At 39.5% G+C, this 56,423-nt stretch overlaps 4 protein-coding genes across 8 annotated transcripts; 3 read left to right on the top strand and 1 right to left on the bottom strand.

Annotated features, from left to right (window-relative positions):
- Positions 1-965: 965 nt before the first annotated feature.
- LOC100694814 (rhombotin-1) lies at positions 966-13,645 on the top strand. Of its 2 annotated transcripts, XR_003221165.1 has the most exons (6): positions 966-1,394; positions 1,869-2,082; positions 5,871-5,996; positions 6,335-6,443; positions 12,942-13,027; positions 13,115-13,645. XR_003221165.1 is itself a non-coding variant. In XM_003455384.5 (5 exons), exons 1-4 carry the CDS (start codon positions 1,373-1,375, stop codon positions 6,438-6,440), a joined length of 468 nt encoding a protein of 155 aa, XP_003455432.1. In that variant the 5' UTR covers positions 966-1,372; the 3' UTR covers positions 6,441-6,443; positions 12,942-13,645. The 2 variants fall into 2 exon arrangements, 1 of the variants encoding a protein (XP_003455432.1); XM_003455384.5 differs by having other exon boundaries at positions 12,942-13,645.
- Positions 13,646-15,095: 1,450 nt separating this feature from the next.
- Positions 15,096-21,722, top strand: ric3b (RIC3 acetylcholine receptor chaperone b). Its single transcript, XM_005459952.4, has 6 exons — positions 15,096-15,351; positions 15,781-16,007; positions 16,325-16,403; positions 16,902-16,995; positions 17,704-17,834; positions 19,645-21,722. Exons 1-6 carry the CDS (start codon positions 15,231-15,233, stop codon positions 20,127-20,129), a joined length of 1,137 nt encoding a protein of 378 aa, XP_005460009.1. The 5' UTR covers positions 15,096-15,230; the 3' UTR covers positions 20,130-21,722.
- psma1 (proteasome 20S subunit alpha 1) lies at positions 21,465-25,140 on the bottom strand. Its single transcript, XM_003455414.5, has 10 exons — positions 25,015-25,140; positions 23,772-23,816; positions 23,586-23,687; positions 23,070-23,173; positions 22,886-22,974; positions 22,663-22,733; positions 22,398-22,527; positions 22,096-22,175; positions 21,855-21,959; positions 21,465-21,751 (listed from the first exon to the last, which is right to left on the bottom strand). Exons 1-10 carry the CDS (start codon positions 25,015-25,017, stop codon positions 21,689-21,691), a joined length of 792 nt encoding a protein of 263 aa, XP_003455462.1. The 5' UTR covers positions 25,018-25,140; the 3' UTR covers positions 21,465-21,688.
- A 24,277-nt stretch (positions 25,141-49,417) lies between these two features.
- On the top strand, positions 49,418-54,485 carry LOC100703568 (calcitonin gene-related peptide). 4 transcript variants are annotated; one of them, XM_005459954.4, is made up of 5 exons: positions 49,419-49,574; positions 50,540-50,631; positions 51,529-51,663; positions 53,422-53,604; positions 53,753-54,485. In XM_005459954.4, the coding sequence occupies exons 2-4, from the start codon at positions 50,546-50,548 to the stop codon at positions 53,582-53,584; spliced, it is 384 nt and encodes a 127-aa protein (XP_005460011.1). In that variant the 5' UTR covers positions 49,419-49,574; positions 50,540-50,545; the 3' UTR covers positions 53,585-53,604; positions 53,753-54,485. The 4 variants fall into 4 exon arrangements, with proteins under 4 accessions (XP_005460010.1, XP_005460011.1, XP_005460012.1 ...); XM_005459955.4 differs by having other exon boundaries at positions 53,425-53,604; XM_005459953.4 differs by lacking the exons at positions 53,422-53,604; positions 53,753-54,485 and adding an exon at positions 52,466-53,415 and having other exon boundaries at positions 49,418-49,574.
- Positions 54,486-56,423: the final 1,938 nt, after the last annotated feature.

The raw sequence follows: 56,423 nt of genomic DNA on the forward strand, positions 1-56,423 counted from the left end.
CTTAAAAAATCAGCATGTAGCTTTAGGTGAGCCTACTCAAGTCCTAAACTCTTTAGTAGACATACCTTTGTTTTAATGTTTTTATGTCACACATGCTGATCATAGTCTCACGGGGACCCAAAGTATGATCATTACTTTTCTGGCATGGTCTATGCTTTTTGTGGTGTTCTATTAACTTCTTAATTTTCCCACAAGGTCTTGCTGTATGTAATTGCTCTATTATAAAGCTTTCAGCTACTTTATTGCTCTTTTATAGGTTTCAATTTCCTGTCATATTCATGGAAGACTGAAGGTATAGACAAGCTTTTTTTATGTGATCTATATTGGCATCGCCCCCACTAACCTACAATCTCTAAAGCATTACTAAAAATCTCCAGAAGAAATGATGTTGGGCTTTTAGCAGTTTAATCATGTTTTTATTCCATATTTCCCTGTTCAAGGCCATCTAAAATGATCTATTCGTTTGGAAACCCGGAGTCAACGCGTGAGGGTATCTTTTTAAGTATTTCCTGATTATGGCATCTGGAGATTTAATCACCTGTATGGTTATTTCGCTTTGAAAGTATCTGTAATACAGTGTAGTCTTAGCCCGAGCTAATCTATTATCTTAAAAAAAATATCCTAAGTACATTAATAAAGGATGAACACGTTGAAGAGGCGCGCGCCTGTGCACGTTCGCGCACAAAAAAAAGGCTCTGCATCTGTCGTGCTGAAAAGCCACAGCTTTGACTACAGGGCGCCCTGGAGATAATTGGTGTCCTTGGAGTTGAATAAGCTCATTTTAAAACACCTCAGGCCCGGGCTGTCCTGGTGTGTGACTGTGTATTGAATAATTGATTTGGAGAGGGAGGGGGCGGTTACTATCAGATCTGAACATAATGACTTTATATAATTAGCACGCAGCGTTAAAAAAAACATTTGACTCTGGGAGTTTTTTGCAGTGAGAGAGAGAGAGAGAGAGGGAGAGAGAGAGAGAGAGAGGAGGGGGAGGCTCGTTGTGTGCAGAAGGGCTCATTTGAGGGGAACAGCCGCAGCCTGTGCAGATAGAGAAATACTTACGCACTGACATCAGCCAAGATAATGCTCAGCCACTGTTGATTTGAGGACATCTCTACTGCCGGGCAAGGTGATACTCCGGGAAGCTGTTTTCATCCATCCACGGGCTATTTTTACGCGCGAGGGAAAAGAGAGCGACTCCGCGGCTGTTTCTCTCGGCTCTCTCTTCGGGGACTATGAAGAGCGGAGCTGAAGTTTGAGCGACTCTAGGTTCAAACAGCGCGTCCAGGCCTCTGTGTTTGTTACCGCTCTTCCACGCAGGAGAATAAAGGCTGGTATTTCTCCCACTGTTGGATTATTGCCGTTTACCGAAAGGATGGTGCTGGACAAGGAGGAGAGTGAGTACACGTTTCCTCGCTTAAACTGGTACTCAGTACTTCCACTTTAATGGACACACCTGTGCAACACAATGCAACCCCAAGCAACTGTTTTACCACATCAGGTCGATTTTGATGATGTTGACAGGATCATAGAGTCTTTAAACCAAGAACATGCTTCAGGTTACTTATGTCTATAAACGGAAACAACACATCTCCTACAATGTCATAAAACTAGATATAGAGATAAATGTCCCACAGACTTCCCTAATGAAGTATATATATATATGTGTGTGTGTGTGTGTGTGTGTGTGTGTATGCTTGCTCTATTATATTGTTAATGTGCAACAATTAAAAAAATAGATTGCAGAAAAAGCCCTTATTGACATTCACTCTTTGTGTCTCATTCCTGACAGAAAACTAACACTGAACCTCCTCTGTCTGTCTCTCTGTCTGTCTCTGTGTCTGTCTGTTTCTTGGCCTTTTCCCTGCCAGGTGTGTCTCTTGTGTCCCTCCAGTCCAGAGAAAAGCCGAGGGGCTGCGCCGGCTGTAATGGGAAGATACGGGACCGCTTCATGCTCCAGGCGTTAGACAGATACTGGCATGAGGACTGTCTGAAGTGTGCCTGCTGTGACTGCCGCTTGGGCCGGGTGGGCTCCACACTCTACACCCGGGCCAACCTCATCCTTTGCCGCAGAGACTACCTGAGGTACGGCTCCCACATGTGAAATGTGAGCGTTTTTCTTAGAGAATGATACTACGATATCAAAGTGAAGCAAGTGGCCCGTACAGGCAATCAAGTGTCCACAGTTGTCAACACGTCAGTAAATAAATTAAATCTGTCCAAGCATCATTTGACAGTGTTTGGATGTGCTGTGCTTGAGAGGGAATGTTTTGAGTCACCATATTTTGACTCTGCATTACAGTCTTGTGGAAAAATACTCGTTTGTTTTTCCCTGTGAAAGGGTTTATCTTGCAGGGTGACTGGTTAACGGTTACATTATCCAAACATGAACTAGTTTTGAGGTTTACGGGTTCAAGAGCACAAATAAGAACATCAGCTGTCTGCAGTAAACTTACACAGACATAAGCAGCATAAGAAAGAAAAGGCAGAACAGTGAAGCTTGCACTTTGTGAATGTTTCGGTTGTCTCTTAAAGTTTTTAAAATGGGCTTTGCTAATGGTTAATTTCTTCCTAAGAAGACATGTAGCTGGAGACATCAGTCTTTAAAGGGTGATATTAGCTGTGATTATGCCGTGGATATGAAGTTTTGTCAAGTTTGTGTTGGTACTTCAGTAGAAGGAACAGTTGATGTTTCAATTTCAATACACTTTTTTTTAGATAGTGCCAAATCACAAACAAATCAATTTTTATTATTAGTTAAAGACCCTTCAATGATAGAGAGAAAACCTCAACAATCAGACAACTCCCTATGAGTAAGCACTTGGCGACAGTGGGAAAGGAAAACTCCCTTTTAACAGGAAGAAACCTCTGGCAGAACCAGCTCAGGGAGAGTCGGCCATCTGCTGTGACTGGCCAGGGGTGAGGGGAGGGAGAGAGGGAAAATATGCACTGTGGAAGAGAATCAAAGAATAATAATAATGACTAATAACTAATGATTTTATGCAAAGTGGCTTATAAACTCATACAAAGTGGATAGTTTCATCTAGGAGCAGCACCACAGACTGCAGGTCTGAAAAATGAAGCCAAAGCAGGGGGCCTCAAACCTGCATTATTTCTAAGCACCAGCAGGGGGCGACTCATGTGGTTACAAATAGAAATCTAGTGGTCAAAACCCCACGAAAAAATGACACTGCTGGTCGCAAAAGTTGATTCTGTTCATCTGGACTGAAAACACTACGTCCAGATGAACAGAATCAACTTTTTGGGATTTACTTACATGGATGATTAAGCATGCATCAAGACATGACACTGATTAATTTTTTCGCTCAATAAAAATTTTCCTAGTGAGTTCATGGTTTGATACGCTTGCCTTAAGTTCCCTTTATGTTCCCATGTTATTAATTTACCAAGTTCTTGCCCCAGTTAGAGTAAAACTGACTATAAAGCAGGATATCCTGTAGGGTTTGGCCACCTCATGATTACGGTGCACGGCCATCTGTACAATATCTGAAGTTATTCTGCACCTTTCCTGACTATGATTTGGTACAGGATGACTATATAGGTAAGTATGTTTCAATGTACTTGGGGTTTAAATAGATTTCTACCTTAGCCTTTATAAACAAACCTTGTCTGCGTCAACGGGCTCCACCGAGAGTTATATACCTCTGATTTTTCTTGCCTAGAAATAATGATATCTGGTGTCAGGTCAGCAAAAGAACTCCTGATATCGCAGCCACATTGCTGAACTCATGTGTTAGTCTCATGTACAATCCAGCTGGATTTGGTTGGAGCTAAGTCGCTCATTAGCTGCACTGCACTTAAGAGACCAAAACCCCTTTTGACAGTTAAATTGGCTAGATTGCCTCCTGTTTTCCTCATCATTGCAAGGGTGCAGACCAAAAGCCTTTGAAGAGTGGGATTAAAACCATGTGATTTCTTTTAATTGGACCATTTGTAGAGAATTAGCATTGAGCTTCGTAGCCTCGTTAAGGAGCAGGAAAAAAACCCACCAGGTGCCTGACTCGAGCTCGTTAGATCAGAACATTCCGTTAATTAGGCCTCACTTTTGTTCTCGCGTTGGTCACTCATTTGATGACGTTTTCCATTTGTAATCCAGGGCTGCTCAGTGCTTTTCTCCCTTATTACATGGATGACCTTTTTCCATAAGGGTTCCTCCAAAGCCCCCTTTTTCTATTTGGCCTCTAATGGAATATGTAAATCAGCGGCAGCCACTTGTCTTCGTGTGTGCCGGGCTCTTGGGGAGCTATTTGGTCATTCTGTTAGAGGTGAATAAGCGGTGAGGACATCTGCAGCTGGCCAGCACAAAGCATTTATAGCAACACGGTTTGTTCTCAGGTGGTCTGAGGACAAGGTTCAAAAGTTGCCAGATAAATTTGGGGTTTCGGAAGAGAGTAATAAATTGACTTCCTTCTTAAAGCAACTGACATTTCATATAAATCGTGACATTTTAATATCAGTTAATCTCTATTTTGCTGCTCTCTATCAGCAGTAATGCATTAGTGATAGAGCTCATATCCAGTTTATGAAAACTCTTACATTTGATATTCTGAACGCTCACATATGTGAAGAAAAAAGATTAGTGCAGAAATAACAGATGTTTGAAGAGAATAGATGGAAAGTTGTAACCCTACCTTCACGCAGTGTTGGCAGAGCAGCACTGTTAAAACAATGGAGTGTACTGACATTTTTCCAGGCTTGCTAACTGGAGTGCTATACCTCTAACCTCTTAACATGCCTCGGATTGTTGGCGACCTATGTAGGGTTAGGGATATAGTTTAGGTTCTGAATTTATGGGATATTTGCCAAATGAAAAGCATTTAACAGAAAAACTGTAATGTCAGAACGTATCAGACGTTGTTGGAGACATTTTATAGTATAATCAGCTGTTGATGAGCTAAACCAGATTTTAAAAATTAACTGCTAATCCTAAACTATAGTAAATAATTGGAGGAAATGGAGAAAGAACATATCACAGGGTTAGAGGTATTCAGTGTATTGCCATCCCCTGACCCTCAACTGATCACCGCAGATATCTGTTCAACCCAGATCCCGGTTCTGCTGGAGGTGTCTTCCTGATAAAAGAGTTTTTGCTTCCCACTATCACCAAGTGCTTGCTAATAGGGGGTTGGGTGACTGTTGGGGTTTTCATGCAGTTTTTACAATGCAATAAAGAGCTTTGAGGTGACTATTTGTTGTGATATAAATAAAACTGATTTTAACTGACTTACTGGAGTTTATGTGATGCATTACAAACCCCGTGGTTTTCTCATTATCTGTCCACATGGGGTGTCTGGACTAATTTTGGCAACAAAGCTGAAACAATTAATCATACATGCCATTTGACAAGTAAAAACATGAAACGTTTTCTGCAGAAATTCAAGCTTTTCTTGCCTTTCGCTCACATTTCAGCTTTTCGACTGTCGAGTCTGCAGATTGGTTGATAATAAACTTAATGGTTAGTTGCAGCCATAGCTTAATGACACAGCTCCAGATCTTATTATGAGAAGCTCATACTATCATCTCCTCATAATTACTACTAGAGGCGCGATTTGAATGGTTTTTCACACTTGGCTGCACTTATATGTATATAATGTGGGCTCTGCATTAGGGGGAGTGGAAACAGCCATCAATAATCACGCAGGAAACGCAGTGCGGTTCACCGCTATAAATCAGTAATTGAAGTGATTATTTGCGAACGGTGCTCGAGCATCATCTGTGATGCTCTCTGGGACACACAGGCTACCTTTTGTCCTCTAGATCAGTGGGGTTTTTTTTCCTTCTGCAGCTCCTGGCTGAAATGTATCTGTTTGTCCAGATTACAGGCCTGCTTGTTGCCCTCTCTCCCTCTGCAGGCTCTTTGGGGTGACGGGGAACTGTGCAGCCTGCAGTAAGCTGATCCCTGCCTTTGAGATGGTGATGAGAGCCAGAGACAACGTCTACCATTTAGACTGCTTTGCCTGTCAGCTCTGCCGCCAGAGGTAAGATTAGGGTAGCAATTAGCCAGGGAGATCAAATTCAGTTGACTTATCTCGGAGATGTACTGGTGAGCTCACTGGTCATTAAGAGCATATTAGCAGTGCACCGTAATCAGAATGCGATGAAATCCCCTTCACTTGAAAAACTTCAAGGGGTTAAAGACTTTGTATATCACTCAGATAGTTAATCAGGCAGCAGTCATGCAAGATTAAATTTCTAAGTATCATAGCTACAGATGTATGCTGAAAATATGCCTGAAATGCTCCTCTGGGACCTCATCATTCACTTCAGCTGTAGCAAGAACCAAGACCCAGTTCCATATTTTGATTTCTCTCTGCAGATTTTGCGTGGGAGACAAGTTTTTCCTCAAGAACAACATGATCCTGTGCCAGCTGGACTATGAAGGGGGCCATCTTAATGGCAGCACTGAGAGGCAGCCTCAGTAAGAGGTAATATTCTGATGACGGTGAATTACAGTTCCAGACACACGGTCTGACAGTTTGAACTAAATCATGCACTTAAATAATAGGAAGGTATACAAGTGAGTGCCCCGGATCATCCCAAATATGACCACATGCAGACACGAGAGTCCCTAACAAGACGTTGCGAATTTAGAATTCCTGCAGAGAAATGTTTAGCTTGTTTTCCACATTATGTGACATTCAGGCATAAACGTGGGAATCTCTTACCCACATATTAATCAGACTGAGTATTTTACAGACTCTGCACAAGGTTTTACCACTTGACAGGCATCTTAAGCCATCTGCATTTCAAACCTGAACTTTTCCAGTACTTAACAGACATCTGAAAATTTGAACTAGACTTTAACCTCACTTAAACATGCAAGCCTCCCCATATTAAGTCTTTGTGTGGTTAGATTGTGCTGATTTAAATAGTAAATGGATTTTTCTTATACACTGATCGGCCATAACACTATGACCACCTGCCTGATATTGTGCTGGACCCGTTAAGGCCGTGAAGGTGTGCTGTGGTATCTGGCACCATGACGTTAGCACAGAGCCTTTAGGTCCTATAAGTTGCGATCAGACTTATTTGTTCGGCACGTCTCACAGATTCACGTGGACACCAGCATCCACGTGATGTTGCTTTGTGATCGAGTTTTTTATACTCAGGTGCCCATTATTAGTGCTTTCAGTGGAGGACAGGGGTCTGCTTGGGTATGACTGTGGCTATCCCATACATAACAACTCTGATGCACTGTTTATTCTGACATCTTTCTACCAGCAGCATTAACCTTTTCAGCAGTTTGAGCCACAGTTGCTCGTCTGTTTGATCGGCCCACACGTGCCGGTCTTCAATCCCCATATGTCTCAGTGTGCTTTGGCCTCCCATGTCCCTGTTGCTGGTTTACCACTGTTTCTTCCTTGGACCACTTTTGATAGATACTGAGCACTACGGGCTGAGAACACCCCACAAGAGCTGCAGTTTTGGAGATGCTGTGAACCAGTAACACAGCCATCACAATCTGAACCTTGTCTAACTTGCTCAAATTGTTACACTTGCCCATTTTTCCTGCTTCTAACACATCAGCTTTGAGGAGAAAATGTTCTCTTGCTCTCTAATATATATCCCGCCCACTAACTGGTGGCATGATGGAGAGATACTCAGTGCTATTCACTTCACCTGTCAGTGGTCAAAATGTTATGCCTGATTGGTGTATAGGGCTTTTCTACTCTACTTGAACACTCAAAGTGCTTTATACTGCATGTCTCATTCAACCTGGGGTTCAGTCTCTTGCAAGGATAATTTGGCATGCAGGCTGAAGCAGGTCTGAAAAAAATGGTCTGAAATTCATGTGTGAAACCAGCTTTGGTAGCACCTCTCCTATCTAAATGAATTGTGGGAGAGCAGTGACTACCGTCTTGATTGAAGCAGCAGTCAAATATGATTTGAAACAAACCTAAATTTCAACCCTTTGGTGTGTTTGCCTCAAACAATGGGTTAAAAATGATTTTCTACCCCAATTTTAATTTTGCTCTGCATGCATGTTACTTGGCTTTACAGATGGCTCAATCAAGAATCCTTATGATCAACATCTCTGGCTGCAGTAATACCTAATATTTATCTACTGTGTGAATATGTCAGTGTAACAGCTGACATAGGGAGGCCGGGATCTTTGCAGTAATACATTTCTTCCGTATATTTCTGTTCAGGATTCTTTGAGTGTCATGTGTCTCTGCCAGCACTAATATTAAGAAGAAAAATTGTAATTGTGTGAAATTTCAGAATTTCCTTTCAAGACTATTTGCAACATTCTGGCCCACATAGTGCTTCAGCTAACTTTGGCCAAAAGGTTAGAGATTTAATTTTAAGGATAAAGCAAAACTTTTTATATAAACTATTGGATTTACCTTTGGGTCTAATGACTACTTGCCAATAGATTCCTTTAACGGCTGAAGCTAAATCACTGACTATCCACTATATCAAAGTATAAATCAGTATAGGCTTGTAAAGCTTTAGTGTGGTTCTGAGTACGGCCTTTTCTTTGAAGTAAGTGATTAATAATTCTCTGCTTGATATTGGTCCCTAAAGGATATCTTCCTGGCTACTTTAGGAAGATTAATATGTTTGCTTTTATGAAATTTATCAGTAGTAAAACTAAGGGAGTGCGCTGTGCTTAAAGAAATATGTGCTTCCAGATCACTTTTTGTGATTCACACAGAATTAATTAGTACAGTGTGTACTTTGCAATGTGCTAAGCAAGGCTCAAGGGTCTTAAGCAAAGCAAAAATGTTTATTCCAGCCATTAAAACTCTGGATAAAGCTTCCAACATTGCAAGTATTTCTTCCCCACTGTCACATATACTGTCCAGTGCTATAATAATGGGAGCGTTACAACATATTCATTGTGGTTGCAGATGTTCTCTGCACTGCAACCTTGTAACTCCACTTAAACTCGTGTATTCTTGCTTGTTATTAGAGGGAATTTAAGCTTCAGAAACATGACAAAATGATCCATTGCTGCTGCTCTGGTTCTAGTCATGAGGGGACTGAAGCCTATCCCAGCTACAATAGGACAAGAGGCGGGGTACACCCTGTACAGGTTGTCAGTCTTCGCACCCACATCTACACCTATGGGCAATTTAGAATCACCAATTAACCTAACATGTCTTTGGATTGTGGAAGGAAGCCAGAGTACCCGGAAAGAACCCACACAAACACGGGGAACGCATGCAAACTCCACACAAAAAGACTCCGGCCAGATGGTGGAGTCAAGCTCAGGACCTTCTTGCTGTGAGGCAACAGTTCTAAACACCGTGCTGCCAGAGAATAATCATAATAATTCTGTCCTTATCTGTAGAACTCTTTATAAAGTTGTTAACTGCAGTCACATAAATCCTGTGGAACTACATCCTGGGTTCTGCCTTTTTTCAGCCCCTAGATGGGCGTGTGAGCGGTGTTCGGCTATGAGTGCAAACGGTTTGAGGAAAGCTGAAAGAACGCAATCCACAAATATGAAGTTTTCAGGGTCAGAAACATTCCCTAAAGCCACCAGCGGCCCAACATATCATTATGATACTAATTGTACTACTACAGTAGTAAAATACACACCATCGCCCTGCACGATTGGACACTGGAAGTGTGTTTACTTTTGAATAATTTCAGATCTTCCAGTTACTGTTGAAAAATCTTGTAGACGTCATTTGTTTTCAAAAAAGAAACATCTTTATGTATTCAGGACATAAACGCCAGAGTATTCAAGGTTTTAGGCAAGTACATCGTTAACTCAGGTTAAAAATGAGGTAACTTTATTACAAATGCAGACAGATGTTTGTCATATGCTGCATGTTTTGCTTGGAGCTCTCTAAAATGGGAGTCTACTTTAGATATGTGGCCCCAACCCTGTAATTTTGATAAAATGGATACAGTGAAAGCTTTTTGGCTTCACAAGGTAGTAACTCTTTATAAATGTTCTCTCGAGATCCAAGTAGCTTTGTTGATGTAGGATGTTTTTTTTCCCTTTCCCTTTTGACTTTTCATGAATGTGACCACTGGACGACTGCACATGTTGTGTGTTTTTCTTCCTTCATGCAGCTGGTTAAAACGCAGATTAAAAAAAGCATAAAAATAATAACAAACACTACAAAGAATCTTTTATTGTGAAAAATAATAAAGATAAAAACATGTTTGTGTTCCACTGAACACAAACTTGAAAAGAATAGTGCTTTATAGTGAGAAAACAACCTTTGGTGAAAGTAAAGCAGAAGTAAATAAAATATAGAGAGCAGGTAAATTCATCTACACTCCAAATGGGAGAATTAAATATTAATTATGCTCCTGCGTTTTTAAAAACAAGTGTTAAAGAAAAACTACCAGTGTTGGATTCTAGGTGATGCTTTCTATTTGACTCTTTAGGTTACATTTCTGTGAGTTGCTTCCAATGCAGTGCAGTTGTTGTTATAGTTATTGAACAGCACACGGTGATCAGAACATTATTTTAAATACAAATTTTATGTAAAAACACAAACTTAAGGCTTCTGTGAGCAAATAAAGGATTGCATTCATCGTAGAAACTGCAGCATGTTTTTGTTTATGGCTATGGAAAAAACAGTGCACGGATCTCTGACCATCAGAGGCCTTTAATACAAAGCAGGATTTCATCTTATCTGGGTAACCCTTGGTTATCTGCACTAAAAAGTTCACTTCTTAATAGGGTACTGGGTACTGGGACTGAGGTAATGTTCTAGATTACAGATCAGCAGCTGTGAAATCACTGCCTACTAAACAATCGTAGCATCGCTATTCCTGGAGGATCCCTCTGACCTCTGAGCACAGATAGAAGGAGGTTTTCATTAGTCTCTAATGTCTTCGTGTTTCCCTGTTGATCAGTAAGAAATATAAATTCTTCTCTTTTCTAGTTGGCAGCAAACAAATTTACGTTTTTTTATTGTTCTGTAGGCATGGATAGATGATCCTAAAACACCTAAAATACTCATTTATAATCCATTAGATTCTCCTGTGTTTTAATGTTTTAATGATAGAGTTGTGATGTTAATAACTCTGTTAACTTCACCGTCTTTCCACTTTTCTTTCTTGGTTTCAAATAGACTGATCATTAATAATAGAGTTTTTCTTTTCTAGTCTCGGTGACCAAAATGCTTAAAGTGCAAACACACATTCAAACAGAACTTTTAAAGCTAGACTGCTGTGCACTGCTTTTCCTCTCGTACCACTTATGTTGTCGACAGTAGTATGAGACAGTCAGCATTATCAATACAACCTCTTCATATTTTTCCCACAAGATATTTATACTTGTCTTTGTAACATTAGCTACTTTGTTGCCAGTGCACTTATCCATGATTATAACATAAACTCTTTCATGTGAGCGTCCAAGTGAAACTTGAATAGCCTACTTCGTGTGACTGCTTATCCAATTTTCTAAGAGGTGTCGTCCTGTTAAAAGGGAGTTTTTCCTTCCCACTGTCACCAAGTGCTTATTCATAGGGGGGACATCTGATTGTTGAGGTTTTCTCTGTATTATTGTGGGGGCTTTACTTTACAGTTTTAATATAAAACTGACTATTGTGATTTAGCGCTATATGAATTGAATTGAACTGAATTGAACTGAATTGAAGATAAAAGTATAAAAACCTGTGTAGGTTTAAAAAGCCTTAAGGGAGTGAAATTGGCAAAATAAAAGGAGTCTATTTTTGAATGAATGCATAGAGGCAATTAATCTCAGGTCAGCAGGCAGCTTGTTCCAAAGAACAGAACAATAACTGGAAGCATCTTCAGCATACTTTGCTGTGATTCTAGGAACATTTAAAAGATCTCCACCTGATGACCTGAGAGGTCTGACTGGGTTGTAAACAGTGAACAAGTGAGAGCTGTACCAGGGAGGCAGACTATTGAGACCTGTGTGAACTAACAGTAGGATTTAAAAGGTCATTCTATGTTGGAACTGAAACTCTGTGAATCACTGTTGAGCTCCAGCTCACTGATGACTTTAGCGTGACCATTTCTGTGGATCTAAATCCTGATTGGTACTTATCACAAAGACTTAAAGTTGAATTGTCCATTTAGTTGTTTGCAAAGTGTGTTTTCAAATATTCTGCTGAGGAAAGAAAGATTAGAAATAGGTCTGGAATTATGAATTACCAATTACTAAGTCATTTTTCTTGAGCAGCAGTGTGATTACAGCACATTTGTGAGAAATATGGAAAGTGCAGGTCTGCAGAGAACCGCTGATAATATTTACTAAAGGATTTGTAAAACAATGACATACAGATTTGAATAGTTTGGTGTGAATGGGTTCAAGTAAAGAGGTGCAAGATTTTAAGTGATGAATCATTTCTTCAAGATCTTTAGAAGTGTGAAAAGCAGCAGGAAAACAAAACAGGAACTCGTTAAAAGGAGCAGAAGAAATGGGAGGTGGACAAATGGAGTCAAACAGAGAGTCTGAACAAAAGGGCAGGCTGAACAGTCAAAGACAGGTGAAAGATAACAAGGGCGGAGAAAACAGACATAAAGGATGGAAAAGAAAGATGAAGTGAAGCCACACCACAGAAGACAAGAAAAGCAATTACCAAAATAAAACAGGAAGTGGAAACACAGAAGACAAGAAAACTAATACAGGCAAATTAAACAGGTAGGACGACACTGTAATAACTAAAAGAGAAAATGAAAAGCTTATGAGGCCAAAACTATCATCGGCAGCAACAGCTTTGTTAAACTTTCATATTCGTGTTCATTATAAGAGCTGAGCATGAAATAAATGATGTATTTAGCACGTTTTTCCTAAAACTGAAAAATATTACTTTTTGTTGAAAGTACCCATGTAGCACACAGTGTATTGTTCATAATACAAAACCATTGTTCTGCTATTACACTGCAGTTATTGGATACATAAAGCTGATGATATTGTTTCTTCTGAAGCCCCCAGACCTCACTCTGACATATTTGATGTTTTCCATCTCTCTCTGCAGATCAGAGAAAGGACCACTGTGAGCCAGCTGGACTATGAAACTCACAGCAGCGCACACCTCATCAGCTTCTTGTTTCAGACTGAACTGTATGGAAAAAAAGAAAAAAAGAAAAAAAAAAAAAAACATTGATTGAACACATTTCCAGCAGCCTAACTTTGAACTCTTTATTCCAGAGCTGCGTGACTATTTCCCTTAAAGCTGACAGTTCTGATCAGATGGACTTGAGATCGACTGGGGAGTGAAAATGGGGTAGTGAAACTATCAGAAGATATTTTCCAGAGGACCTAATGTGGACGGTGAACAGAAAAAGAGTGAACTAGTGTTTGCAAATAATTCATAGTCTACTTCACCAAATGTGAAACACTAGATGGATGGAAAGAAGTCAGCCAGGCCACACATAGCACCAACCAAGTCATCCATCAAAGAAAAATACAAAGTTCCCTCTGATTGTCAGATCGCTCTGGCAGTCACTGAAGTGTCTTTTGTGGTGAACCCCACCCAGCTGGCTCGAAGGAAGCCCCGAAACAAACGGAAACTTTAGCAAAGATTGTTTGGCTCTGTTCAGCAACTGAGGAGTACCAGCTCCATCTCCCCGCCTCTCCGCTCTGAAGCCTCGAATGGGACTTCGAGCCCACTCTAGTTTTGTTCTCATTCTGCTCGCAAGCTGTTGTTTTCTTGACTAATTAAACTGGATTTGAATTTCACTTTGTGTGCTCATGGTTTTTTTGGTTTTTTGTATGTACTGAGATTGCCAGTAATGGGTGGGAAAAGACATGTCGCCAGAGGGAATTAACAGTCTAAATATTCCTTTCAAATGTACAAAAGTAATAACTTGTCTTGTAAAAAAAAATCCAATACAAAATCAAATGTGCTTCCTTCAGACGATGAATATGCAAATGGTTCATTTTCCAAGAGAGCATAAAACGTGTGCACAGCATTTTTCTGCTTCAGTAAAATCTGAGCATCCCACTCATGTTAGACAGAAATTGGGAAAAAAATCACACTCTTATGTCCAAGGGTTGAACTCAGATTTAGAAAAAACATTTACTATTCAGTGGCCTGCCCCACAACTTCACTCTTACGGCAACATTTAAGGCCAGAAACAGTCCCTGTTTTCAAAGATAAAAACATTTAAAGCCTTCTGTACACCTGCTCTCTACAAAGTCCATGTTAAGGGTTAGCCCGTATGCATGGTGCAGTTGATTTAGCAGGGAACTTTAGGATTCACTTAGTTAGATTTGTACCATGGGATACCTCTAACAAATACACCTTCTAAATTTCTGCCTACTGCATCTTCAAGGAGCAGAAAAGCAGGGAGAGACGAAGGAGACAACAACAGGTATGTGTGAGTGGGACGATGCAGTACATGAAATAGTGTCAACCTTTTGGAAAACATCATATTAACAACTGCGGCTGCTTCTTTTTAGGTATAATATCAGTTACATGAAAGCTGAAGTTTTACTGTGGGAGTCATATTTAGTTTTTCAGGATAATAATTTAGAATTGTATGTAAGTATTTTATTACTGAAGGAAGAAAAATGCAAGTGCTAGGCCCTATGAAACACTTTCACTGGCTTCCCATTTGATCCAAAATCCAATCCATTAAAAAAAAAAAAAAAACGATATACTTTGTAATCTCTGTATGGTATAGGCACACTTTCCATCTCACTACTTTTAACCCCTTAGTGTGAACAAATCCTCCTGAAATCAAAGTACTGGCACATTTTTCTTAAAACTAATGAGGACCATCGTATCACTGTTTTCTTCAATGCTGTGGGACAAGCTTCCACTTTCTATTAGATTTTTCTATTAGATTAGCCCAGTCAGTTTCCAATTAAAAAAGGAAAATAAAACAATAATAATAGTTATTATTTTTAGACCCAGGAATCTATGACTTAATGTGATGATGAACAGATATTAATTCGATATAATGGCGCTTTTATTAGAAACTCTATGTTTTCATGAATGTCAGTGTAAGGAGTGCCCCCTGTGTCTGAAATGAACTCTTATGGCCAGCTCATACAGCTCATGATAAAGCTCATTATAAAGTGATACACACACAGAGACACACAAAATCTTTCCATGACCAGCCAGGGACATTAAAAACACTCTTTCGATCATTTGGCGCCACCCAACGGCGAAACTCTGTAACTACAGCTCCCGAGCACTTCCGTTCCTCCAGCCAACAAGGAAGTTCACCACACTCCAGTCTTCGTCGGCGTCCTCTCCGCAAATCTGACACAATATCGTCGTTATTTCTGTTAGGAAGGTGACTGCTCACCTGTCGGTATGGCGATGTCAACCTTTCAGAAGGTGACCCTCGCGACGTGCCTCGTGCTGTGCGTCGCGTTGCTGCTTCCTAAAATGCTGTTATCCCGGGGGAGGAAGGATGCTGCCGAGCGGCCGGAGGGTACGTCGCATTTCACGGCTTTTCTTTACTGGTCAGGTTGCCCCTGCGGTCCATATGGTTGATTTTTTTTTATATAAGGATGAATATCTTAATTTATTAGATTTTTAAATTGTGTTATGCTATTTCTTTTGTTAGTATTTCAATCCTAAATATGTGTTCTTCATCATTTATGCATCACTTTAGTTGTAGTAGCATTTTCCTCCCTGGCGAGGGCGCCAAACACACACAAGACACTATCTACCGTTATACGTGTATAATAAATGAACTGCTTTGTATTTAAAGGGGTTATATTTGAAAAAAAAAAAAGAGAATCTGTTAGCACACCTGCGAAATAAAAAATGCATTACTTAAAAAAATCAGACAATAAAATGCCTTTCAACAGTAAGATTATTTCAGTGGCAGTGATTCCCATTTGGCTCCTCACTGCAGGTTCAGGACGGTTCCCTCCAATGTTGCACCGTCAGATGGCTCCAGAGAGCAGAGGTCAGAGAGCCGCGGGGTCCGGAGCCTCCAGGGCCCACAACACAGAGGCCATAGGCAGAGGCAAGGGAGCAGGAACAGGGGCGGGAGCTGGAGGCAAATCCAACCTGGCAGGACAGATCATCCCTGTGTATGGCTTCGGGATCTTGCTCTACATCCTCTACATACTCTTTAAGGTGAAGTACTAGCAGCTGGCGAGAAGAAACGGCATGAGATGTACCTAAAAGCTCTTTACTGAAGTAAAGACTAGCTTTCATGTAGCAGCTGTAATTAAACATCTCTCATCGTTTACACTAAATTGCACAAGTCAAAGTATTTTAATGTCAAGTAAAAATGAAACCATAAAGAAGTGAAAAGTGTTCACAGTCTTTTCTGCAAAGGACTGGTGTTGTTTGTTATAAAGCATGAAGTCAAACACACACTTCCCTGTTGGGTTGTGGGATTTGCTGTGTTGTTTCTTTAAGAGTTTTAATCCTGATTCTCTCTCTGCTAGATCACGTCTAAAGGGAGCAGCAAGCCAGCAGAGGGGAGGTTCCCTGCATCACGCTCAGAGAACCTCAAGAGAAAGATCAGTAAGTTTTACGCACTCTCATTTAGCAGCTTTTAATCACTCACTTTCCCATCGTTTTTGCTTTTGTAACTAAGCTGCTAAATGAATCTAATGTTATTTTCTGATGGAAGCGCTGCAGGAGCCACATATTATCACTGTTGTGCTCATTATTGTCTGAAGAGCGTGTATAATGATCGTTGTCATTTTATGTAGTGGTAATAAAGTTGCAGAAACAGAATTTCCCCTTTTTTGGTTTCCAGCGTCAGCATCAAGCTTTAATCATTATTAAAGCTGTTTACTTGCATTAAGTCACTCGCTCTCAGAAAGCATTTGTGTTTATCTTTGGTGCATTAACCTAATAAGAAAAATCCCAAGGTTGTAAAAAAGAAAATACAATACAACTGTACATTGTTCAAATGATTCTGACTGCCTGTGCATCAGTGCATTGATCTATATTATCTGCATAATTTAAACGTACTGTGACCCTTTCTCCTGACTTTGTCCTTTCTTGGCCCTCCAGCTGATTTCCAGCTTGCCCAGCTGCAGGAGAAGCTGAGGGAGACAGAGCTGGTGATGGAGAAGATTGTTTCCAAAGCCCATCACAGTCCTAACAGGTGACTGCACGCCTTTTACTGAAGACAAAAAATTGCAAAAGCCCTCGAGCTTGTTTGTTATTTTAATTCCATGCATCCACAATCTCTTCCACAGAAGAGATACAGTGTGGGGTATAATTATTTGCCCCCCTGGTGAATCTGTAGGTTTGCTCACTTACAAAGAAATGAACAGTCTCTAATTTTTATGGTACTTTTATTTTAATGAGAGAGACAATATCAACAAAAAAACATCACATAAAAGTTAGAAATTGATTTGCGTGTCACTGAGTGACATAAGAATTTGATCACCAAGCAAGACACAACCCAGTACCTGGTGGAGAATCCCATGTTGGCAAGCACAGGAGGTTTCTTGTTTACTTATTGGCCCCTCGGTGCAGTGAAGTCATTCTGGACCTTTAGGAGGAAAACAGCCCCAAAACATAATATTTCCACCTCCATGCTTGACAGTGGGGATGCGGTTCTTTGGGTCATACTCAGCATTTTTCTTCCTCCAAACCAAGCGTGTCGAGTTGATGCCAAAGAGCTCGATTTTGGGCTCATCTGACCACAGCACTCTCTCCCAAGCCTTCTCTGAAACCTTTAGATGTTCAGTGGTAAACTTAAGACAGGACTGTACAGGTGACTTTCTCCTGTGTTTAGTTCTCTCATTGCTGTATGGACAGAATATATTCATTCAAAGCTTAAACTTTTCTGTTTTCCTGTGTGCAGGGTGAAGGGTGTGATGGCAGACCAGGAGGAGAGCCTCCTTCAGCAGTTGACGGAGATAACACAGATGATGCAGGAGGGTCAGCTGGTGGAGGGAATGGCTCCAGAGAAGAAGCCCCAGGATGACTGGAAAGGTAAAAGATTTTACCCACAGGAAAATGTTTATATCAGATTTTAATGTTTTATTAACTAAATTCTTTCTGTTCCAGCTGTAAAAGAAAGTGATCCTCTTTGATTTCACACTTGTAACTGTTCATCACTTGGGTACAGGTTCATTTGCTGTCAGTTACTTCCTCCACATCCTTTTTGGCTTGTCTTTGTGTTTTTGCCGAATTCACAGGACGGCCTCTGTAGTTCTGCTTTTCAAGTATAAACTGTGATACTTACACAGCTGCGCTCTCTTAGCTGGTGCTGTTTTAAGATTCTTTCAGCTTAAAGGATTTTTCTGTCGTCAGCCAGGCTGTTGATTGTATTTCATACAGTGATGTTTTCATTATTCAAGTCAGTATTAGAAGTGCTATTCTTACCACATGTAAGAATAGCCACTTTTGGCTCGCTACAACTTCTGGAAGTTGTGTTAAGTGGAGTGCAGCACTGTCCCAAGGAGACTGCCTACAAAGGGGAAATCGTCCACTTATAAAAATGAATATTTTTTTAGGCAGAGTCACAGAACGCTGTGATTGCACCTCCTATCATGATGATTATTTTTGGTCAGCAAGCAAAAGGCAGTTTTTACCAAAGTAAAGAATAAAATGATCCAGCCAGAACACGAGCGATCTGTGTTTGGTTTTAAGTCCTTGATAGTTTATTTCTTCTTCAGAACTTTCTACACTTTGATATATCCATTTCCTGTGCTGTGGTTCTGAATTACTTTTTTGTTTTCATACTCAGTTCTCTGGTCTCTGGTCAGTGTTTAACTCCAGCTGCAGTCCCATTAAATCCAAAAAAAAAATGACTGAAGTGAAGTCAGGAGACCCACTGCTGTGTGTGTGTGTGTGTGTGTGGACTAAAGCCAGACTGATACTGGAGCTTTAGGGCTGATGATTTTTAGAGTGAGAAACTCCAGACTCTATATATCAGCAGTTTGTCTTTATAAATTCATGCAAACATACAAAATGATGCAGTGGTTGTTTTTCACTTTCCAGCCACATGTGCTGCAGACAGCAGAGAGTATTTAAAACAATGGCGTAAAGTAATTAAAACATTTTGATCTTTCTTTGCTTTGATTAGCATTCAAATCATATTGATGTATATCTGACCACAACAATATGTGAGTCAGGGTGGAGTGACACAAAAGGAAGGACTGGAGCGACGACTTCCACCTAATAGTCAGTCCTTAGTTTACTAAGGACTGACTAAATCATTTTGATACATTTGCATCTGAAGAAGTTGATAATTGCTCCTTTATTTCTTTGATTTTAGATTCTTTATTGACCAAAGCATCAAATTAACTGTACATTTAACACACCCTTGGAGAGCTCTGCAACAATGAAAACAGTTACTTAAGGTTGTGGTTTATGCACAAAAAAGAACAAATTCAGACCAGACTTTTGTGTGATTTCCAAGTTTTTTTTTCAAAGTTCTCCCAAGCAACAAGGCACTGCTTATAATTATTTGCCTTTCTGTCAGTAAAGTCTCTCTTTCACCAACTAACTTTACACTGCACCAGGATGAAGTGAAGTCAGCGATTCCCTGTATGTCGGAAAATGTTTCATAGGATTTCAGATGATTTTACTAAATAGTTTTTTTCTTTGCTTAAAATTAAGCTTTTATGTAAATTTCAGTTACAAAGTAAAGCTGCAATACTGAAGGCAAGATAGACAGATATAGATTATCCTGTGCTAACTGCTGTATTTTTGATCCACATTAACAGTCAAACAGACACACATTTCAAAAAAATAGCGACCAATAATGAGGGGATGCATTTCTGAAAACTTTCCACAGATTATCCAGAGGAGCCTCATCCATACTGGGAACATTCCCACTGCTGTTGTAAGGAGCACCACCACAGTCCACAGACAGAGGCAGAGAGAACAGAAGGCGACGGGGCCGACCTGCTCGAAAACCTCCCTGCAGACGTCACAGGTGGAGACGTGGTCGAGGAAGCAGAAGATCTGAGCAAAAGAGCTGCGAGAGAATCTGATCTGACAGCAGCAAGTAGAGAGGATGTAGGGTTAGAGAGTGATTTAGGGAAAACTGAGGAGGAGGACATGCATGAACACAGAAAGGAACTGGGTCAGATTGATCTGGGCGTCCCAGAGGAGGAAATGGTTGGAGTCCTGAAAGAGCTGGAGCTCACGCTGAGGATGACATCCGTATTGGAGCAGGAGAAGATTGAGGACCTGGCGCAACCAGCGGACTCAGAAACGGCCTGCAGCTTGGTCAGGCGCAGAAACAAGAGGAGGAGAGCAAAGAAAGACACAAACTGACCAACGCGATTCAGACACAGTCAACTTGAGCCGGGGTCTGGTTTGTGGGGGCAGATGGGGTTTTTAGTCTGTACTCATCAGATTGGGAATAACATGAAAGCTGGTGATAGCATGACAGTTTCTCCAGCCTTGCTTAAATTTACTTGAAGGGAATACATGAGAAAAGACGTGAACAGGGCATATTTTATATCAGTAATATCAGCTTGATCCAGTGGCTGAAAAGTTTATAAAACCCTTATTATCTAATACAGTATTACCCGTCTGCATGCACAAATTCATCAGATTTTTTAACATTTGAACATAACACGCTTCCAGGATTTCTGGTGATGTGCTGAAAAGGTGGAGAGTATGCACACAAAACCGTTTGTTAGATCTGTCACGAAGGTCAGAAGGCATCAGTTTCTGTTCCTCTAAGGCATAGGTGTCAAACTCTGGCCCGCGGGCCAAATTTGGCCCGCAGCCTAATTACATTTGGCCCGCGAAGCCATACCAAATTACTATTAATGCTGGCCTACTGGTATTATACAGCTAATATATATATTGTTTAGTATTAAGCTTTGCTTGTTCCATATTCAGTTTTTCAGCAAAACTTGTTTGAGTCCATAAGAAAAGATTCATTCTTATATCTGGAGGAAGATTTTTTTTCAATAAATATTAATGTTGGCCCGCGACTTTGTTCCAGTTTTGAATTTTGGCCCACTGTGTATTTGAGTTTGACACCCCTGCTCTAAGGGGACCTAATGTTATTACATCTGGTACTGGAAGATGAAGTGTATCTAAAATAAAAAAAATAAAAAGAGCAAGTAAGACTGAATCAGACCCCAAATGGGAATGCAAATTGTCTTAATACCTAGTGGACAATATTGGGATGTTTGTGCCTCTTCTCACCTTTGTCAGCAATGAAACACTACCATTAAACTGCCGTCATTTTAAATTTTGTTTGACAGTTTTCCTACTGTGCTCTTGGATTCCTTTGTGTGAGCAAATGCAATAAATGACACTATTCTTAATTTAAGAATGAACAAAACTCGGGTTTTTAATTAGACAGGAGTTAGCCGAGTCCTCTTCTCCTCAGTGTTTAATATGAAGAAGTGTCTTCTAAACAAACCTACTGTGAGTAAAAGCACCTGAGAATTCACATCAGTGATTAACATGCTGTGAAGATGTTTCACACACACTTTCCTGTATAATCTGGTCGTCAAACTATGCCGTTTAGTTTTATAGTATCTACTTTATGGCACTGAGTCAGACTCTTCTGTGATGCCTGCAATGTTAATCGAAGTATCGACACTTGCCATGAGTCAGCTAATAATATGGAGAGCAGCAGAAGCAGCATTCAAAAACAAAAAGGAGTTTATTACTTGTATCATGGTACAATTTAACCATACAAAAGCAACATCACATTGTTTGATGTTAGCAGAGAATATTTTGGATTAACAGTTTAGCAAGTGGCACATCACAACATCTTCCCCCTCTAAATATTTCTCTGTTGACTTGAATTAAGTATCATGTGGTTGTCTGGGATCTACAGGAAGCAGACCACTGTTTGGCATGCTGCCTCAGTGCTCCATTGGCTCATCAGAGGCCTCTGCAGGAGCAGGTTCATCTGCAGGCTGGGCAACCTGAAACACAATTATTTTTTCAGTTTCATCTTAGATAGTATACTATCATGAAGTGACAAGGAAATGTTTCTCCAGAGCTGGACTGGATAAACCTTTGCAGTACCTTTCTTTGTGGCCTCTCCTCTAGCCCTTCCAGGAATGGGGCAACATCGTCATCGTCATAAATGATGAACTCCATGTCTTTCCCGACAATGCCGATGGAAACATTCTGAAAGAAAAAGGGCACAGTGCTGAGAAACTGCCTCTGTGCTGCACAAGCTCATGTCTCATTAAAGGCAAGATTTGTGCTAGCTGAGTGTGTAAGAAGGTGCCGTATCAGGTGGGTGTGGCGGGAGCTGGGGTACCTTGGTAGTGAGGTCCTGCTCAGTAGGGAGGGTTTCTCTGAGAGCACGGAGGCCATGCTGGACCAGTTCATTCAGGTTACCTGACAACAAAACCCACATGTCAGTGTGACCATTCACGTTTATATTGTAAAACTGCATTGATGACTAAAATATTTCAACATGTCCCAAAGTGCCTCAAGATGCTCATGGCCAAATTACATTAGTTATTTAACAATACAACAGGATAAGTGTTCATTTGCAGTTTAAACTGCTTTAAATGTAAATGCTTCTGAGAAGGTTAAAAATTAAAAAATGGATCTTACAGTCAGAGAATTTATCCATGCATCTCTCCAGGTAGGTGCGTGCAGACTGGGAACGCGCTCCGATGGACATGGCTTTACAGTCAAAGTAGTTTGCTGACGGGCAGGTCTGGAAGATGTGAGGTCCCATGTCCTGTTTGACACAAAACAAATAAATATCAACTGCACTGACTACTGAAACCTTTATAGTCTTTCAGCTGCAGATAATGCTATACATGCATGAATCCAGGCAGATATTTAACAAAGAGCGGGCGTGAAACAAACTCACATCATAACCAGCAATAAGGAGTCCAACACCGTAGGGCCTTCTTCCATATCTCTGTGTTGGGATTTGGGTTTCTGCAGTTTAAGTCAAGAATCATGTGACTCACTTTTTTTTTTTTTTAATCCTCTCATGAAGACAACCAGAAAACAGTCTAGTTTCTCTCACTCACACAGGAAACACATGCTATAACATATATTAGTATAACTGATAACAGTAGAGAGGATACTGCTGCCAACAAGAGTGACAAGACGTGACGTTGGGAGGGGCCTGTCGAAGACAAATCTGGAGTCCAAGCACTCCTGACGCATGAAGTTACTGTGGGAGAGAAGGTGTAGGAATTGTATTTAAGAATATTATGTACTATAATCATGAGCGACTTAGTCTGCACCATCAGCGTCACTGTTACCTACCAGAGCAGCCTGGCATCAGCAGTCAGTCCAGCAATGGAGATACCAATGTGGTTGTCAACATGGAGGATCTTCTTCTGGTGGGCCGCCAGTTCAGACTGGGCTCTCTGCAAGAGAAACATGACACATCAGTTGTGGATATTCAGTCATTGTGCTTTGACACCAATACCCTGTTGCAGGTTTTCTTGGCTGCTGTACTTTAATATACTTCCTATTATAAGAAACAGGCTTTTTCCCCCCCCTTTTCTATAAATAAGACAAGTAGGCAAGATGACACAAAGGAAATCCTTTTTATATGTTTAGAGACACTCAGAAACATACTACTGACCCACAAAATATTCAGGAAAGAAGTATAATTGTGTAGATACTTGGTGACAGTGTGTTAAAAAATAAAAACCTACAGACTTGTTTTTCTGCATCAGGAACAATGCCTGTATAGTGACCAATTTTCTGGCATTTATCCAAGGCATAAAAAACTGCAATGTCATAAGATCACCATCAAACACTGCATGACTGTACCTTTAGTGCCACCAGGACTGCATGTGTTCTGGATTTCAGCCCTACAGTTGCAGACCCTTGTTTCACAGCCTCCATGGCATACTCGATTTGATGAATACGCCCCTGTTCACAGATGGACACACTTATTTCACTCATCATGCTATCAAGTGTTAATGATGCACTTAGTCAGTGAAAGACATGACTTACCTGTGGGCTCCATACGGTCACATCGTTGTCGTACTGGTTGCGGAACTAAAGACAAACAAAAAACAAGCCGTCACTTAAAAGACTGTTATTAAAATATCACACACAGGAGCTGAACTTACATAGTTGTCTTGCATTATAAGCAGTTTTCTTGGTTAGCTACTGTTTCTCAAGGACTGAAGACTGCAACTACAAAAGAGACTGTCTGCAGGTTGGACTTTTCCAGAGCCAGGTTTTAAATTACCACCGTGATTAAATTATTTATAAACACGCATCTCTTTACTGGCTCGAAACACAAAACACCAAACTGACTTTAATACTGGATTAGGACCAGACAGCAGCATAAATACTGGGAGCATGGTAAATGGCAATCATAAAATACTAAATGGATTTCAATTGTCCGTCAAGCCAAATAACAACAGACACGAAGAGCTGGTTAAAAAAAAGTTATGGGGATTTCTGCTTTTATCGCCTCATCAGCGTCACAATTAAAACGTTGGATTTTGTGTATTTCACCCTGTTTCTGTCATGTATTTTTTTTTTATTAACTTGTGGGGACAAGAATGATTTGCAATTGCTATGCACTCATGTTCATACACCATGTCGCTCTGAAACGCTCCCATCATACAAAAGTTTGACATGTTAGAATTTAATGACGGCTAACTGTCATTAGCTAAGTAACCTTTACAGAACATCACTAACATTTACTATAGGAGACTTGCGGAATCATCACAGCCTTCGCAGTGATACATTTCTGCACAAAATAATTATTTCTCTTTTTCTAGCTTTTAAAGCCGAAAGGCCGGTGAAGTGGATTAAGGGAAAACGAAAGTAAGACATTCTACTTCCATCGCTAGTTTCAATGATGCTAACTCAGCCTAGCTGCTGAACGTTAGCCTTCCAATTCTCGATTCATCTAACAAATATTTAACTCATCATGTTTTAACAACATTTAATAGGAGCTAACTGAATATTTACTTAGGCAGACTGCGCTGAGTATAGGCTACGTGAAGGCTGTTTCTTTGAACACTGTGCGGCTAACGCTAGCAGTGCAGTGTTTTGCTTACTCACAGTGCAGTCAAAAGTTAGCCAGCTAATGTTAGCATTGTGGGAGTAAGTGGACCTGCTTTCAGGATTTCTTGAGAAAATATTATACGTAAAAATATACCGTGTCATTTATTTAGGCTTCGGGTCTGATGTATAATATGAAACTGACCAAAAAGTTATACATTTAATTCATACGCACCATCTCTGCTTAAGAAAGTGCCTCGTCCCCGCCGCCTGCGCAGTGATCCTCACTTGATTTATTTTCCTGACAGGACGTCAGGGAAACCAACAGAACCCCGATTTCAAATCAGTGATCAACTGAGTGAACTTTTGGTTGGTAATGTAAAAAAAAAACAACAACAAAAAAACAGTCCAATCTCTTATTTTTTAAAAAAGCATTCACAAACACTCACAAAATATCTAAAAAAACAAAATTAATAAAATAGAAGTGTATTTTAAATCTTGCCTCTACAAATGCAAATATGCAAATATTATAAAATCAAATAAGACAAAATAAAACAACCGTTTTAATTTGTTAAGGTAAATCCAAAACTAATCAATTGCAATGTATTTTTTTTTTTACTTAAATCATAAGAAGGATCGTGAAAAGAGAACCCATTTGGATATGAAAAAGTGAACTGAAAGCAGAAACTGAAACTGTGGAAAAAACACAAGAGCTCTTTGTGGAATGAACTGATCTGTGCGAATTAATGAACCATCTTGCCGTGTACATTAGCTTACTAACGAAATCCGTTTTTGTATATTCTTTTCTACGAGTGAGCTCTTGGTTGCAGTGATTGAGCATGGACACTAGGCGGCAGCAGTAAATTAGAAGAAGGAACCGAGGCGTCACTGCGTAGGGGACGCTGTCTTATTGCTGTCGCAGACCTGTTTCTCCATACAAATCCAGAAGAAAATATAAAATTGTCCTATAGACATAATAGTAGGTGCTTGTTTGATATCTTTACTTTCGTTTCTTTTTCTTCGCTAAAGGCACACTCACTTTAATGATGAAAAACCTTACCAGCTAGATTTGAAGGGTTTTTTTTTTGTTTTTTTGCCCACATTCATAGTTTTCCCAGATGTGTGTGATTCCATTTACTATTTACTATAAGGTCAAAACAGTACAGGTAGTAATATAACATTTGTGAAAATTGAAAATAATTTTTTACAAAGACAGAAGAAGTCCATGTGTTAGTAAAGGCCACCCATCTCAGTTATTCACATATATTATTTCTGTGTCACAGAGCACTCCAGTCAATACCTGTCTGTTTCCTGAAACCATAATAACCCATGACTTTTCATCTGCAGTGCATGAATTGTCTCTCCTTACAGACAATAATAAACAGGACTAAACCAAAGTAGAAAGTAAAGCAGATTATATCCACTACACTGTCTTAGAATACACATTTTATGTGAGAAGTCCCAGTTTGACTAAGTCAGCAGCCTTTTGTTATCTATGATGAAGTTGCTGATGCTACTCCCCAGCTCAGTACCTTTCTTGCTGATTTCTGTCTTTACAGAAGCAACACCATGCTCAGAAAAGACTGGAGTACTTTAAAGAAAATTCTTAAAACTGGCAGGATTCCCCTTTAATCCTTTAAACATGTGAATGAACATAATTTTCAGCACTATTTTAGCAGCTAGCAGTTGAAAAAATGGCACTCACACCATTTTTGAACTGTAAATCCCTAGGATGGCATATCTTTAAAAAAAAAAAACTGTACTAATATAATCATTTCGCTGCTCCTTATTAGAGCCCAGTAAAATGTCCCTCTGCTGTGGTGTAGTGGTAACAGGTAATGAGGTTGTATCCTGTGTGCTTTCTGTTGAGCACCACAGAAACAGTCCCAGCTTCTGTTCCATTAGACGGGTAAAAGCCAGAAATTGCTGGTCAATAAATGTGGCGTTCAGAGAAATCCTCACGGATCCATTGTTTGTACTGGACTTTTTCTCTGAGGGCATTTCATACTTTGTGTTGTTCTGCTGTAAAACACAAATCGCCCATTTTCCAAAATGGAAATACTTTGTAACAGCTATCATGAGTGAACGGTATTGATAGTTATTAGGCTCAAGTTAATAGTTAATTACTGTTAATATGGAATAAAGTGATAATTAATAATATTTTTTGCATAACATAATCAGCCACACAATGTTCAACCATATACAAGCAGGCAGATGAAGTGGCATAATTCGCAGGACTGTTTAACCTTTGTGTCCTGTTTTTTTTATCTGTTTAAATTCAGTTTCTCTAGTTGTTTTTTAAGGTTTAGGCACCAAGACTACTTGGTTAAATGGTCTAGATTAAATTACAAATTACAGCTGAGACCCATCTCACTGGTATGGCACATGGGTCAGAGTTTGAAGCCAAAGGAAACTGAGGTCTCATTGTTTTTTAACAGTATAAATATCTGTTAAAGTTTAGCTAATTATTGTCTTAATTTTTATTACTGATTGTTACTTTAAAAGTGATATATTGTAACGTTTGTTAGCTGTCACCACTTCAGCTGCTTTCCAATAAAGAAAAAGATTATGGCTAATTTACGAGAAAAAAGATTTGAGACTGTCTTTCGCCCCAAAAGCAGCGAGACAGAAAATATTGTGTTTAAAATTTAGGTGAGGGTATAAAAAGAGGTGGCTGTAAAGCGTTCACAAGCGTTGTTACCTTTAGCTGCAGTGGAGCTCAACATCCTGACCAGAAAATACATAAACGCCATTTTTCTTTTTCCTTAAAGTTAACCGTTACCCAAATAGTTCTTGTGCCTTAAAACCCAACAGTCCGTGAAGGTCAAAGAAAAGAAAATGAAAAAACGATCCTGTTTTATGTGGGAGCATCATTAGACATTGGACAAGGATTTACAGGATTATCTTATATAAAAAAAATCTACTACAACTTAGCTTTGCAGGAATGGTTTTACTTTTCTTTTTTCTAAAATCATCTCATGAGCTTTTCAAGTATTTTTTTAACTTATTAAAATCCAATCCTATAGGAGATATGGGAGAAAAGCACTGCTTTCAAATGCTTTTTTCCTTTTTTCAAATGTATATCACATGGTTGTGCAGCAGCTCTACAGGTGGACAGATGCTGACAGGTTTGTGGGGTTTAGCATAGACACAGTGATACACATGCTTTCCACACAGCTCCAGAAACTCTCATGGACATTTTTTTTTCTTCCCTAAGGGATTCTATCACTTTCCATGATGTGTGTCTCTGCAGCCAGAGAAATGCTCACTGAACGCCTTATGTCCAATACCCTGCGTCTCGCTGTATTCTTGGCCACCGTTCCCCCATTTTTTTTCTCTCTCTTTCTCTCTGTTAATGATATCTGATGTACCCTTGATCCAGAATGGGGTTGGGTGGGGAGTGGGGGTGGGGGTTTGAATTAGTAGGACTGTGCTGACGAGCTCTCCTCCCCTGCCAAGGCAGCAGCAGCATGGCGGCAGCCATTACATCAGTGCGCCAACCTCCTCCTTTGTGATTGAGATTGTAGGAGCTGTGCTTAGCTCAGCATGTTTTTTTCTTTTTTTTTCCTGGGGGCCTCATTTTATTTTGCCAAGTGCCCCCCCCACCTCCCATTTAATTTTTCAAATGGAGAGCAGCCTGAGTCACTGTGTGATGGGTCCAAGCCACACTGTGGACCCACACATGGTGGTAAGTGTAAGCACACCCATTCTTCTACTCATTCATATATATCTATATCTATCTATCTCTCTATATATAGATAGATATAGATATAGATATATATATTTTAAATGATGGTTAATTACTATCTCTAGTTTATATCATCACTTTAGCACCCAGTGATTTTTTTAAAATATGTTGTGTCTTTCCTTTTGTTGGCAGGACACACCGAGGATTTTACATTACTTCTATAATGTATAATAAAACATATAAACATAATATATAGTAATAATTTCTATCCTGACTGGTGTAAAATTCCGCAAATTCCCAACCTGTGTTGCTAAAAATAGGTCAGCGATGTGTTTTAGCTCAGAAAATGGACGGACTAATTGGTAGGAAAGGTGGCAGCTCTGCCAATGTTGCATTAAGCTGGCAGCTATCCAGTGACAAGACAGGTCAGGGGTCTGCAGCCACAGAGCAAACAGAGAAAAGCCTCGGCAGCCTATCCTGCTGATAAGTTTTATGGCTCTCATCTGCATGTCGTCATAGGCTTTAAGATTTCCAGCAGAGCATGTGTGTGTGAGAAGAGGTGAGGAGGGAGTCTTGCAGAGATCCTTCTCAGTGCTGTCAGTTTCCTGGTGTTGACGAAAGCACTTATGCAGCATTTCAGCGGCAAATGGCTGAAGACGTTTTTTTCTGGCTAAAAAAAAAAGCTGTACATTATGGGCACTTAATAATATCAGCAGTTATATAGGCTGACTCTTTGCTCACTCTATGTGCCTACGAATAGACGTGATGAAGTAAAGCCACACATCGTGTGTCTCTAATATAACAATAAATATGACAGCAGCAGGTTTGCTATAAGCCACCTGATGTCATGCTGAGCTATTTTTGGACTTGGATTCAGATTAGCAAAGGTTCAACTCGGTTTAGCGTAGATTTAGGAGAAAAGTGCGAGGGTCTGAGTGATGGAACATGACTGTTGAATAGAGGATGAGCAGACTGGTGGCTGAGGTGGAGCTGAAAAGCTGGGTGGAGAGAGTCGTGACCAGCATGCTGCGGAGCACTATCTGTTCTTAGGTGTATAGGGTGGGCACACACACACAGACACGCAGACACACACACACACACACACACACACACACACACACACACACACACACACACAAAACTACAAAGACACTTGTGGTTAGCCAGGAATCCAAGAATCATGAAGATCCAATAGTAGTGCCAGCAACGATTACCGTATATCTAAAACCTCCAACAGGGCAAAATTAACCTGCTATCAAGGTAAAAGCTTTTTCATTTTAGGAAAAGAGAAAAAAACAGATTTCCTGACGAAGACAAAACTATATTTTTAGAGTGGTGACAGACAACAAGACACAGGTGAAAGAGGATGAGAGACAATTACAAAAGGGTGAAAATGAACAAAAACAGGAAGTAAAATCCACAAGACACACACAAAAATTCAAAATAAAAAAGAAAGTAACCACATAAACAACAACTGAGAAACACAAAGTCAGAGAGAGGAACATATAAGGCAAGTAAAAATAGAAACACATAAGGCACAAAATCTAACAGTTATAAAAAAGGACCTTGCGATCAGCACTGTAAGCAGTTTTGAATCCCAGTACTCTTTGGACCTGGAAAAAGTCTAGCCCTGATTTACATTCATATCTCAGTCATATCCCTTCTTACGTCCACTTACTACACAAGCCTATCATGTTTCATAGCAGACAAAAGATATTGCTACGTTTGCAAAATTAACAGCATGTAACTGACCACACAGTGTACATAGGTGTGAATTTTACCCAGTGGAGCTAGTTATTACTAGTCATTTTTAAGTCTGCCTTCATCTTAACCAACTGCAAATGAAAAAAAAAAAAGATTTTTAGTGGCACAGACGGGACAATCTGGCTGAAAGTGGAGCCAGTGTCACTGCTAGTGACAAGCCTCTGGTGAGCAGAGTGAATTGCAGTCAGAGCAGGGGCGGTACGCCTCACCCAGGCAGACACAACCAAAGAGTGAGAACATACAGGCGACCAACATGAAACACACACAGAAAAAAAATATAGTGAGGATACAGACAAGATTGCAACATGATGCCAGTATGGCTTACATAAACACACACTGGCTTAATTCAAATAGTAATTAATACTCCTCATTGTAAGAAGGAAATGCAGTCTTGGAAGAAGCTGATTTCTGCCATTAAGGATACAGTGATTAGGATTTTCCTATCCATCTTTTTTATTGTTTTAATGCCAGGAAATGCACCCACACCAGTCCTCAAGTACTAGAATCCATCATTTTAATGTTGTGATTGTGTCTGAGCAGCTCACCAATTAGACGTTTTAAAACTTCTTATGAAGAGTTTATTGTTTAAAAGTAGTCTACACCGTGATAAAATATAAACAGTGCCACAGAGAGTGGTCTAACTAGTTGTATAAATTTAGCAGTTGATGTACTTGCACCTGCCTCTTCTAAACCCTGTTCAGTGATTGTAAAGTTAACTTAGCAACAACCTCTTAGAAACCTAGACTTATATCTGCAACATTAGGCTTTAGATTATGCTGGTTACAGTGTAGCATAGAAACACAGGCTTTTTGTGATGACTATTCAATTTCCATCAAACTTGTGTTTCTTTTGATTTTTGTAAAGGCGATCAGTCTGTTGGTCAGAAACTTTTGTTTTAAGAGAAATAGCTTTACGAATATTTGATGGATTACCAGAGAGACATCCCCCTTAAAGAGATTTCCTTGGGGATAGGGAGCCCCTATAATTGTTGCCTTGCATGTCTGTCTACAAACTACTTGTGTAAATGGATTATAAAGTAAAAGTGCAGGATCCACATGCTTTCCCACATCTTTTTTAAAACTGAGCAGGGTTTTGTTTCTGGAAGTTAAAATTCTCTTGGTACATGGGAGACAGACAGATATGCAGACAAATGGGCAGCAACTCATAAACTTCTTTTATGGGAATAGACCAAACTAGGATGCTAATGTGTTAATTTTCATAGATGTTGGAGGTATAAGATGACAAGTTGAAAAACTTAAAAAAAAAAAAAATAGATAATGGGAGGTGTAAGTAGTTTTTTTTTTCTTCTTTTTTTTTTTTAAAGAGGTGCCTGGGAAACATGCATTTTAGGCTTAGAGAAAAATTTGATTGCAATAAAAATAAATTTGTCTTGTAACCAATGAAACAATTTGACATGCTGCTGTGTACTGAAGCTCTCTCAATCAAGACTCAAAGACTCCAGGACTGAAAAATTAACCACTAAAGTAAAAGTGCCAAAAAATGTAGCTCAGCTAATTGAAGCTTCCTTAACCTCCCAGGACCTGGCGTCCACATATGGCGACATCACATTTTGGGTTGTCTAGACCACAACACTAAATTTTGCTCTTTCAAATGGTTTTCAAATGAGCCATTTTGCTCAAAGGGGCACAATTGTTGTTTCTCATTTTGTTTTTGTACTCAGGAAAAATGCTGCTCTGTTCAGACAGCAATTAAAGAGTTTTGCACATCATTACTCAGTTTTGCCTTTATAGTGTTCTAACGAACACTATAAAGGCAAATAGCAAAGAGAAAATAAAAATGCATGCCATGAAAGAGTTCGGGTCTTAGGAGGTTAAAGAAATAAGCCAGTATTTCATGTTAAAATACTAAACTAAACAGTATTAAAAAGTACTGGCCAAGCAAACCGCTGCACTATAAACAAATCTTCTTTTCAGTGTTAGCTCAACAAACAATAATTATCAAGAAATGCCGTCAATGTGATGCTGAGGTTCTGTTACACAGTGACACGAGATACTTACATGAACTGTTATCATCTAATTTTTCTAAATATATTTATGTAAAATAAATAACGTATACAGTGAGGTTAGATTAATTGGTCAATCTAAATGTTTTAAATTTATGTCATTAAATATATTACAATTACATTATACTAAGCACATGGTCTAATATTTTAATGAAGGTACATTTACCAGAACTTTGTCTTCTCATCCCCACATTGTTGCATCTGCTCTGCTATTTTCTAGACTTTAATCATTTTTACAGTTGCTTATTTCGACGACTCTATTAAATAATCATCTGCACCATCTGAAAATTACTGTATAGATTTTTTTTGTGCTGACTGTTAAAATTCGTAGCATACCAACAACAGAACACACACAAACTGAACGACCGTAGGACACCCACACTAAACGCCAACAAAAGTGTACAGGGTGAATACAATTTTAAGGTTGTGATTTGGTGCTCACTTGAACCGTCAAATGTATAAATGTTTGTGATTGTGGGATAAATTATTATAGTACGATAGAGTAGGTAGATGCAGATCTGGATTAAATACGGATGTTTGTGGCTCTGATACTGAGCAAAAATGAGGTTTTACAACGAAAGGTCCACGAGCCGATAGGTGATGTCTGCCTTTTATATACAATCTGTGCTCTTAATAGTTCCACAGTGCCTGCTGGTTGTGCTTGGATTTTTGAATTTTTATTTACAGATGAGACAGGAACCCTGCTATTTTATGATTACAAGTTATGGTGATGAATGCTTGTAAAACTTCAGAACCCACCTATCTTGCAGTATGGCTATGTCATGAGTCCTGGTGGCATACAGCTGAGTGCAGTTTAAATGTTATTTCCAAATAATCTTACTACGTTTTCGTCATACTGTCTCAACTTTACCCACAAAGCAACTGGGCTACCAGCCGTATGGCTCAACTGAGCACAGTCTGTGGATACTTAAAAAGGTTTCTCTGTCATATGAAGCTAAACTTGAAGAACTCAGACTGATCCAAAATAGTCAGCTTTGGATCAGACTCTATAAACTCTTGATTGCCACCCTCTTACTTAATGCTTCCTCTTTGGATTTCAGTCTAACTTTTGGTTTAACTGAACCAAAAATGAAACATTACAGAAATTGTTGGTCATGTATGCAGAATTATAAGATTTCTCATCGCTGTCTCTCGTCATCACGTGACATTTCTGAGGAAACGCAGCCATTTACTGTAAAGATGTTGGACTTTTGATGATGACAGCATCTGAGTTAACTTGAAAATGAACGCACCAGAACCATTTGTTCATTTGTCACCTCGTGTCAGTGTCAATGCGGAAACATCTGATGATGCCAAGCCTACAAAACGGAGACATCCAATCATTACTTTTGGCTCTCCAGAAAACATTTAAGCATTAATTGCATTTGCTCATCTAGCACTCCAGCTTTGGAATAAAAGCAATGTGAGTAGTCACTTTTGGAGATGAGAACATTGTCTTGTGTCGATTAACTCAACGCTGATTTATTTCATATCCACAAATTATTTTTGAAAGCGGTTAAAACGAAAAAGAAAGCTGATATCAATCAGTTGAAATCTAATTGATTTATCTGAATTGCACAGACTGTCAGTCTTTTTTCCTGATGACACGTAATTTGATATTAGTATGAACAGGAGGAAGTTGGGATGAGCCTTCAACTCAGCTTTACTATGAGTCACACTTTTCATTTTGTTGTCACAAGTGATCAGATTTTATCAAGACAATGATGAACTTCACTGTAGACGAAGGTTTGACATGAAAGCCGCTCTGCTGTGTGATACATCAGTCTGATTTCTGACTCATGTAAAGTTCAGTGTTTCACGCTGACGTCATGCATGTCTTCCTGTTCCTTGTTATTTGCTCAGTCTTTGTTTATGATTAAATTATATCCACTACTCATTAAGAAACGTACTTCCAGATTGTAAACCGAGAAGGTGCAAATTATGTGGCAATAAATGATTAATGATTATAAAATACATATTTATCCCATATGTACCACTAAAGCAAAATAATACTCAGGTGTGGAGGGTTTCTAAAGTAGCTACCGCATGCGACCTAACTTTGGGGTCCTTATTACCATTTAAAATATACTTTATTTCATTTTAAACAGAGTAAGGACAAACTGGTTTAATGCTCCCACTTTCCTCAGATAGGCTTATCCAAAACTTGAATTTTTATACAGTCTTGTAAATTAAATTAATTATTACCTCTGTTGAGGAGCTTGCTTTTAAATAAAATTTAATTTAAAAAAAGGTTGCATTTTGCAGTTGTTTTTACTGCACAAAAAAAATATCATAAAGTAGATTTAAAAAGAACGCAAAACACAACACTGAAGAATCAACTTTTTGGAAAATACAAAGCTATTCCCTTAAAAGTAAATACTGCGCAGAGGGTGAACTGCCTTGGTGCAGGTTTGCTTTATGTTGACTACAAAAAGCAACACAGATGTGACAAAAAATATTAAAAAACAGGCAAGAAAAGAAACACAGAAGTATACTGCTAAATATATTTCCCTTTTTACAAGTCTAAAAGAACACAATATGTCTTTATCATTGAACGTAATGGTGATCAGTAATGATGGTGGTGTCAGTAGGAATGGGTTCGTACACAATATACAAAGTCCAAGAGTGTGGAGTTAGAAGAATAATGTGCAATGTAACCGCCAACTGAAGACAGCAAGTCATCAGATCGTTCTGTCAAACTAATTGAAATATCCACCAGCTTTAAATTTCATGTGATGTGACATTTGTGTGCTTATCATGGAATTTCTGTCAGAGCTTCTGGTTTAGCGTGGGCACGTGTGTCTAGTTTAAGTTATTACAGGCTGCTCTAAAAAGGCATCGACTGTGCTTCGAGAACCATTGGTATTTGATCGTGTCATCAGCTCGGATGCTGGAATTAATCCTGGCATTACGTAATGGTTGTATGGTTACAGCGAAGAAAGCATGATGTTAAATTAGGACAGCGGGACGTGCAAATCAATACTCCCAGATATGAAGGAATCTGGATGCAGAGGAATTCTGGGTCACAGGGAAAGGTTACCTCAGTTTGATATTTATGCTTTTTGACTTTTAGACTTGGCTGTTTTGGAAATCCAATGAAATAGCCACTAAAGTCTAGACATATTTATACACGACCACTCAGAAGGTCACTTAGAAATAAGCTCATGTTTTTAGGAAAAGAGACATCTGTAACTATTCAAAGGGAATATTATAAATAAACAAATAGTAAAATTTATGTACACACACACACACACATATATATATATGTGTATATATATATATTGTATGTATAAAAAACAACTACCCTTACCCTAAACTCAATGTTTTGGAAAAAACTCCAGGACCGTTTTAGAGAAAAAGAAGAAAAAAGTAGTGTTTGAAATATCATACTTTGAATGTTTTTTCCCCACATGCCAAGACTTGACAGGAGATTTTTCAAAATCTAGAAATCAAATATTCTGATTGGGTTACAAATTAACTGTTCAACAGGAGTTCATGCTATATTCTGTTACTTAATGCAGGTTTATCATGTTAAAAGTCTAACTGATCATTAGACAATCATAAAGCTGTTAGCACAGCTAAAAATTCTTCTGCTTTTATAATAATTCTTTTTTTTTGCTTGAGTCTTGAGCATTGGTTTGGGTCCTAAAATTTAAATTATAATAAATAAAACCAAGTGTATCGTATTTCAAACAGGAGTTTTGTGATCATCAGTATGATCCCCAGCCAAAAAGAAATAAATTGCATGATACATTTTTAAGCAATAAATTGCAAAAAAACAAAAACAAAAAAACATTCAATAAACATAAGATACAAGTTTGAACTTGGATATGCAAATTTCTGGCAATTATTTCATGGTTCAGTCTTTAAAGGTTTATATTATTGACAAATTAACCCAAGTTCTAGGGTTTGGGGTCATTTGTGAGATGAATGACTCATAAAAATAAGGAGGAGGATGAGTCACTTCCACCTGTAAAGCATGTTAGAGACATGTGATGGTTTGAGGTTACTTTGACATGAGAAATGGGATCTTGAGCAAGGAAGTCACTTGATTTTACAATGCCATATCCCATGGAGCTAATTTCCTCTGACCATTGTAAAATGACCCAAATCGCAGCTCCAAACTTTACAATAACCACTGAGAAAAGAAGCAAGCAGCTTGTTTTTGTCTACAGTGAAATGGCCAGCACAGTTACCTAAACCCCACAGAGCTGTTGTAGGATCGTCTGTATGAGAAAGGCCCATCAAGCTAATCCAACTTATGAAAAGCGCTTGAATGAGCATCAGGGAAAGTTTTTTCAGATTAGTTCAACAATATGACAGGGTGACAGATAAAAATAATATCCTTACTTACAACCTTGTCAATGTCTTGGATATATTCCGTGTTCACTTTGCTCATTCGGTGAATGAAAGCAGTAGTAGCTTTGATCAAAAATATGACATTTACTGGATGATCCCAAATCTTTAAGCAGTAGTTTATATCTTCAGTGCAGCCTTTCTGTGCCAGATTTTAATAGGCTGTAATAAAAAAATCACATTTTTTCTAAAAGAAAAAAGAAAAAAAAATCCGATTTTGTATTCATACACACACCAGCTGGCAATGCCACAATTTGAACTTCGGTGGGCGTGTGATCAAGTGTTGTTCTAGAGACACCTGGCTGCTCTTACTAATCTATTCATTAAACTCCCTTAATGGCCTCTTGTGCTTCAGGATCCATCATGTCACAATAATGGCTTTTACGAGTGAAGGGTGCTTTTAACTGCATTTGACTGATTGGAAAAACTGTCCCATTTCTGGTGGCAGAGGGAAAAAAATGCAAGGGCTGAACACACTATATTAATTTCATTGTCAGGCCGACTGAACCATTAACTGGTAGACTCTTTTAACTCAACGAGAGTGACATAACAAGCGAAAGATCAAGTTCGTGGATCGGGAATTTAATGGTCCACAATTGCAGTATTTTTCTCTGGAAATGAGAGCAAGTTTTTTAAAGGGATGATGACTACAGAAGGCACACGCTAACTAAGTGAGAGAAAGAAAAGTGGTAATGGAAGATGTTGAAAAAAATCAAAAAGATAAGGCAAAACAGGCAAAAGAAACATTGTACAAGACAGAGGTAATCACTTAGACCTTTCCTGGAAATGACTGTACAAGTTGAACTTGCAAAAGAATAGCACAATTTAAACGTATATTATGTTTCCTCTTCGTGAAGATTTTCTTCCTCAGTTTCATTGTAATTTAAGCATCTCTGAGCCACACTAAGAGCCGGAAATTTCCAACTCTCAGCTTTGCTGCAGAGGCAGAAACGATGGCAGATTCTTGGGTTTCGTCCAGGCTTTATAACCGCATAACGTTTAACTTTCTATAAATACCACGGGATGCAGTCCAAGTTGATCAAGTGTGATTGAATCTGAAATGACTCCAAAGATGAGAGCCAAGTTTCCTTAAGATACTTCAGAGGAACTGCTTGCCTCTGCCCAGCTTTTGACAGGGTACCAGCCTGAGTCACTCTGCTCTTTCCTAAGATACAGAGTATTCAAGCAGCTATAATGGTTGCACTACACAAAATCTCACTGGTATTGGTAAGTTAAAAGGGCACAATTGTGCTCTGCTTTAAAAAGTATAGCCGCCCTGATTATTTACCAGTTATATCAAGTGTGTCAACTAGGTTTTAAATTTAGCTCGATTCTACATATAGTTTCTTACAAAAGGGATTGCAAGATGACTGCTGGTCCTTCATCAGGTCAATGTTTCCACAGGACTTGATCTTTCTGGTGGAAATTCTGTGGTTTTAGATTGAAAAGGATTTGCTAAACTACAAATCATTTAATCATTTCAGCATAGGTGAGGTTTAAACAGTGCTCTCATCTAACTGCCTTATTAGAATTTCCACAATACTATTGATTGGCCCAGCGCTGCCTTCAGTGTTCATCTAGAAAGTCCCAGAAATGGAATGAATCCAAACCAAAGCTAAGGTGCAAGCTTTCTTTTATATGAAAATATTTGTGCATGAAATAAATTATTAAATGACTAAAATAATAATTAAATCAAGATCTCCACTGGGGGGGAAAAAAGCCTAGACTAGGGTTATTCCATGTCTGGGAAACAGAATCCTAATGTTTTATATAGTCTGGCTGGCGAGCAAAATCTTCACACAACTCTAATCCAGTGCCACCATATTTCTACAAATCAAGTCACTTCATTCATTCTTGTGTAATCATGATAAATAGGAGCCACAACAGGCACTTTTCGGAAGCACAAAGTCTCCTCAGTGTTGCTTTATACGTCCACAGCATTTGTAAGTGTCTAACTATTGATTGCTGAGAGGTCTCTTTTTCTTGTTTGCTTCTTTTTCTTGAATGAATGTGGAGTAGATACAAGCAAGTCCAGGGGGTTCAGACAGTGAGTCAGTCAGAGTGCCAACATCCCTCCTACGCTGCAATGCAAAAGGCCCCTGATTGATGCTTTGAGGTTTTAACAATTGAATGTAATCTCCTTAATGTCTTGGGGATGAACAAAAGCAAACGCCTGGAAACGTCGGCCGCTCTGCTCGCATCCTTGACATTTAACATGTTTCTTTTACTGATGACCTGTCCCAGAGTACTAGCACGACCTTCTGCTCAGCCACTCTTGTTCTTCCGGTTGAACAAACAAGACAGCGTGCTCTGGGAGTGTTAACACCTGCTAGAAGGTACACATCCTTTACTAAGGACTGTTCTTGTTAATCCTGATGGACACTTCACCCCAGGTGTTTAAACACCATGCCTGTTCGTCCTGATGTAAAACCACAAAGTGACACCAGTTCCTTCATTTGAACTCTCATTTAATCAGGTGGCGAGCTTTCTTTGTGGTGGCAAGCCACTGATTAGATTTGGAGATTGAGAGCCATTACAGGAGGCTGCAGTTGGATAATGACTTAAGTGCTGTTTCGTCTTTCTTTCTCCCCAGGAAGTGATTTATCTGGATGGACCTGCCCTTAACTGACTGGGATGTGCCCAGCGGTGAGCAGTGCTGTATAGATCATATCACCCGGCTTTGACCCAATCAACACTCCGTCCTCTTAATGATGATTTATACTTTCTGTGCTTGGAGAAGTATGACATTGGAATACTGGTTATATTCACAGCTTGTTAAGTTGGCTCTTGTTAACTTGTATTTTTTGTTTGTTTTTGTTTTTTTGTTTTTTATGGAGCTACCAAATGTCCTCATAGGAGATCAGTCTTTCACTGTGCGTCAGCAAAACATTTCTCTAGGAAACACCCTCAAGACTTTTTGGAGTCTTCTTAAACCTTCTTCTTGGTTACCAATTATGCCCGTTGTGCTGCAGCATTTGAGACTGTACCCATAGGCTGTTTGGCCTTATGCAGTTATCGCACCCAATGTTTACATCGTGCTTTAAGCTAGTAATACCCCACCTAACTTGTAATATGTACTTCTGGAACACTTGTCGTAGGGTCATTTCAGGCAGTATGACTAAATGAGTGAACGTTATGATCATTAGTTGGAGGTGGAGATAAGAGGGAACGTTGAAGTTGTTAGTTTTTGACACAAAGATCATCTTCTTTATTTTTTATACATTTATTAAGTAAGTGAATAAAAAAAGGCAAAGTGACGACCATGTGTTTTTAAAAATTTCGGACATTTTTTGAATTAATTATTGGTTTTAAAATTAATAAGATTAATCAATAATAACAATGTGATTGCTTTAATTATCCAAGCAAGCACTAATTTACATGCTACAAAACTGATGCATTCTCCTCACTCTAGTTAAAAGCCATCAGACAACTTAAAGGTGGTTATTGCTGGTTCTGGCATTTCTGCAAACAGTCCCACCTTTATGTTCATTTTCTCCATGTATAGTCAAATCCATAACTCCACATGTTTCAGGTTTACATTAGCCAAGAAAGTAACAACAGCAATAAACCAAAGTAACCTGGTGTGTTCACTATATCACACTCTGCAACCTATAGTATCAGTCCCATCTCATTAGGTGGAACACCTTACTTAAGTCATTATCATAGATGTGACTATGAATGATTAGTCAAATTAAGTTTGTCTATAATTAGAAGTTGTTTAGTTATAAGTGAATGCAGATCACTCCTCACATTTATATGCTGTAGCGCCGTGGGTGTAGATGTGGACATTCTCTATCAGGATATTGTGGCATGTCCTTGATGTCTGCATCAGTGTCTAGCTTTTGTGTAATGGTAATTGTCCACTAATATCAGGTAATTTGCAAACGTTGGATGTAAAAATAAAAGGTAATTACTGAAAATGGGAAATATCGTTGCTTTGATCTTTCTTGTATCCTTGACATGATCCTTGGGCCTTTGTTGTGATGCTGCTGTGACTTACTGCTGTGTTGTTTTTTGTTGGAGAGTGATTTAACGGTCTCCTAAGGAACCGAATGTACATTTCAAGTAACTAGACTGCTGCACTATCTTCATTGCATATTGAGTGGTGACTCAAACAAAACTCCATCAGGGAAACAAATGCTGGTGACAGTAAAGTTATGTACAGGCAACACATTGAACTTGAAACAAATACAAATGGAGAACGTAAAATCTTATTGGCAGGGGGATAATGACTACAAAAATCCAAAGATTTGGGATTTATAATAAATCTTTTCTGAAAACGTTAATTTTAATAATCTCTGTATGTGTGACGATGTTGGTGCAAAATTTGAGTTGAGATTGGCACACCTGTTAAGGAGGAGATAGGGCGCAGGTCATGTACTAATCCAAGTGTTGGTTCCTCCACTCTGCCAAACGGTACTTGGGCAAAACACTGAACTTCAATTGCACTAGGTAGCTGGAGTGTGTGCGTTTGATAGAAAGCACTTGGAAGGAGGAAAGAAGTACTTGAGTGAAAGATGCCTGTTGTATAAAGTGCTTTGAGTGCTCAAATAGAGTAGAAAAGCACTATATATGAACCTGTCTGTATTCATACGCTGTACTCACATTAGTAAGTAAGATGGCTATGCAATAAAATAATGCACCTTCAACTTTCGACATGGATTCTGTCCAGAAATATCACAACAGAAATGCAATTAATAAAAAGAATTTTAATCTGACCTGTGTGCAACATAAATGATACTACCAACTTATAAGTGGTGAAAGTCTGATTAGGACTTCAGGATATTTTTAACTTTGAGATGTTGTAGCAACGTTAAAATGTAATAATAGCCTTCAGTGACTGACAACATGCTCAAGCGTGATGCAGAATAATTGCTGGGCGACCAGAGAAAGCATCCTCAAGAGTATTAAAAAGTCAGTCATCTGTATCCATTGGCTATGTAGTTATTTCCTCCTTTTCCCAGAATGTCCTTCATCAAGCTCCAGAAAACTGGTGTGAACCAGTGTGCTTCCATTTATCCGTGTACGGCACTTTAAGTATTGAAACCAGTGGTTGTAAATTGTTCTCCCTTTTCTAAGAAACAAGATGCAATCATTACTCTAGTTTTAATTGTTTGCTTTAGTTAAGTTATTGAAAGTGAAAAAACAAATATCCGGTGAAGATCCAATATCCAATATCAAGCTAAGTTCATCCTAATTGTTTTGTGTAGGTGGAGACAGCAGGAGCAACAGCTGTCAGCAGAGAGCTGTGCCCCTTGAACAAACACAATGTCTTGCGGTTTAGCCTCATAATGGAGTATCGAGGCAACTGCTGGCCACCTTGATATTCCATTACGGGAGCATGACATCATTCTTTATTTGATTGGTCATTTTAAAACCACGGAATGATGTTTATTTGGTTTATGTAGTAGCAATGTTCTGAGCCCGAGCAAAGCTTGGAGGCATAATGTGGATCAGCCTCAAAGCTGGCATCCAGAGTTGTAAAATAAGGACATCGAGCAGTAATGGAAATAAACTCAACTGGAAGCTATCTGCTTAAAAAGAAACCCGAAAAAGCCTGAAAATAGTTAGTTTATACTGATACTAGTGGTTGGCTGTAGGCAAATTTCTATATTCAGCAACAGAGAAAACTATCAACTAATATATCATAATGTCCCATTCCCTACTACTATTATTCCGGTTGCAGTTTTAGTTGTATTTTTAAAACCATCGGTTTGTGAACCTCTGTTTTAAAGCCAACTCTAGCAACTGTGGTGAGCAGATTGTATTAAAAACCTGTTGGGAAGGATTTTTATATCAGACTGTGCACGTTTTCAGAATCCCCAGATACTTTCTCTAAAGTGGGATCTATGGAGACTGACTTGGTTTTAGAGTCATCCTCAAGAAGGCTTTTGAGCACCTTGCTTCATCTTTAGCCCTGCAGGTTACTGGAGAAAACATAGTGCATGCCTCTAGTGAACAGGTGCGATGTTACAGTCCTGGGAGAGGCATATGCAGTACACAGACCGAAAGAAAAATCTGCGTCTAAAGGAGGGAAAAGTAGGGATTTGCAGCCATCACCGTGTAAATATGGCTGTTACAGGAAATTTGTGGCATCTCCAAGTAACACGATGGATGGAGAAAACTGAAAACTAAAAAAGATGTCATAGACTTTCTGCTTTAGTCTTACTTAGCACAACTAAGGCAGTTTGGTAGGTGAGTATCTAAAAACAGAAAAGACCAACACAATAAGAGCATTTCCCATTCGAAATTGCAAATATGGCAACAATTTCTGTTTTCAGTTTCAATAAACTTGTTGTTTATTTTCAGTGAATATAATTAAAGTTATAAAATGCAAAAAAAAGTAATCACAAACAATCCCAAGGAAACATAGTTAAAATGCTTAGTTTGCACAGGGAGAGCCCAAAATATGTGCTTCACGCCTTTTGTCCAATTTGCTATGAGCTGCATTATGAGTACTTGAAAAAACTAGCATGATTAATTTAACTGACTAGCTACTGCAGCTGTAGGAACACCTGCTGACAGGTAAAGTACAACCCCAGTCAAAACCACTTATCTCCAGACTTTGGGAAATTTCAACATTTTCAGATTTCAGTGGGAAGATGACATTTGTGAGTTCACAAAAATACCCTTTTTGAAAAAAAAAAAAAGTTCTACACAACCGTCATGGAAGGTAGTTGTAGACAGGAAATAGGTGCTTTGCCCAGTCAGATACAAAATGACGATATATCCAGCAGAAAGTTCTACACATGTCTCTTGTGGGTATTGAAATTCATGCTGTGTTTTATTAGTGTGCAGCAAACCGAACACCTACACCTCTACATCACACTTTTAACTAACTCAAACTTACACTGAGATATTATGTGGAGTCTCACACGTTCAACAATAACACCATTCATTTCTCCATGTTCGTCAACATCTAACATACCTCAGCAGCAGCCGGCAGTTGTGTTCCCAGTGATAACTTACACTAGGGTGAGTGTGTTGATCTAAGCTGAGGGTGGCCCTTCTTCAAAGGTTACTGTATTGACTCGGTGCTTCGAAGTTTTTCAAGAATTGAAGGGAAACTTTAAAGGGACAAGATGGTCTGTGCTGAAAGCTCCCTGGGGTGAAGTGTGATACAGATGACCCAGAAGGAAAAGCCATGGTAAAAAAATGAGCACATGTACGTAAGCATGCCGAGTGCACGCAGAGGATTCACTGGATGTTTGGTTCCCAAAGACGTGTGCGTGTGTGTGTATTTGCTCACATGTGACATGCTCACTTTATTAGGTACACCTTGTTAGTATTGGGTTGGATTCCCTTTTGTTTTCAGAACTGCTTTAATTCTTTGTGGCAAAGATTCAACAAGTTGTTGGAAACATTTATCTGAGATTTTGGTCTGTATTAATATAATGGCATCGCACAATTGCTGCAGATTTGTTTGCTGCACATCCATGATGTGACTCTCCTTCCACCACCTCCCAAAGGTGCTCCCTGGGATTGAGAACTGCTGGACCTGAAGGCTATTTGAGTTCGGTGAACTCAGTATCATGTCCAAGAAACCAGTTTGAGATGATCTGAGCTTTATCACATGCCATTTTTTCACCACCAACCTGAACCGTGGATATTTAGCTGGATCGATCCAAGTTGTCATGTTGTTTATACCAAATTCTGTCCCTACCATCTCAATATTGCAGCAGACCAGCCTGTGTCTTTTCTAATTCTCAATTGTTTCATTTTGGTGAGTCTGTTTAAACTGTAGCCTCAGTTCCCTGTTCTGTCCTGCTGACCGGGTGGCAGCTGGTGCAGTCTTGTAGCCCATCTGCCATAAAGTTTGTGTTGTGCTTTCAAGTTCTTCTGCATGCCTTCGTTGTAATGAGTAGCTGTTTGAGTTAACATTGCCCTCTTAACAGCTTAAAGCAATCTGGCCTTTGTCCGCCGACCTCTGACATTAACAAGGCATTTTTGCCCAGCGACCTGTCGTGGTCCTGGGGTTTGCAGCCAGGGTTTTCAGCTGTGAACTGTTGAATTCTTGCTTATTGTTTAATGCCCATTTGGTTTGATCATGATTGATTAGTAGCTTTTTACTATTTTGAGTCTCAGTTCTTTGTTTTTCCTAAATGATTATTTTCATTAGTATTCTGCTTCAGGGTTATTTGGTATAGTTTTATTCACAGGCAAGTTTATTGTAGAAATTTTAGAGGGTGTTCAAGCACCCCTAAATTTCAGGGTAACCCATAACCTCCCTAAAATAACGATAATAATAATAATGCATTTTAGTAATATTTTCTCACATTGTCTCCAAATATTGTATTTTCCCAACTTGTTACAGGTTAGAATGAAAAAGGTTTTAATCCCCACTGTTCTTGATATCATGATGTTACGCTGCACTCAAATAGAGGCATTGCATCAACAGAGTGGCTCATCATTAATATATCAGGTTTGCATTGCTGTGGCAGAAAGATGAAGAGGTAATTTCATGACACAGATCAGTAGTGCAGGTTTAAAACACACTTTACCTGAAATGTAAACTGTTCTGATCATACAGGGATGCTGCTGTGACTTACAAAGTGTCTCCTTATTTTTATTTGTTCTCTAAAGAGCATAAAAAAGCATTCGCTAAATCACCAGACCTAATTAGCTCATTGTAGCTGTTAGAGCCATTAGTCTAGTGTTATGTTGCTTGTGATCAGCCAATCAGCTGATTTATTTTATTATTTTAGTTTGGTAAAGATTTCTATTCCTATTCTGGGCAAATTAGGATTCATTGTATGTTTACAGTACAACTCCAGTTCCAGGTGAAAGTAAGTCAGTAGGCAGTACGTGTCAATGGCCAGCAGCTGTATATTGCTGTAAATTGATATGGATCAGTTTAAGCCTTTTATTGAGTTGTAAATTCTCTTTCACTGTTACGTTTCATTTTTGGGTGAGCACACAAACACTGAGAGAGGAGGATAGAGAGGGAGAGAAAGGGAGAGAGCAAGGAGGAAAAAGTCAACAAAAAATGATAAAGTCGATGTAGCTTCTGTTTTTATTTCCACATTCATTGATTTCATATAACTAAGCAGTGTGTTATACTGTTATGAAATGTGGAACTCCTAACCTGCTCTCATAATAATTATTATATGATTATCTTTTTGTTACTTTCTAGTTGAATGCAATACATTTGTGTGTGATTGTCAGTGCAAAGAAGAAATGAGAAGCCTGGAGGGAGAGAAAGAGGACAGAGAGTTTGTAGAAGTGCAGGAAGAAAATGTGCAGCTAGTCATGTTAGGTGGGCAATTTGTTTTTTACAAAATAATTTTACATGTTTTGTGTGCTTTCCAGTAGCAAACCTGGGCATTCTAAAGAACATATCCATTCATATGAATAGTGGTATTTTACAGGATTCATATCACTAAGCATGGCTTCAACATGGTTGCCATTACAGTCATGTGACAGAAAATCTATCTAATTCAATTCAATTCAATTTTATTTATATAGCGCCAAATCACAACAACAGTCGCCTCAAGGCGCTTTATATTGTACAGTATCTATCACTATCACACTATCTACTCTTTGAGCTGGGGTACATGATGCTCTGTGCTGACTTTCTGATCAGAGGGTTTTGTATGAATTCCAAAAACTTTAATGTGAAAGCAACTTTATTTCCAGTTTGCTTCTTGTCAAGGTGCATGAAGTAGCATGGTGATTTTATAGTTTCTGTACTTAATATTGCTACTTTAAGCACTTGATGTCTGTGTGAATGGCCTCCGGGTCGTTAAGACACTGAAACAACACTGTGCATGTTTCTCCTCTTATCTGCTTTGCTGCAAATCATTGGTTAACTTACTTAAGAAAGTTGTGGTCAGCATGACTGAGCCTTTGCCTCATTGATAACTTAAGTGTCCACTCTAAAACTAGTTCATCATGTTGAAATCTGTGTTTATTCATCCTGAATTATCCTTAGACACTGCAATAGGTCATCCAACTAATTAAGTTTCTTTCGAAGGCAACACTGTAATGTGAAATGAGGTTTGAAAATGTGAAAATGAGCCCCTCTAAAAGTTTGAACCTAGAATCCCCCCATGTCTTATTTTTTTTCCTTAGCATTTACCTCATATCCTTCTGTATCAAAGTTGTATATAAGCCTTGTCTCTATGTGTAATTACTTCCTGTTTTATTTTGATAGTATTTTTTTTTATCTCCTCTTCCCTTATTACCTCTTGTGGCTATTGTCTTAGTCTCCTCCTGTCCTTTGTCTAGTTGCCTCATGTAGCTGTGCTCTCACTAATGTTTTCCAGTTATTCCTTTCTGGTTTTGGACTTAAATGCTTTCAACAGCTCAGCAATAAACACTCAGCTTCACCTTCGTCTGCTGCAGTCTGCATTTGGTTCCTCAAGCAACCATCACACTTTGCAGCTAAATCTGACCCTGCTCTATAAACACTAGAGATGGTTGTGTGGGAAATTCTCAGTAGATCATCAGTATGTGAATTGCTGATAAATAGCTCATTACATTCAAAGTACTTTACTACATTTATTTCCATTCCAAGCACAGTTTGAACATCAGGTCATCTTGACCATGTGTACTTGATTAACTACAGTCAGTTGTTGTCCGTAGCAGTTAAACAGGTGTACTTAACAAAGTGGCCACTGAGTGTTTAAACCATATGATGTCAGGTGAAAACTAAAAAAGGGCACCTATAAGGATCTTTATTTTTAACCATGACACAGCTGCTCCATGCTCTGTTTGTCGAGTCCATTTTTAAAGGGCAGAGAAACGTACAAACACACAAGTGCTTACAGTGGATAAATAATCATCTTAATAAACAGATTTTTTTCCTAATCATTTGTTTTCTGTGTGTGTGTGTGTGTGTGTGTGTGTGTGTGTGTGTGTGTGTGTGTGTGTGTGTGTGTGTGTGTGTATGTGTGTGTGTGTGTTTTCTATGCACACTTTCATACTCTCATATGTTTATTGACATATGTAAGCTCCTCAGTTATCCAAAAGCATTAAATAATTAAAGTAAGGCTGTGATTATACTCCCTTGTAGACCCGTCCTGTCCTACACCTGTGGACACCTCAGACAATCCTTTTTCTAGTCCTCCCTGAGTCCATTTGGAGCATTCTTTTAATGTTTGTGCACTGGAGGGGCATGCGGGAAAATGCACTGATCTTGCAACAAATTCTAGCTCCATGAATGTTATAATGCTCCATTTTACGTGGCTCCCTTTAAAAGCAGCAGCTGAAATATGTGTATAGCCCAGGGTGGGGGTGGTGCTGGGGTCACAAGCAGTCTTACTAAGGGATGGTTAAAGATTTTGTTTTTACTAACCTCATTAGCAACTCATTTAAACTTCTCCATGACCCAGTGTACATCAAAAATAAACAGTCAAAGGAAGGTAAAATAAGTGACGCTGATCTGACAGTGCCTGCTGACTCCCAGTATTCTTCCATCACCGCATGAGTTATGCAGGTAGCAATGCAGGTGCACGGATGTGGCTTGAGACCAGGCAGCTGTCTATTCAGCTCTGATTTAACGTCTGACATGGCTGAGTCTTGTGGCTCAATAGCACTAAAAGGCTCATCCTGTCTAATGGGGTTCCTCTATGACGCAGACATGGAGAGGCAAACCCTCCCCTTCTTTTAGTCCGACAGATAATCTTACACACACACACACACACCCCTACTGGACGCCCATTCATTTTGTCCACTATGCAGTGCTTGTGAGTGCACGCAGACAGATATGCATTCATTTCAAACAGACACATAAATAAAAAAGGTTTTGGTATGCGCAGTAAAATAGGAGTGAACACAACACACAAAAACACACAGCCTGTGCACTAATGAAAAGGAAGGGAATTGAGAGGATGGTCCACGGCAAACAGTTGTGTAATTGCTTTTGAGAAACGGCTCTTGTCGGAGTCTGTCATCGATTTGGTCTTTACAGAGGACAACTCGTTTGCTCAGTGTGTGGGAGGAGGCCCGGGCAGCAGCGATCATTAAGTGACTGTGGTATCACTTTTATTAACTCAATACACTTTGATGTTTCACTGTTGTGGGAAGGGAAGTTGTCATACTTAGCTCGAGTTGTATTGCAAACAGAGCACAAGCAGAAGCTTTTGTGAGAGTGGGACCATGTTTTAAGTGAATCATACTGATAACAGATTGAACTGGATAAGATAACAATTGCACAGTTGCTTTGTAGACTGAAAGTACTTAAACAGAAACTTTGATATGCAAAGTGCCATGACTCTATAAGTTCTAGCGAAGCAGATGATATGGCCTCAAATCAAATCAATAAGAAGATGATTCGATTACATAAGCTGACTGTAGATAGTCTACACTGGGCTGGGTGTAGTGCTGAAGCTGGTGTTATCTGAGCAGCGTTATGAATGAAGAACCTAAGAGTGCGTCACTGTAGTATACATCCATCCCCAGCAGATGGCCCCGCCTGCAAGTGCTTACACGGTTGGGTGGTGTTGTGGGGGAATGTGGGGGGGCTTATTGATTTGGCATTTGGGATATAGCATGAATTGTAAAATTTTTTTGAAAGTTCTTAAAATATTTATTGCTGGTGATGCTTCTCCACGGACACCAGTTTGCTTTGCCTCCTATTTAATTAATGACATCAATGCAAATTGGGGATAGCAAATGGTCCAAATGACTGGTGGATTTTGTGAATGGAGCACTTAGTGACTGAGGAATGACGTAAACGCAAAGCCATATCCCTTATTAGTGAGCCAGGACTGAGAGGAGGAATCCCATTGGCTCGCTGTAGCATCAGAGCAATGCGATTGGCTGGCATCAGATAATTAAACACCTACACAGTCAATGCACAAATCCAAGTGGTGGGATATATAGGCTGGTGCGTTGGCACTGCACACAACAGAATCAAGAATTGTTCAGCAAGTTGAGAGAAAGTCAACTTTATTGTGGTTTGCATAGAGCTTCATAGAGATATATATTTATTTTTTATTTTGCTGGGTGATTATCGCTGAAGGTAAGTGACAACTTTTGATGTTGTGTTAGAAGTTTTACAACTTGACTGAAATTGTTACTTATAGGGTGGTGGCATGTGTGTGTGTGGGTCAGATGCAATGTGCAGCCAGAGTGATTATGTTAGACGGTGATGTGACAGTGATGGTTATGGGAATGGAGTGTGGCCACCGGGTCACCCCTGCTCATTTTGTGAAGGTCCAGTGTGCTGCTTCAACAGAAGGAAAGTGTGAATGAGAAGGCAGGCACTCGAAAATGAGAAGAAGCTTAAGTAAAGAACAGCAAGTGACAGAGGAAAATGGGCAGGAGAAATCAGGGTTGAGTGTGTGTGTGTGTGTGTGTGTTTGAGGTAGTGTGTGTGTGTGTGTTTCTGTGTGTGTGAGTGAGTGAGAGAGAGCTGGCAGCTCATTACACTAATGCACTGGTCCCTAAGGGAGCTGGCAAGCATGGAGTCCCCCCCCCTTCACTTCTCCTCTTCCAGCATTAGCAAGTGATACATACATCGCACAATGTAGGACCCCTTCCTACCATTACACACACTCACACACATACACACACATACATACACACATGCATGCACACACTCCACACTGGCATGGCACACACCAGGAGCAGCAGCATACGACATGAGAGAACTACCTGTTCTTTGCTCTCAGCTGGATATTTTGGAGGAACAGTCCGTTTTGGAGGCGTGTGTGAGCCGGGGAAGCATTGTTCAGCAGGGGACAAGAGCTGAGAGTTGTAAGCTCAGATGTAGGGCGAACTAAAGCTCGCCTCACAGGGAATGACACTTTTTGCACCTTCTTCCTGACAACACAAGAAGATTAGACAAGGGCAGTTTCTAGTTGCATGCTGGTTTGTAGCTACACTTTTAGGGGATTTGAGACCTTGTATCAGTGGTGTGTGAGTGTGAATGGAAGCACAAGAAGCTGATGTAGAGGTTTTTTTTTTTTTGTTCTTGCCGTGTAGGGGACCATGGTTATGTTGAAGATCTCTGCTTTCCTCGTTGCCTACGCCCTGGTCATTTGCCAGATGTACTGCTCACAAGCCGCGCCTGCCAGGTGAGACACACGGAAATTGCCTTTTACACTTCTCACTGTTAAATAAGTTGCTTTTTCTCAGCAACTCAACAGAAGTACCGCAAACAACCAGTGGAAAAGATAGTTAGGGTTGATGCAAAAACAGTATCTTGGCACTTGGACTCTGCAGGTTTTATTTTTTTTTTACTTAAACATAAAATGCTTTTTATTAAACAGGAGAAATGGAGGAAGATGTGAAAGTTGCATATATATTGTAACACCATAGTAACAACACAGGTTAAATAAATGTGTGTATGCAGACGAGAACATTGTAGTTGTTCTGGTTAGTCTTTAACTATGGTAGCTTTAAATGAAATACATATATTATTTAAAAATATGTATTGCTTGTAATACTTCCAATATAAGTGGATAAAGTTGTACTTAAATTAAAAGCACAGAAAATACAACAAATTTAATTCAGTTTTTTATCTATATATATGTATATAGCTATCTCTCTCTCTCTCTCTATATATATAGAGAGAGATATAGATATATATATTAATTTGAGTCCCCACTCAAGTTCCCCCTCCTGCCCCCCCTTTCCCATGAAGCTATTGATTTTGTAATAAATCTAAAGCTGGTTATACATCAGCTTCTTTCTCACAAGGGGCACTTTCTGCAGATTGTTTCCCCCAGCTTTGGCCAGGGGCCCTCCGACTCAGACGTCATTCCTCTCGGAGGTGGTGACGTCTCTGTTACCCCCCCAGCCCCCACCGGTCCCTTACCCCACCCCAACATCCCCACTCAACCCACCACCCCTCCTTTTTCACTGCAGGTGTAACCCTAGCGGAGCATTTCCATTAATGCTGATCTCATTGCCGTTTCCCTCCTCTCAACCACTCTGACCCCTAACCCCCCCCACTCCACTTCTAACCACAGACCGGGTTTAGAGTCCATGTCAGACCGAGTCACGCTCACGGACTACGAAGCGCGAAGGTTACTCAACGCCATTGTGAAGGAGTTTGTGCAGATGACGGCGGAGGAGCTGGAGCAGCAGGCAACTGAAGGAAACAGGTACAGATGAATCTTATTTAATTTCACCTTTGAAAATTAGTTTAACATTTCCACCCTGCACAGAAACCACCAGCCAAGGATTTGACTAATGAGAAACTGGAAAGTGAAACTGGTTTTGGACTAAATAAAAAGGTAAAATTAAAAAAAGGGATGTTATTAGGAAACAAATCCTGTTTTTACTTTAATGTGCTGGAAATACATTTCTTTAGTTCCCCACTTGGGTTCAGTCAGGCCAGGAGGTATGTACTTCTCGGCAGATCAAAGAATAACATCTTACTTTTAACATGTGACTCCAAAAACAAAAAACAAAAAACGAAACCCGATTCTCTGTCATGAGCCTGCCCCCGCATGGATGCGTTTGATTTTGACTTGCGTGGATAGACTACTATTTTGAACCAGCCTGCCGGGCATGTGAACATTGTATGCTTAACAAAACAAATAAGTGTGCATGATGTCAATTAAGTGGAGCTGCATGACAGTGGGAAGCAACTGGTTTCTGTTTGTTCTGTGGGTAAAAGGCTGACTGGGTTGGGGGTGGAGGTTCTGATGCATGAGGGGATGGATGACAAGTTTTTGAATGTTGGGAAGGGCAGGGGGAGTGGCATGATGCTGCAAGGACCTGGGATGTTTTTACTTTTACTTTGTTTATACCTGCAATGGCATGAGAAAGAAATGCATGTGAGTGAAATGATGCGTGAATGGAAAGAGAAAAAAAAAAAGCTTAAGAGATAAAGAGCGCATGTTTTCCCCGTATCTATGAGCCTGTTCTATGCATGTGTTTTGTGTGTCCCCTCCTCGACAGCATGGACAGGCCCTTAACCAAGCGCTGCTCCAACCTCAGCACCTGTGTGTTGGGTAAACTGTCTCAGGAGCTGCACAAGTTGCAGACTTTCCCTCGCACGAACGTGGGAGCAGGAACGCCCGGCAAGAAGCGCAGTGCGCCTGAGAGCGACAGCTATGCAAGCTACGGCGAGACGTTTGAAAGCATCTAAACCCCCTCCTCCTCATCCACCCTTAAACCCGCTTTTACTTTTCCCGCATCTCCTCTTCCTTTGTCATTCTTTCCCCCGTCCTTCTCTTCTGTCATCTTCCTCTCCTCATCCCAGTTTCTTTCTGGAATGGGACGTGCATGCTGATATTACCTGCTTGATTGACATGAAGATTATGACTTTGAACTGCAGTTTTTCAGTTCTTTTTCTCCCCCTCTCCCCCCATATTTCTTTTGGCAGAGAATGATTTGTCCCTGTTATCTCAGACGATTTTCACAAGTGTAATTCAGGAGCTAAATCATACATCCATCTCTGTGTACTGTATGTGGAGTAATTTGATGGCATTTCAAAGCCCCTGAAACTCAAGAGTTGAGAGCGATCACTTAATCTAAACGTTAATAAATGATCCACTCATGCGACACCATGTTTGTTGTTCAATAAACGTATTTTTCTACCAGGAAGGCTTAGGTCATTTTCATTCTTAGGGACTCTAAAACAAACATGTAGCCACCTATGCAGACAGTCAATGGCCATTTTAAACGATGGACCTAAATAGAGTTTTAGAGGCTTTAAAATTTTGTCTGAAGCTGTCACCGAGTCCAAAGGTAAGACAAACACTCAGATGCATTCTGTTTTTAAGCTGTAAATCCAAACTTGATGTATTTTCTGTTATTGATAATAGCGTTAATGCGTATAGCTGTGTCTTACATTACTGTATGGATGGCAGTGCCCCAATCTTTTCATTAACCCCCTTTCTGCTCTCCTGAAGCAGCGTTACAGCACAGAAGCGAGGCTGCAACACGGCAACCTGCGTGACTCACCGTCTGGCGGACTTCCTTAGCCGGTCGGGCGGAATGGGTAACAGCAACTTCGTCCCCACCAATGTCGGCGCCAAGGCTTTCGGCAGGCGGAGGAGAAGCATCCAGATGTGAGCGTTCCCATCTGGGAAATGGTAAATAACAACACCTTTTTCAATCCTGACTTTCTTTATAGATTTCCTTTGGTTTCAAGAATTTCAGACTTCCAACAACATTTTTTTTTTTTGGTGTCACAAATTGATAAAAATTTTCGACTGTTCAACGTTCATTTCTGTCTTTCAGGGGTTGAGAACCTGACGAGAAAACATCAGAAATAACCTGAGAAGATAAATCAAGAAAAACAAAATTGACCAGAAAATTAACACTGAACTGGCCCTTTATCCACTCTTTCACATTCCTCCAGGAACAGGGAAAAATAAAAGACCCCACGGGACATCTCCTAATTTTCATCCTGTTAGTGAAACCTTTTGCTTTTGGCAAATAATAAAAAAAAAGAAAAAAAAAAGGCACTTTACTTTATGTACATGAACAAATGAACTCCTGAAGAAAGAAAAAAAAGTCCTAATCATTCCTCTTTTTTATATTTCCGTATCATTGGAAAATAAAATGAAAGCAGCAGTGGTATCACTTTATTCTTTTCCGCTTATCGCCTCGTTAGAGCACATTTCTTCCATGCCAACCCGACCCCAAACCCACTCCCCACTCCCTCACCTCCCGATTTAAGATACATACTTCTGCATTGCTTATAATTCCCTTCCCTCCCGAGGGTACCCTATTTTCCTGTGTGCCAGAGGGACGCCATTAAAGATCAGCATACCCAAGGCCCCCCCCACAACGGCTGTTGTCTTGTGCCTTGATGTAGAACAATTTACATGAACATGATTGTACAGTTTCTGTTTAGAGACAATAAAGAAGACCCGAGCGAGGATGCAGAAAATGAAGACCAATTAATATTGTAAACAATATTGTGAAAACAAGTTTCAGCAAGATTAAAATGTATTTTAGATACACTCGGGTTTGGGGTACTTGTGTTGTTCTTCAAAGGTTTTTAAGCAAGTGTAGAAGGACGCTGAGTGACTGTGAAGTTGATTATATAAGGAGAAGTTTATATTTGTATTATTAATACTGATAAATACTGTCCACAAATTACGAATGATGGAATCTCACAGGCAGAGAGCTCTTTGTAAGTCGCTGATTAGAAATCTGACACTATTTCCCACTGACGAATGCACAATCACGTCGTGAAAACATGTAGCACACGTTTATAATTTGGCAAAGTATTGGAAAGAAAAACGGAATCCACAGTCATACACACTCCTGTTGCACAGCTGAATGTGTGAACACATCAGTTTCATTGGAAATATTTCTGATGACACCGCAGTGGCATGGATATGTTACAATACATGTTGATACAAGAAAAAAACAGTGCATGGGGAATTGCTTAATAAAATGCAGCCAAACCTGCCGTCAGAGTTGTTCTTTAGCTTCAGTGAAGGTAAATGTTCACCACTTATTTCAGCACACAAAAGCCAAGTCTTGATTTTACAAGAAAGGCTTGGCCGTAAATGTTATCTAAGAGATTCAGCTTGTACCTTTGCACACATTGTTTTTTTAATTGTGAAACATTAATAGCTGCATGATTGAACATTTTGCGGCTCACTTGTTTTTGCAGCAGAACTCCAATAGATGGCAACATAATTACCAAAGTTTCAGTGAGTCTCACAGATCTGCCTCAAGTGATGGAAACACTGAAATAGTCATCTCCATATAAGTTAACTCCTTGATTAAGCTTTTTTTTTCTTTCATTTTCCCAAACAATTAACCAAATGAGGAAGAATATCTGAACCTAGAAAAGAGTGAAAAGCAAAATGAAAAGGCACAAGTAATAAAATGATTATATGGGTTTTGTGTTTGAACTCTTGTTTGTTTTGTTACGAAGATAAAGACCTGCTGAACTCTCATGTAGGTCTATGATGAAGAGAAACATATAATCCAAGAGTAAATCGAAGACTATTTAATTCTTGAGTGGTCATTTGTAAGACTGAGAAGAGTACAAACTACATAAAAGGCTCAAAGAAAAGTGCACATCATTAGTAAGCAACAAAAAAATGACTCTAGCTGTATTTGGAAAATTATGTAACAGGAAATCAAATATTTAATCACATTAATTGCACAAACTGGAAAAGATAAATATCATACAAATACATTATTACCATTTTATGCTGTATTTTCCCAGGAATAGCACACTTTGAGTGTACTGCCAGTAGTTTCAAACCATTTGATGTGAAGGGTTTCCAAGCAAAATCACAGACGGAGAACTAAAAACAAAATACTTGAAGGAGGGATAAATAAAGGCCCTACAGTTTTGGATAGCAAATACGGGATTGCAAGTCAGGAAACTGAGGGGATAATGAGCCCGTTCAATAAGGGTGAAAGTGAAAAACAGGATATGGTTGATCCTATTTGGCTGCACGGATGAATGCCAAGTGTGCACCAGAGCAAATGCAAGATATCTGAGTGCATCGTGCACGCAAGAGTTGTCAGTACCATGAAAGCAAATGTACTTTTGTCAAACATCGTATTTAGTTTCTATGAATTACATCGACTCTGCGAGGAAAAATGGCAACCGATCAACATCAGGCACGCTAGATCAGTGCTGTAGACATTTAGAGAAATAAATGTTTGGTCTTGATTCTAGCCGCTCAACTGGATGACTTATTATTTCCCCGATGACAGGATATGTCTGACTAATATGTGAACTTATGCTATGGGAGTATAAACAGAAAAGGAGATTTGTGCTTCATTCCTTCTCGAGCCTTCAAACCCTCGTCTGTCAGTTGTTTTTACAGTCTTTCCACTTATTCTTTCTTGCTCTCACTATCTGTCTGCTTATATGCCTGAGGAAATCGCTGCTGAAGTTGAATCCATGCTGGAATCCACATGGAAACTTTTC

Source organism: Oreochromis niloticus, linkage group LG7 (assembly GCF_001858045.2).
Source record: "Oreochromis niloticus isolate F11D_XX linkage group LG7, O_niloticus_UMD_NMBU, whole genome shotgun sequence".
NCBI classification, from domain to species: Eukaryota; Metazoa; Chordata; class Actinopteri; order Cichliformes; family Cichlidae; genus Oreochromis; species Oreochromis niloticus.

Coding starts and splice junctions, on each gene's coding strand:
- LOC100703568 (XM_005459953.4), top strand. CDS start 50,546: ATGGTTATGTTGAAGATCTCTGCTTTCCTCGTTGCCTACGCCCTGGTC. Junction 50,632..51,528: donor TCACAAGCCGCGCCTGCCAG/GTGAGACACACG, acceptor TTCTAACCACAG/ACCGGGTTTAGAGTCCATGT. Junction 51,664..52,465: donor CAGGCAACTGAAGGAAACAG/GTACAGATGAAT, acceptor CCTCCTCGACAG/CATGGACAGGCCCTTAACCA.
- ric3b (XM_005459952.4), top strand. CDS start 15,231: ATGGCGATGTCAACCTTTCAGAAGGTGACCCTCGCGACGTGCCTCGTG. Junction 16,404..16,901: donor GAACCTCAAGAGAAAGATCA/GTAAGTTTTACG, acceptor TTGGCCCTCCAG/CTGATTTCCAGCTTGCCCAG. Junction 17,835..19,644: donor GCCCCAGGATGACTGGAAAG/GTAAAAGATTTT, acceptor AACTTTCCACAG/ATTATCCAGAGGAGCCTCAT.
- LOC100694814 (XM_003455384.5), top strand. CDS start 1,373: ATGGTGCTGGACAAGGAGGAGA. Junction 1,395..1,868: donor GGTGCTGGACAAGGAGGAGA/GTGAGTACACGT, acceptor TTTCCCTGCCAG/GTGTGTCTCTTGTGTCCCTC. Junction 2,083..5,870: donor TGCCGCAGAGACTACCTGAG/GTACGGCTCCCA, acceptor CTCCCTCTGCAG/GCTCTTTGGGGTGACGGGGA.
- psma1 (XM_003455414.5), bottom strand. Junction 23,174..23,585: donor CAGTCCTGGTGGCACTAAAG/GTACAGTCATGC, acceptor TTTCTCTTGCAG/AGAGCCCAGTCTGAACTGGC. Junction 22,734..22,885: donor TGTCACTCTTGTTGGCAGCA/GTATCCTCTCTA, acceptor CTTAAACTGCAG/AAACCCAAATCCCAACACAG.